The following is a 61,907-nucleotide window of genomic DNA, read 5'->3' as shown; positions in this document are numbered from 1 at the left end:
AGCGGATTTTTACTTACACCACACCTTGACTAGCGGAAATGTACTTACACCTTGATTAGCGGATTTTTACTTACACCTTGACTAGCGGAAATGTACTTACACCTTGACTAGCGGAAATGTACTTACACCTTGAGTAGCGGATTTTTACTTACACCTTGACTAGCGGAAATGTACTTACACCTTGAGTAGCGGATTTTTACTTACACCTTGAGTAGTGGATTTGTACTAAGATCGAAAGTAGCGGATTTGTACTGACACCTTGAGTAGCGGATTTTTACTTACACCTCAAGAAGTAATAAAACAAGAGTCATCTCACAACAAAAACTTATTTTTTCTACTTTGAATGAAATCTTACTAAGAAGTTGTTTTCCATGGTGAAGATGGTGTCTTTGGTGAGGAGAAGGTAATTGTATCAAGTGATACATATTTTTTGACAGTACAGTTTGAGATAAGTAACGGGAAAACCATGATTGCGCAATCATGTTAAAAAATGGCCTCCCTGGCTGCTGTATCGAGGTTTTGGCAAGGTTGAAAAATAAGAACACTGTGTTGGCTACCTTTCCTTAACATTCCCACCAATTTTTAGCTCAGCAGCACCTGTGGTACTAGAAAAGTTTAAAATTTGTTTTTCAAGATGGTGGCCATCTTGGATTTCTGACACACACGAAAAATAACAACACTTGGCCAGAACCATCTTCGGATCATTTCATGTAAGTTTGAGCTCATTCCCTCTATAAGTGAAACTTGAGAAGTTTGAAATAGGTGTTGCACAGGAAAACCATGATTGCACAGACATGATACAAAATGGCCTCCCTGGCTGCTGTATCAAAGTTTTGACAAGGTCAAAAAATAACAGCATTTTGTTGGCTACCTTTCCTTAACATTCTCACAAATGTTTAGCTCAATGGCACCAGTGGAACTGGAGAAGAAGTTTAAAATATGTGTTTTTAAGGTGGTGGTCATCTTGGATTTCAGACATACCCAAAAAATACCAACATTGAGTTAGGACCATCTCAGGATCGTTTCATGCAAGTTTGAGCTCAATATCAATGGTGGAACTTGAGAAGAAGTTTAAAAAGAAAACAACTATTGATTTTATTTGATAATTCTTTTTATTTTTCTATCTTGGTATATAATATACAACCTGAGGTTACTTCACATAGCTCTAACATGACCTGAGATTTACTTGTGAAACTCTGAAATAATCCTAGGTTACCTTGGCCAACTCTGGTATGACCCAAGGTTACCTCACCCAACTCTGACATGACATGAGGTTACCTCAGACCTCTATCACTTAACACAGACCTAATATGGGTTACCACAGACTTCTATCACAGAGATGCGGTTACCACAGACCTCTATCACATAACACAAGCCTAATCTGTGGTTACCACAGGCCTTTATCACAAAACAGACCTACCCTGGGGTAACATCAGACCTCTATCACATCACATTGACCTGGGGTTACCACAGACCTCTACCAAATAACATGAACCTGATCCTGCTTACACAAGACCTCACACAGATCACATCACATAGAGACCTGACCTGGGGTTATCTCCGACTTCTATGACATAACAAAGATCAGGGTTACCCCATACTTCCATCACAGACACAGAGTTACCTCAGACCTCTAGCAAAGACAAAGTCTTATCTCAGACCTCTATCACATGACACAGATTGGAGTTACCTCAGACCTATATCACAGACACATGGTTACTTCAGACCTCTATTACAAAGCACAGATCTAACCTGGGGTTACCACAGACTTCTATCACAGAGATGGGGTTACCACAAACCTCCATCACATAACACAGACCTTATCTTAGGTTACCACAAACCTCCATCACATGACAAAGACCTTATCTTAGGTTACCACAAACCTCCATCACATGACAAAGACCTTACCACAAAACCTCCATCACATAACACAGACCTTATCTACGGTTACCACAATCCTCCATCACATAACACAGACCTTATCTACGGTTACCACAATCCTCCATCACATAACACAGACCTTATCTAAGGTTACCACAAACTTCCATCACATAACACAGACCTTATCTTAGGTTACCACAAACCTCCATCACATAACACAGACCTTATCTTAGGTTACCACAAACCTCCATCACATAACACAGACCTTATCTACGGTTACCACAAACCTCCATCACATAACACAGACCTTATCTACGGTTACCACAATCCTCCATCACATAACACAGACCTTATCTTAGGTAACACTAGAACTCTATCACATAACACAGGCCTAACCTGTGTTTACCACAAACCTACGGTATGTCTCTTACATGGACCTACCCTGGTGTAACTTCAGACCTCTATCTCATCATACTGACCTGACCTGGGGTTACCCCATACATCTGTCACAGACACGAGGTTATCTTGAGCTCTACTACAAAACACAGACCTAGCATAGGGTTACCCCATACTACTTTCACAGACATGGGGTAACCACAGACCTCTGTTACAAAGCACAGGCCTAACCTGGGGTTACCCCCATATCTCTATCACAGACACAGGGTTACCTCAAACTCTATTACAAAGCACAGACCAAACCTGGGTTTACCCAATACTTCTATCACAGACACAGGGTCATCTCAGACCTCTATCACATTACATTCTCAGTAACCCAGATTTAATGTATAATTATGACAAAGATCTATATCTATTTAGCATTTAATAGTAGATTTAGTATAAAATAGTAAAATATAAACTGGACCACAACCAAATCAAAGCTTTTCTACATCAGAGCAAGTTTTAGGGCTTGGATTCAGGAACTGTTGGAATTTTAACTGATTATTGATAACTATACAATACTTGTGTTAAATTCATCAGACACAAGTGACTTTCCAATAAATTAAACAACACAATTACTTTATCTTTAAAATGTTCTAATTCGTCATTAATATTGCAGCATCATCAATTCAGCATTTAAATTATTATCTAACAACATCATTAATTAATCATTAACATTATAATCTAACAACATCATTAATTGATCATTAACATTATTATCTAACAATGTCATTAAATTATCATTAACATTTTTATCTAACAACATTTTTAGTAATTCATTAAAATTATTCTCTAACAATGTCATTAAATTAGCATTAACATTTCTATCTAACAATATCATTAATTTATTAACATTTTAACAGGTTCAACAACACATCATTAAACATTCTATAATGTCATATCATTATTACAGCTTCATTTTCTGACAACAATGTAAATACATCTTTTATATAATACATACACCTGAAAAATATATATGTAATGAATCTTATCAAAATGATTAATTCATAATATTTATTAGAAAGGAAATACAATGGAGACTCAAAACCTCTGTAGAGACAGCATCATTTAAAGTTCGAAAAGATTGGTAAAATATGCAGTAATTGTAAAGTGACAGTCAGACAACTTACAAAATACAGTCACAAAGTCATACATCAAGCTTTTGACAAAGTACAGTGACAAAGTGATACATCAGACAACTTACACAATACAGTGACAAAATGATACATCAGACAATTAACAAAATACAGTGACAAAATCATACAAGTTATTGTATCCACAAGGCCCTATGGTTATAAAACTGCAATGGTTCATAAGTCTGTAAGTTACAACTGAATGAATTGGTCCCACTGTTGAATTTGTCTAAGATCTTGTTGACATAAGGCAGCTTACATAGTTTCATAAAAATCTATCCATATTTACTGAAGTTATCATGTCCACAAAGTTTAATGATGATAATATAAGATCCAAAATGGATCTTGACACCAACCGTCATTTGCTCTCATTTGTTAAAAGGTTAGATCTTTTCCTCTGTCATTTCTTCTTTTCTCATTTTTAATTTTAATAACATGAAAAATTTGAAAATTTCGTCTAGCAATATAAATCTTTTAACTGCAAAATCTAAGATGGCCCCTTGTCAACCATTTTGTTTTTCAGTCCCAAAAAGGACATAGCTAGGGAGCAAGTGAGAACGATCCAGTAATTCACAAGAAAAAATGATAACAAACTTATTGTCAAATCCAAGATGGCCATCTGTCAGCCATTTTGTTCTCTGACAAATCCCAAAATCAAAAGGCATAACTAGGGATCAAGAGAACTTATATACAACTTTCAATACAGACCTATCCAGATTTTCTCAAGAAATAACAATGACAAACTTACATTTTCAAAATGACTACCTGTCAGCGAGTTTGTTTTCTGATCAGTCCAAAAAACAGCCAGAACTAGGGACGAAGGGAAACCTATATATAAAATTTGAGAAAAATCTTAGAAAATGGTGATTACAAGCATTGTTTACCAATAGACAGACAATGAACCACAGACGAGGATGATTTGAATAGTCCGCCATGTAATAATGCTTGGTTTTAATTAGTTATAAAAACTGTAAAGGGCCATAACTCTGTAAATTAGGACCGATTACATTCTACTGTTGACTTTATCTGAGACTTTACTGATATTAGGCTGCTTCATTAAGCTTCATTAAAGTCTAGTAATATTCATTATTTATTGAAGTTATCGTGTTCATATGATCGAATGATAATAGCTTTATACCCGGTACTGCAAAGAGCCTAAACTTTGTAAGTTATAATCAAATTATTCCTATTGTTAAATTCAAGATATAAGACCCCTATATTAAGTTTAATCAAATGAATGTGTTCACAAGAAAAAGTTAATGAACGAGGCACAGCAATGGACAAGGAATGATTAGAGTAGGTCACCATGACCAATAGTAAGGTGACCTAAAAAAACTGTGACAGAGACCTATGTCAGACAACTAAAAAACTGCAGTGACAAAATTAGTAAAGTGTGTACACACAAGAATTTATTTGAAAATAAACAAAAACACATTAAATATATATTCAGTGCATCTAAATAAATTCAATACACAAAATTTTGTACATAAAACGAAATATTAAAAAATAGGTAATCTGATTCTGAAGGTATTGTGACAGCTTTATGTAAATTCAGTTTAGTTTAAAATATAGTGACATTATTACCTACATTTCAGAGGGAAAGTTCAGGCTAAGGAAAGTGTTTGCTCAGTCTTAATACAGTGTCAGCTTAGCCTTCATAAAGTGAAAACTGTAGTCCGTGTCAAGTGTCAGCTTGGTCTTAGTAAAGTGTCAGCTTGGACTTAAGTAAAGTGTCAGGTTAGTCTTAACTAAAGTGTCAGTTTAGTTTTCGTAAAGTGACAGTCTAGTCTACTATCAACAAAAAATTCAGGTTCAATACAGCTTCAATATCAGCAAAGCCTCAGTATCAACACAGCATCAGTATCGAAACAGCCCAGTATTAACACAATTTCGGTATCAACACTGCATCAGTATCAACACAGCCCAGTATTAACACAATCTCGGTATCAACACTGCATCAGTATCAACACAGCCCAGTATTAACACAATCTCGGTATCAACACTGCATCAGTATCAACACAGCTCAGTATTAACAAAATCTCAGTATCAACACTGCATCAGTATCAACACAGCCCAGTATTAACACAATCTCGGTATCAACACTGCATCAGTATCAACACAGCCCAGTATTAACACAATCTCAGTATCAACACTGCATCGGTATCAACACAGCCCAGTATTAACAAAATCTCAGTATCAACTCTGCATCAGTATCAACACAATCTCAGCATCAACACGGTCTTACTATCTACAAAGCTTTAGTATCAACACAGTCTCAGTATCCTCAGTATAAACACAGCTTTAATATCAACACAGTCTCAGTATCAACACAGCCTCGGTTTCAACACAGCTTCAGTATCAACACAATTTCAGGATCAACAGTCTCAGTATCCTCAGTATCAACACAGCTTCAATATCAAGACAGCCCAGTATTAACACAGTCTCAGTATCAACACGGTCTTCCAATGTACAAAGTCTCAGTAACAACACAGCCACAATATCAGCACAGCCTCAGATCGACACAACTTCAGTATCAACACTGCGTGAGTATCAACACTGCATCAGCACAAACATGGCTTCAACACAAATAACACTTACTGGTATAATTTCTGTTAAAATGACTAGAATAGAGAATTATTTTTTTTATATACTAAGTGAATGCCAGAAGTATACTGAAATATTTGTAATTCTGACATAAGATATGAGAAATACATATGAAAGACACTTGTTAAAATTCACAGTCATGAAATACCTGCAGGTCCAGAGTCATGACTCACATTTCATCCTTGTTAACATTTGGTTTTGTGACTATAAGGAATAAGCACCATTCTTACATATACTGTTGTCTGTCTAAAGTTACAACAACTTAAACAAGCCCAGATTTTTGTGATGCTGTACTTACACATATGTTGTGGGCCAAAACTTACCAACATAACTTTGTGCACTAGTTGATATTTGTGATATGCATACTTTTTATATCAATAATTACCATTCATGCAGCAATATTTATGAACACCTTTGTGAGTCATAGTTAACCACATTTTATTATGAATCTACATATACTAACATCCATATAAGACTATATCTTTCATCACATTTTATTGTGAGTCGTAAGTTACTCACATCCCTTCAAATCTATATAGTGACTCACATTTTCTTGTGAGTCTAAAGTTACTCACATCCCTTCAAATCTATATAGTTACTCACATTTTATTGTGAGTCTAAAGTTACTCACATCCCTTCAAATCTATATAGTGACTCACATTTTATTGTGAGTCTAAAGTTACTCACATCCCTTCAAATCTATATAGTTACTCACATTTTATTGTGAGTCTTAAGTTACTCACATCCCTTCAAATCTATATAGTGACTCACATTTTATTGTGAGTCTAAAGTTACTCACATCCCTTCAAGTCTGTTTAGTTACTCACATTTTATTGTGAGTATTAAGTTACTCATATCCCTTCAAATCTATATAGTGACTCACATTTTATTGTGAGTCTAAAGTTACTCACATCCCTTCAAATCTATATAGTGACTCACATTTTATTGTGAGTATAAAGTTACTCACATCCCTTCAAATCTATATAGTGACTCACATTTTATTGTGAGTATAAAGTTACTCACATCCCTTCAAATCTATATAGTTACTCACATTTTATTGTGAGTATAAAGTTACTCACATCCCTTCAAGTCTATATAGTTACTCACATTATATTGCGAGTCTGATGTTACATTTTTTGTGAGTCTAAAGTTACTCACATCCTTTAGAGTCTATATAGTTGCTCACATTTCATTGAGTAAAACTTTACTCACAATCTTTTAGTCTATAAAGTTAATGACAGGTCCATAATAAGGCACATTCACTTGTGAAGCTATAGTTACCAACATTATTTATTAGTCCATAATCACTAATATTATCTGTGAGTCCATACTTGGTCAATTCTCTTTGGAGTCCATATTTACAGGCACATTCTTTTATGAGCCCATAGTTACTCACATTCCTTTTTGGAGTCTATTGTTACACATACTCTTGTGAGTCAACATAGTCACATACACCTCTTTTGTGAGTCAGTGTATTCACATACAACTTAACAAGTTCATACTGGCCTACACATACTTCATGCATATAGTTACCCATACACCTTTATGAATCCATTGTTACACACAATTACGATAAAACCAACACGTCTGCCATTTCTTTTTACATATTGTTTCTCTTTCTGACTGGTAACTATCTATTTGCAAACCAATGCTCTTGGTGACCTAATGACCCTGTGAACTTTGAACTCGACCTCAAGTATTGGGTCGGGAGGAGGCACTGTGGAAGGAGAAGTTGCTGCTCTGACTGTTGTGTGATGAGGTAGAAGATAATCTTCCTCGCATGTAGGACGGCAGGCGTGTCAATTTGGTCTTAGGACATATCTCAACTATTGGTTCATTTGTCCACAGGCGCTGGAATTTTAAAACATAGTCAGTATAATTTACCATGTAAAATAAATGATAACTTTGTGTTGTAGGATAAGAACCTATCATGCTAGTTTATTTACTGTACTGCCTCAACAATTGGTGTCAAGGATTAAAATAATCATCAGATTATTATATGAAAAAAAAATAATTTGAATATCAGAGAAATGTGAAAACAAGCCATTTGAACTTTTATAAACTTCTTCCCAAAATAAAATGTGGACAAGAACATTCATATATCACAATTATCATAGAACTCATTGGAATTGTGATTTTTGAATAATTTAGTGAAATCTCAAATCAATTTTTGACAATGAGACTTGAAACAACATATTTAAATGTTACATTTTGATTAGTAAATAAAGACCTCATTGGGATCTTGTCTCCACTTCAATGCTGCTTCATCATCGCCATAGCAACCAGAGAAACTCAACAGCACTGGTGAACCATTGCAGCTGAAAAAAACCCAGTAATATACAGTGTATCATCACCATAGCAACCAGGGAAACTTAACAAGGTCTTAAAGAAAAATGAAAATTAATTTTTGACAAAAATTTACAAGGCTTTATACAGAAACTTACCTTGTCTTCAGGAAGCTCCTAACTGGTTTGTCCGCTATTTTCACCTTCATCTGCAGGCAAAGTTCTGTGGTGAAAAATACGTCAGGGGTTGTACTACACAGAGAGGCAGAACTAGCTGAGTGGCTGATAACACTCTGTACAGGTACCAAGCGCTTTCCCATTCCCACACTATCTGTGTCTTCATCACCCGGAGACGGGGTTGAGATGTTCTCATAACTTGACCAGAGCGAACTTGGCCGGCTGCTGATGCTTGGAGTTCGCAAAAAGTCTTGGACTTTCTGGTCAACCGAACTCATTGGACTTCCTGATGACTGCTTACTGCTACCATAGGAATCCCCCCAGTCTATCATCTGTCGCTTGCCCCCCAAGGACAGCTTACGACTCACCAGTGTGTGTGTTTGCATCTGGTCCAGTAAGCGAGGCTCAGACGAAGACGGACTACCACTTACTGACAGTGACCAGTTGTCCATTCTGATCAGATCTGCTTGGCTCACTTTGTTTGTGTCTATTCCTGGGAAAAATACTCCATCCAGACTGTGGCGTCTACTGTCCAGGCTTTGCAATCTAGAACTGAACTCAGTCAAGCTAATTGGTCTTCCGTCCAGACTGTTTTGTCGAGAGTTTAAATAGCTCATTTCACTGACAGACCCAGATCGGGAGTTGTGTTTGGACAAGTCAAGTTCACTGTCAGTTTCTATGTGCAGGCCAGAGAAGTCAAGGCGATATTTCACCTCAGGGTTATTGGAATTAAGATGACTGTCTTTAACTTTGTCACTGACACTGCTCACCCCTTCCGACTCGAGTGAGTCACAGCGAAACATCTGTTTCACCGAGTCAAATCCAGGACTGGGGAGCATTTTGTCACATACGTCACTAGGTCCATCCTCGAGTGACATGGCCATGTCTGAGCTGTGTGACACATCCTCATCAGCTATATAGTACACCTCCTCAGTGGAACTAGGCTTTTTCAATGAGACTTTCTCCTCGGGTGTTTTTATTAACTCTCCATCAACATTTGTCTGTTGGGTGTTATCCTCAGGTTCAAGGACTATACTCCCTGCAGATATATCCTGGTCACTGTCAGGTGTCCCCTCTAAAGAATCCTTGTCACCATCAGCTGTTCCCTCTAGAGAACACAACCATTTGTTGACTTTGTGATGGCGAGACATGGCTTTGTTAAAACTTAAGGCCTTGCCTAGGTCATTCAATGTGAGAGTGTCTTGTAAGACAGGATCCTCTTCTGCTAAAACATTCACTATCATTTCCTCGTCCGACTGACCTTTGTTTTCACCGGGATCTATATTACATGCTCCATCATCATTTCTGAATGGAATATTCTCAGATTTATTGTCATCGCTACTGGAAAGTTTAGAAATAGAAGCATGGTCACACTTTTGTTCCTTTAAATCACACTGATCAGAGTGACTGTAGTCTTGTCCATCCTGAGGGTCTGTATCTCCATTGTCTTGTATTATTGGAGCCTGCAGTTGTCCAACACCAACTTTCCTTTGTCTGATTGAACTCTCAGTCATATTCTGCTGAGGTTTGCAGTTGTTGTCAATTTCAACATTTTCATGATTGCTCTCCAAGCTTTCAGTGCTATCAAAATGTGGTTCCGATTCTGAAATTTGTGGTGAAATTGTTACTGTTGTCACTACCTCAGACGACTCTAGTTTTGTGTCATCTGTTGAGCCTGTGCCATTGGTATTACCTTCGACCTCCTTTGCCTTATTTTTTAGCGCATTTCCTTTAAGGCTGTCCTTGCGGGATCTATGTTTACAGACGGAGCTGTTTTTACGAACACTTTCATCACTGGAAGAGCGTTCCATAACAGTAAAAGGTTTGTCTATCTCTGCTGGTACCCTACTACCATCGTTACTTCCTTCTGAATGTGAGTTATCTGCCCTTCGTGCTCTCGGAGACAACATTCGTGGTGTGCTGGTACCAGTGGAACAAGCATCTGATAGGGTAGTTGTACTTACATGATTGGATGAAGAAGATTGAATAGTCACATGACCCTCATTGACCAATGGCTTTGTACGAACAGCCTGATCAGGTCCAGAAACCTTATCTTTCACTCGACATCCAGCATTCATACGTTGATCACTGGCACCACGAGAAAACTTCTTGGAATTGAATGGTGGTACTGGGTTACTACGGAAGCTGGACATGGTTTCCGTGGAGGGTGACTGATCAGTTGGGGTTTTGATGTTTGCCTGTTCTGAAACTTCATATATAATGAGATTGCCTTCACCAGTGCCCACCCAAACACACTGACCGATGTCCACCACAGCTGTAATCCTGGCTCGATTGAAATAGGTCTCGTCCTCCTGCAAAATAAGATAGCATTAGGTGTTATTCAGTTCATGAATACAAGATCACCCTGACACCTTGAACATGACAAAATGGTTTGGTCATTTACAAAACTTTTACCAGCAGAGCATACTTTATCGATAAATGGTCGTGATAAAAAGTCCAATCATTTTCATAGGAGAGTTTACCTAGTGTGGTGTGAGTTTAGTGGGAAATCTAACTTTTCTAGAAGAATGTGGGTAATGATGGAAAATCTTACCTTCCTAGGAGAGCTTCCATTACTGATGTGTGGGTAGTGAAGGGAAATGTTTCTAGAACAGCTTATCTTATTACCGTATTTCACTGCAAATAAGCCCCCCCCCCCCTTTTTCCAATTTGCCAGGAATAGGGGGGTATTCACAATTAAGCCCCCCCCCCCCCCCCCCCCCCCCTTTCTTTTTTGAAAAATACAACAACACGTGCGACGATAACGCAATACTTACATTTAATTGCCAGGTGTAATTATTGTAGTGTTCACAGGTGTCCACTTATTTTTTATTTCAAGGTGTGGGTAGTGATGGAAAATCTCACCTTTCTTGGAGAGCTTACACTACTGAGGTGTGGGTGGTAATGGAAAATTTTACCTTTCTTGGAGAGCTTACACTACTGAGGTGTGGGTAGTGATGGAAAATCTCACCTTTCTTGGAGAGCTAACACTACTGAGGTGTGGGTGGTAATGGAAAATTTTACCTTTCTTGGAGAGCTTACATTACTGAAGTGTGGATAGTGAAGGGAAATCTTACCTTTCTTGGAGAGCTTACCATACTGAGGTGTGAGTAGTGAAGGGAAATCTTACCCCCTTGGAGAGCTTACCATACTGAGGTGTGAGTAGTGAAGGGAAATCTTACCCCCTTGGAGAGCTTACCATACTGAGGTGTGAGTAGTGAAGGGAAATCTTACCTTTCTTGGAGAGCTTACCTTACTGAGGTGTGAGTAGTGAAGGGAAATCTCACCTTTCTTGGAGAGCTTACCATACTGAGGTGTGAGTAGTGAAGGGAAATCTTACCTTTCTAAGCTGTGGGTAGCGGTCTGTTCGTGTATCATACAACATCTTACAATTGAGTGTCCTGGCATCCCAGAGTTCCAAAATGGAGGAACCTCGAAGGATGATCCACACACCAAACTGTCCTTCAATCAGAGATAGGATGTGGTCGTAGGGATTGACTGACACTATAAAACTGTCCATGGTGTCCAAAGTCCTATGAAATATAATGCGATATCATGTTTAAGCATTCACATGGGTAGATTCTGCTTCTATCATGAAGGTCCATGACATATATCTTTGTATTCGGATAATGACCTCTCCCACCATGTAGGTTTATGACATATATCTGTGTATTTCTGATACTGACCTCTTCCATCATGATGGTCTATGACATTTATCTGATACTGACCTGGCATGTATGATGCTAACAGTGTTTCCACTGGCTGTCCACAACTGGTCTCCTAGCAACAGGAGACATGAGATGGGAGCTTGGCCAATAGGAATGTACATAATATCACTGTCAGGGATTGTCTTCTCCAGGTTACTTTGCTGTGGTAAAAAAAATCACAAAGAAGCCAGTGTTAAGTAATCATCAGTATTAAAAGTGAACACTAAAATTAAACTATCCTGAAGTTTGTATGATGGCAAATAGTAGACATTGCTGCAATAATGTCAAAGATCAGTAAAAATTTGATAGTGTTAAAATGTGATTTCTCGTTATCGTTTAGATTTGAATTTGTGGATAAGTTGGCTGACTGAGAGTTATATATGCAACAATCTGTTGTAAAGATGTCAATAATACATACCTCCATAACTGCCAGGGTGCCATCAGCAAGCCCTGCGAAATGTCGGGTTACTACGTTCTCTTTATCGTCATAGCAACACAGCGAAAGTATGGCATCATGGAGCTGTAGCTTCCAGAGATTTTCCCTGAAATGTCAGTTTCCCTACATCACTGTTATCTACATATTTAGCTGTAGTTCAATACTGATACATTATAGCTACTCTGTGGTGGTATTCTGGTTGTTTGAGATACTGTTGCTAAAAAGCTTTATGAGGAATAAAGTAGAACATAAACAAGTCTGGGCAGCAATATGTGTAAAGGGAAATAACTCCTTATTAATCATCAAGTTTGAAATAAGTGTAATGATAGATAACATCTGATTTATCTTAAGTGTCTATCAAATGACTGAGCAAAAACTTTTATCTAAGGGTTAATACATAAACCCCACCCCTCAACCACTTCATGCTGGCTGCTAGTTGTCTCTGAGAAAACCAGTAAAACTATTAAGGGGCCATAACTCTGGTAACAAAGTTAGATGAACTCATACTAGCAACTATGTTTGTAATGAAGCAAGATTATACATTCTGTAATATATTGCAAAATGTTTCATGAATACCTGAGCATAAACCAACATGTGTCAGTGACAGAGGAATCAAGGGCAATTTCTCTATAAATTTCATGAAACACATGTATTTATGAAATTTAAGGTCATTAATCATCACAGAGTTTTCGAGATAAACATTATACCATAATTGGATTGGGGGAGTATGAATTAAACAGTTAGTCTATTGTGTTGTTAGAATGGTACTAAATATAACTACAATCTGATGTATTGGAGTTTCTTCCTCTGATAACTGAGAGGTAAGAGGAAACAGCTTTAGAGTAATTGTTGTAGGTATACATCTAAAGGGAGATAATTACCTTGTGTTGGTATTGTAAGCATACAACATCCAGGACAGTGTGCCCAGTAACACAATGTTATTAGTAACAGGGTAAAGACACATCACTCTGGAATCAAACTGTAACAAACGTTAACATGAAATTAAACAAAAACAAGAGGTCCATGGGCTTTAATGTTCATCTGACTATAAAGACCTTTATATGAAAGAGGCAAAATAGGCCTAAAATAAATTGCTCAACTACTCTACAGCTTACATAGAAGATATCATTGGTTCATCAATACATTCTCTGCAAACTTGAAATTATATTCTTTATACATGCACTACACAATCACCGAAAAACCCGTCACATTATTAGGTACAGGGTCCTATGGTGTAGTCTGTCATATCATTAGGTACAGGATCCCATGGTGTAATCTGTCACAAAATTAGGTACAGGGTCCTATGGTGTAGTCTGTCATATCATTAGGTACAGGATCCCATGGTGTAATCTGTCACAAAATTAGGTACAGGGTCCTAGGATGTAGTCTGTCATATCATTAGGTACAGGGTCCTAGGATGTAGTCTGTCATATCATTAGGTACAGGCCCCCAGGGTGCAGTCTGTCACATTACTAGGTACAGGCCCCCAGGGTGTAGCCTGTCACATTACTAGGTACAGGCCCCCAGGGTGTAGCCTGTCACCTTACTAGGTACAGGCCCTCAGGGTGTATTCTGTCACATTACTAGGTACAGGCCCACAGGGTGTACTCCGTCACATTACTAGGTACAGGCCCCCAGGGTGTAGCCTGTCACATTACTAGGTACAGGCCCCCAGGGTGTAGCCTGTCACCTTACTAGTTACAGGCCCTCAGGGTGTCTTCTGTCACATTACTAGGTACAGGCCCACAGGGTGTACTCCGTCACATTACTAGGTACAGGCCCCCAGGGTGTAGCCTGTCACATTACTAGGTACAGGCCCCCAGGGTGTAGCCTGTCACATTACTAAGTCCTGTACATTTGTACCTACCTCCAGGTTTATGTCGTACATTAGTCCTTCCTCACATGTAATTTTTGAGACTTTTCCAACATTCTGGTCACCATAGCAAAACCAAACTTTACCTAAGAAATTCAAAAGAAAGAAACTAAGTAGTGGTAATGACACAGTTTTTAGTAATGAGGTTATAATTAGATTATTACACAGTTAAATGTTTTACTCACCATCCTCTACAGCTACAGCAGAGCCGATCCCCATGTAGTTCCCCGTCTCATTCTCCATTTTAAAGTACTACAACAGAATCACAGCCAATTACAATTGTGTCAGAGATTCTAATGGTGAATAAGTAACACTACATCCATGTCATTCCTTACAAATTAGTATGTACAAAACACACATCACATGTTCTCTTTCTGCATATACAAGGCTATAAACGACACACCAGGTGTTTTCTGTCTTGCAAACAAGACTACAAATAACGCACCAGGTGTTTTCTCTCAGTGTACCCAAGACTACAAACAACACACCAGGTGTTCTCTCACAGTGTACCCAAGACTACAAACAACACACCTGGTGTTCTCTCACAGTGTACCCAAGACTACAAACAACACACCAGGTGTTCTCTCATAGTGTATCCAAGACTACAAACAACACACCAGGTGTTCTCTCACAGTGTACCCAAGACTACAAACAACACACCAGGTGCTCTCTCACAGTGTACCCAAGACTACAAACAACACACCTGGTGTTCTCTCACAGTGTACCCAAGACTACAAACAACATACCAAGTGTTCTCTTTCAGTGTACCCAAGACTACAAACAACATACCAGGTGTTCTCTCTCAGTGTACCCAAGACTACAAACAACATACCAAGTGTTCTCTTTCAGTGTACCCAAGACGACAAACAACATACCAGGTGTTCTCTCACAGTGTACCCAAGACTACAAACAACATACCAAGTGTTCTCTTTCAGTGTACCCAAGACTACAAACAACACACCTGGTGTTCTCTCACAGTGTACCCAAGACTACAAACAACATACCAGGTGTTCTCTCACAGTGTACCCAAGACTACAAACAACATACCAGGTGTTCTCTCTCAGTGTACCCAAGACTACAAACAACATACCAGGTGTTCTCTCTCAGTGTACCCAAGACTACAAACAACATACCAGGTGTTCTCTCTCAGTGTACCCAAGACGACAAACAACATACCAGGTGTTCTCTTTCAGTGTACCCAAGACGACAAACAACATACCAGGTGTTCTCTTTCAGTGTACCCAAGACGACAAACAACATACCAGGTGTTCTCTTTCAGTGTATGCAAGTCGCTGAAGTTCCTTTTGTTTGTTCTTATCTTTCAGCGTCTTGAGGTAACATGCCTGCTTTGTGGCCATGTCTTGTCGTCTTGGGAACCCCTTGATGTCCTCAAAGGCAACCTGTCACAGTGATATTCCAAATATGATTCAGATGAAATATGTGATAACATCAGGCAATTAGATAATATGAAATAATGTTAGGTCATTAAATAGTATGTTATAATGTTAGGTCATTAAATAGTATGTTATAATGTTAGGTCATTAAATAGTATGTTATAATGTCAGACAATTAAATAGTATGTTATAATGTCAGACAATTGAATAATATGTTATAATGTCAGGCCATTAAACAGTATGTTTTAACGTCAGACAATTAAATATGTTATAATGTCAGGCAATTAAACAGTTATAATGTTAGGCAATTAAACAGTATGTTATAATGTCAGACCATTAAACAGTATATTATAATGTCAGACCATTAAACAGTATATTATAATGTCAGGCCATTATAATATGCAAAAGAAATTAGTGACCTGCTTCTTGACTCAGCAATCAAAGGAAAATTGTGGAAAGAAATTGCAATGTTCACATGCACACTGACACCACCTGAAGGGTCTGTATTTTATTTACAAGCTGATGACGATGTCAAGTTTCAAAGCTCAGTAGAAATACAAAAAATTAGCAATACCTTTTTTGTACCTGCAATTAACAAGATCTGGTGACATCAAAGGTATTTTCACAAAGTTACGATATATATATGTCATTACAAAAATAAATCAGACAGAGGTAAACACACCCTCCCACCTTATTTTACCTACAACAAGAGCTGATTGAGAACACCATATAACTTGTCTCGTAATGATATATTTTAAGTCAATACAAATTTACCCCTTATGGGCCCCACATGAAAACATGGTTCAGCATATTGAAAGTGATTCATGTCAGCCTCTTAACATTTGTGATCCAGTACTGCTTGAAAAAACCTCAAATAGGTGAGCTAAAAATGAATGTCAGCCAAAATTGTATTCATTTTTAACCTAAAAGGGCACAACTCCATTAAAAAGGGCCAAAATGCAAAATCACTTCAAGGGGCACAACTCCATATGTACTGTCACTTCATATGAAGTTTGAAATAAAATCCACGTAAAACTTAGCAAATGCATGGCTGACAAAATTTGTTTTGGTCAACAGGACAGACCGACAGACAAGCTGATTCCAGTATACCCCATCTAACTTTGGTGTGGGGTGTATATAATGTCTCTATTGGTTGCATAAAATCATTCCTACAGGAGGAGTAAGATTTTAAAGAATGTGCTCCATTTCCCCTATTTGGTCCCAAGCTTCCTGTTCCAGGGACCTATATCTATATAATATTGATTCCTCTGCACCCAAGAATACTTCAGACCTGATTCACACAATATCCTTCATTCCTGCAGGAGGAGTAGCGCTTTAAAAAACTTGCAATTTCTTTCCATAATTATTGTTTTGAATGCTGACCAAAGTAAAGGTCACTTATTTGCCTCAAATTTTATAGTGCTGGAGTTCTGATGTTCATAGACTCTACACCGATGTAAGTTGATGAAGGACAGAAAACTTCAGACAGTCAAAATATTAAATAAAGTCAGACTATTAAAAGGGTGCAGTGGTTTGTTATCACCGAGTTACCATAACCACTTGTAGAGAAGATACCTGCTGTTGTAGTAAGGTAACTCTTACCTTGATGAGACTGTCAGCATCAAAGGTAAGCTTGGCACAGGCCTTCAGATATCTCATTATGCTGATAGTGTCAGTCTTCTGTAGGATTTCTTTCTCATTGATCTTGAGAATGGCCAGTGTGAAACGGAAAAGAACCTTTGGGCCCTCCAACAGGAAACAATCCCAGATCCGTAACAAGGTCTAACAAATATAGAAAAAAGCAATATTAACATATGTCAATATATATATATGCATTTTACACCTGTAAACCTGTACACAAACATACACCACACACCTCTACACACTTATATACCTGTACAAATATATATACAATACACCTGTACACATCTATATACCATAGACTTGTACACACCTATGTAAAATACACCTGTACACACCTATATACAATACACCTGTACACATCTATTTACCATACATGTACATATTTATATCGCAACACTTACACACCTGTATACAAAAGACCTGTAAACATCTATATACTACACATCTGTTTACAACATCTGTACACATCTATATATTATACAGTTGCTGACATCTATATATACAGTGCCATACACCTGTACACACCTATATATTATATACATGTATACACCTATTTACCTTACACCTATAAACTACACCTGTAAAAGCTGATTAGTACATACACATGTTAACCATATTTATAGTAAAAAAATATATACAACAAAGCAGGATTGTGTAATGCCAGTGTCAGCTCTGTGGGAATCCTTCAGTCTAACACAAGTCAGCTGGCAATGTTATGTCATCTGTAATCTCTCAAGTTCCACAATGTGGAAAGTAGTATGTAACAGATCAACAACACCTGACAGAAACAATATTTCCTCATTCAAACACATACTGTAATACCACAATGCCTTACAACAGCCAGTTACCCCCATATGGGCCTCCCTTTTAAAAGTAAAACTAGGCTGTTCTATTTTTGGTTTCCCCTTGCAGCAGGAGTGAGCTGGTCCAACTTTAACTCCACAGCAGCTGGCTGTGGTATCACACAGCCCACACACGCCAGGAGGCCACACACTCTCTTTTCTTCAATTGGTCACCTTGTTGTCACTGACCACTAGACCACAAGGTGGACCTTCATGATGACCACTGCACACCAGGCAGTGACCACTTAGAACTTATTGAGATTTAGATGGTGACATTATGCTGTACTTTTAGGAACACTATGACTGTGAGATGTTGTGTGCTGGAGGTGGTATTGGGGGTGTGCTTTTTCACCTCATCCCTACATGCTGTCACCAGTGAGCTGCCTGACCCTATAAACCCCATCCCTGACCCCAGGGATAACACAGGTAGACCTACATGGGACCCAGGGACAGTCTCTACCCTCAGGCCCACTCAAGACCCATGGCCTGTTCCAACCCACCAGTTAACCCGGGACTCAGGGTCGGTCTCCACCCACCAGCCAAAGGAGGTATCTGTCCATAGTCATCCTGAATTCATCAAATTATCATCAAAGACAGACTTTTTGATGAGGAAATTAAGACAACTAGAGAAAGACCGCGATTCTGACAGGTGAGTCACTACCCTATATCTCATCTTTAGCATGAGGACAAATTATGTTATCTGGTTCTGTTCTTGCCAGCAATGCCCACTGTGCCATCTCTTACTCACTCATTGTTCTAACATTGAGAATATTCTGTCTGTGACCATGCTACACTGTTACATTATTGTATGCAATCTGGACTAAATTTCACTATCTGGTAAAACTAATCTGAATTGTCTTTATATACCACACAGGCAGTCACCCTGATCTGCCCCTAGATCCTTACAAATACAAAGGCAGTGTGTGTGTGTGACATAATGGCTAGATTGTGTTCCTGTGGTAAGACTCACACCAAGTCTGAAATCAATAGGACCTTTTTAATTGCAAATTCTGACAAAGGAATTAATTAGACTTCATGCTTCAGAAAAAGGGGAGGGGGTCTACACATGTAGAGAAGTCACAACAGGAGACATTGAGCCTGCCTGATCTCACCAAGACATACTTTTCTGTAACAATTGCTAAAACATTAAATAAGAATTTTCTCACTAGAATATTATTTGCAACTATATCTGACTGAGGGCTTACATCTATTATATTTCCCTTGCTATATCTGACTCAGAGTAAGATATTTGTTGTATGACCTAGTTACACTCTATTACACCTGTATGACCTAGTTACACTCTATTACATCTGTATGACCTAGTTACACTTTATTACACCTATCTGACCTAGTTACACTGAATAAAACCTGTATTATTTAGCTACACTGTATTACACCTATATGACTGAGTTACACTGTAGACCTGGATAAATTGAACAACATTTGTATGACCTAGTTAAACTGTATTATACATGTATGACCTAGTTACACATAATGACATCTGTATGACCTAGTTTCACTATATCACACCTACATGACCTGATTACACTGGTATTACCTACAATATTTAACAACTGTTTGATCCTATTGATGTTTGTTTTCTACCACAGAGATAAGATGAAGGTACTTGAACGTCGCAGTATAGAGAACAATGATGATGCTATCAGAGCATTGGCCTCCAGTATGGAGCTTCAACACCATGTCTCTGAGATACAAGATCGCCTCACACAGCTTGAGGAAAATGTGGACAATTACCGCCTCAACATGAACAATATGCGCTTCGAACAGGAACAGATAAAAATGGAGCTAGATACGTACAGAAAACTGAAGGATAGCACTAGGCGGTCTTTCCGTAAGCTTGATCGACAATTTGGTAAATACTCTCTGCGATTTGAAAATCTTGAGAATGATATAAAAAATGTTTCTTCAAGTGTGGACATTGTATTAGAAATGTTTGAGGGAAAGATGAATGATAACCTAGCCAAGGTACAAAGTCTTGAACAGCTTATAGAAAACCGAACAAAACCATTCTTCGAAGAAAACTTTCGTCATATTAAATCACGGATGAATAGATTGGAGAATAATATTACCTTTCCAAGATCAACAATACAATTAGTGTCAAATGATGAAGGATCTGGTGACATAGAAACAGACTACATTCTAACTCCATTAGAGGAGAGTTCTAACCGCATTGAAACAGGAAGCGGGGAAGAGATTTTAAAGGAAATCCCGTTGGGAATCCTACCTCATGGCCATCCACAATACCTCAACACTGAAGATTTTATACTTGAGATTCAAGACCGTGATGAAGAGATATCAGACCTTCAGAAGATGGTTAATGAGCTGAAGGCAAGTCTGTCCAGTGTGCAGACAAGACTCACCTCAATCCAATTGGGAGATTTTATGGGAAAGTTGCAGGAATCACTGCTGAACTTCACCCAAAATGTCATCACCCTTGACCAGTGGAAGATGGCGAGTACAGACATCGTCAACTCTACACAGATAAACCAGCATCAGATCAACTCACTCACCAACATGATACTCAACAACACCAACCATGTGCGAGATGTCGAGTGGAAGGTTGCAGACGTTCAGTCGCTTGGATACCAACAATTCAATTTGCTGCGAATGTATGTCATTCAGCTCAACAATTCAGTACAAGACATGAAGGAAACCATGTCAAACCTGCGCAAAACCCAACAACAACAAGTTAAAGTGAATAGTGAACTGCCAAGGCAGACTATTGATAATGTATTGCATCCCGACTTGGAACATTTAGACACGTTAAAATCTCGTGTCGAGGATCTCTCACTTCAGATCATTTATAACGAAAACAGGATATCTAAACTGGAGATCCAGGTTTTGAACGAGTCATTATATGAGTGTAGAAAATACAACACAGATAATGATCAGGATGCAAAGATAACGCAGGTCAAACAGGAAGTATCCAAACTTATTGAGACTGAGGTCATGGTCAAGGAAATGCTTAAGAGACTTGACCGTGGCCTGTTCCGTGTCCACCTAACCAACAACAACCAATCAGATGTCATTAAAGACATCGTTCGGGAAATACAACATCTCAGCAGCAACGTTACTGTTGTAAACGAGCTTGAACAGGAAGTGGACCACGTCAAGTTCATGTTACCCAGAGGTAAGGTCAAGGTTGTTACCATCTCTAGGGATTAATTATAATACATCTTTTGGAATGGTTATGATACACAATGCAATTCTATGATTCTGTTTCTCAACAGATGTTTATTTCACTTTTTTGGGTGTGTGTCTGACTATTACAATTGTTTCCTATATGTATACGTTCAGAGTTATGAATTGTTTGCCATATGTAAATGTGACTGTTACTATTTGTTTCTATATTTATCTGTGACTGTTACTAATTGTTCTCCATAAGTATCTGAGATTGTTACTAATTGTTTCTCAATGTATATGTGACTGTTACTAATTGTTAGTCAAAAGTATCTGTGACTGTTACTAATTGTTTCTCAATGTATCTGTGACTGTTAATAATTGTTCTCCATAAGTATCTGAGATTGTTACTAATTGTTTCTCAATGTATATGTGACTGTTACTAATTGTTAGTCAAAAGTATCTGTGACTGTTACTTATTGTTTCTATATGTATCTGTGACTGTTACTAATTGTTCTCCATAAGTATCTGAGATTGTTACTAATTGTTTCTCAATGTATTTGTGATTGTTACTCATTGTTACCCATATGTATACATGACAATCATCTGTTTTCACCCACCTGTCTTTGTAGTGTAAACATTTTTGATGTAGAACACCCATTTGCGATAACTCTGTCTGTTATGAGTACACTCAGCGAATATTAAGAACTCACAATGAGATGACGACATTACATTATCACCTCATATCAAAAGCCTGTCAAGACATTGCTTGCCTGCTCATGACAATCCTGCCATAAAAGAAATTATTTCAATAATTATTTCTGAAGAGATATTGTGGAGTTCTTCAAATTTGAATCTCACTTTTAGTATATGGCAACTTTTGTCTGTTCTTCCCATGTATGGCTTACAATTTCCAGTCATGCTTGTGACTTTGAAATTTGCTTTCAGTTCTGTGCTTGCATTGTATGAAACGTAAAATAGTCATCCATATGTAAGTATGTGAAATTATGGAAATCCTACCCTCAGGTACAAAATTTAGGTTTAGAACTTTGTAAAAACCATATCCTATTTACCTACATATATAGCTGATGGTGTTATAATATGTTTGTGTTATTATAGATTGTGAGGATTACTATAAGCGTGGTTATCGTCTGTCTGGATTGTATGTGATCCATCCTATCAATGCCTCACGCTCAATCAAAGTCAGCTGTGATATGGAGGATCGGTCTGGTGGTTGGACAGTGATACAGCGTCGGTTCGATGGGAGTGAAGAGTTTGCTCGAGGTTGGGAGGATTACAAAGTCGGCTTCGGCTCCACTGAAAGTGAGTTCTGGCTCGGCAATGACCTAATTCACTCACTCACCTATCACAAAAATCTATCGCTCAAGATAGATATGGTGGATGTGGATGATGTTTACTGGACTGTCACCTACTCGCACTTCAGCATTGGTAACGAGGACAGTAAATATAAGCTGTATGTGGATGGTTACCAAGGTAACGCTACAGACTCCCTTGAGTACTCGGATGAGATGGGGTTTAGTACTCCAAACCAGGATAACGACGGCAGTAGTACTAATTGTGCCATGTACTACACGGCTGGCTGGTGGTACAAACACTGCCACTTCAGTAACCTTAATGGACGTTACGACCTTGGTATGGTCTGGTATAACTACGACAAGGGCGAGTGGATTCAACTCAAACGCGCCAGCATGAAGGTCAAAGAATTTGTTGTATGACAGCACCAGTCACAGATTTGTGTGACAATGAATTGTATAGTTTAAATTACACTGCATGTATGTAGGCATCACCACAACAGACATCATTGGGAGTCAGAGTAAACATCACTGTGTCACAGTAAACATCAAGTAAGTAGACATCACTGTGTTTCAAAGTGGACATCATTGGGAGTCAGAGTAAACATCATTGTGTGTCACAGTTAACATCACTGTGTGTAAAAGTAAACATCACTGTGTCACAGTAAACATCAAGTAAGTAGACATCACTGTGTTTCAAAGTGGACATCATTGGGAGTCAGAATAAACATCATTGTGTGTCACAGTTAAAATCACTGTGTGTAAAAGTAAACATCACTGTGTCACAGTAAACATCAAGTAAGTAGACATCACTGTGTGTCAAAGCAGATATCACTATGTGTCAGTGTAAATATCACTGTATGTCAAGTAGGCATCATTGTGTGTCAAAGTTGACATCAATGTGTTAGAGTAAACATCAATGAGTGTCACAGTTAACATCATCATATGTCATAGTGGGCAGCATCATGCATCAGTTTACACATTAATTGTCTTGATCAAAATGTTCAAACGAATTAAATGGAATACCCATATCATCAATGTGTTGTCAACTGTTCAGGTGTGTACCAGTAAAACTAATAGGTAAAGATTCATAATCAATATGTATCACATCACGATGATCGTCTCACTTATCAAGTTGTCAACAGCATTCCAGAATCATGATCATTAAGTTTGACTTGTTGTCATGGTAACCATGATATCCATATAACCTTAAAGAATATGGTAATGTCTATTCATTGTGAGTATAGTCTATAATTCTCCTTTCGAACTATTGGGGTAGATGAAATTTTGATCATGTTATCATGGTTGTTACTGAATGAGAGCAGTAACCATGGAAACCAAGGTATGAAGGTCATGTTAACTTAAACACTTGTTGACCCTTGTAACTATTGTAGGAGAAAATATATCAACTAATTTTGAAGACATAACTACCATGATTATAGTAAGAGAGATGTAAGTAACTTAGGTAGGAAAATTGCAACCTTAGTAACTTAGCTATATATTGATTACCATGGTAACTTTGGTACAAGAGATGTTACCATGGTAATTTTGAAGACATAACTACCATAATTATAGTAAGAGAGATGTAAGCATAGTAACTTAGGTAGGAAAATTCCAACCTTAGTAACTTAGCTATGTATTGATTACCATGGTAACTTTCGTTACAAGATATGTAACCATAGTAACCAAGGTAAGAAAGATGTAACCATGGTAACTTAAGGTAAGACAAATGAAATCATGGTAAGATCATGATAAATCAACTTGTATTGACTCTAACCATATCTTGATTTTATTCCACCCCCAACAGAAACTTTCCTCTTCACATGTACATCACAGGCACCAAATAACTAAGACCAGGACAGTGATTTGTGAAATTATAAGACATACTTTTAGGTAGCATGTGTTGTAATTCAATGTGGATAAAAAAATGCCCAACAAAAAACCAACAAATTGCATATGTAATCTACCTTAAACAGCTGGGTCCTAAAACTTAAAACCACAGAATGGGCTGCAAATCTACTCACATGTTGATTAGTTCAGAAATATACTGACCTACAATGCATCCTTTCAAGCTTTCATGTGGAAATTAAACATGCTAGATAGTGCAAATAAACTTTTAACATATGCAAAATGATGTGAAATGCATGTTGCCAAAAAATTGTTGAAACATTCAGAATAACAGCACATCTGATTTCTTGTTCATCTGGTCTCAGGTTTGAGGCTTCCCACTTTGGTGTGAAACTTTCACATATTGACAAAGTCTATCTGTTTATGATATTGCATGTATATAAAACAAGAGATCTTGGTGCCCACCGTTGTTTGATCTTCATTTATTCTTTAAAACTTTCATCTTTTCCTTTTTTTGTTTTCTCTCCCTCCTCTGCTTTTGCTCCAATCCTATTTATATTTACAAATGAAGCCCTGCCTCCTTTTCATTTTTGCAGGCTCGGTAATTTTAGAGTTGTAGGTTGAAAGTAGCTCACAAGTAAGTCCTTTCCAAACTTTAATACTAATCTTTTACACTAGGGAGTGGGCTTATCTGAGGATAAATCTGTTTATGATATGTAATTTGAAAAATTACCAGTAAGAAATAGGGATTATAAACTTTAACTGGTCTCCTATCGGCCATTTTTCTTTTCTGGTAAGTTCCAAAATAAAAAAGTTTACAATTTAAGGAAGCAAGGGTAACCTACAGCATGGATGAAATATGAGGAAGATCCATCCAGTGTATATCAAGAAACATCAATAAAAAACTTTCAATGTTGCAACTCCATGATACACTATATCACCTATTAGCCATTGTAATTGTTTTGATCAGTCTCAAAATCAAAAGGGCACTACTAGGGATCAACGGGAACCTAAATGTGAATTTTGAGAAAAATTAATCAAGTCCTTCTTAAGAAATAGTGATAGCCATCTATAGCAGTCAAAATCAGTGATGGCCACCTGTTTGTCACCGTCTTTTAAAATCAATCCCAAAATGCACAGCTAGAGATCAAGAAAAACTTACATATGTAATTTAAAGAAATATCTAGCAAATACTTCTCCAAAAACAGTAATAACAACTATCTAAGGACAGACAGATGATGAAAAGTGGACAATTTGAATAACCCATCATCCGAAGATGGTGGGCTCAAAATTTGTATTCAATTATATTTGAATGTTTATGAAATTTCCTGTAAAATGTTGTGTAAACCACTTAAATGCTGTCATGAAACAAGCAGTTGAAGAGGATACACCAAATACTTGTGTAAATATTTGCATCTTATTGGTCGAAATTGCACTCATATTTTATGTTACGGGGGTTTTATGTTTGAAAAAGGATTTAAATTAGAATGGTGTTATGTTTGAACGGTGTTATGGTAGAGAGGATTTTTGTTAGAGGGGTTACATGTTAGAAGAGTTTTATTTCTGAGAGATGCTATGGTAGAGGAATATAATATTTGAGAGATTTTATTTTCGATGGGTTTTCTGTTAGAGAGGTTTTTGTTACAGAGATGTTATGCTTGAGAAGTGTAAGGTTAGAGGGGTGTCTGACCTCTCTACATTAGAAAGATCCATTTTTTAATTACATGCTTCATGTAAGAAAAGTTTGATGCTAGAATCTAACATAAATGAAAAAGGATGTAGTCCTTACATTAGTATGACAATTATATATTCAGCATTGTGAGACATTTACTACATTAGAGAGGTAATACTACATTCAGCATTGTGAGACATTTACTACATTAGAGAGGTAATACTACATTCAGCATAGTGAGACATTTACTACATTGGAGAGGTAATACTACATTCAGCATAGTGAGACATTTACTACATTAGAGAGGTAATACTACATTCAGCATAGTGAGACATTTACCACTATAGAGAGGTTATACTACATACAGCACTGTGAGACATTTACTACATTAGAGAGGTAATACTACATACAGCACTGTGAAACATTTGCTACTATAGAGAGGTTATACTACATACAGCAGTGTGAGACATTTACCACTATAGAGAGGTTATACTACATTCAGCACTGTGAGACATTTACCACTATAGAGAGGTTATACTACATACAGCAGTGTGAGACATTTACCACTATAGAGAGGTTATACTACATTCAGCACTGTGAGACATTTACCACTATAGAGAGGTTATACTACATACAGCAGTGTGAGACATTTACCACTATAGAGAGGTTATACTACATTCAGCACTGTGAGACATTTACCACTATAGAGAGGTTATACTACATTCAGCACTGTGAGACATTTACCACTATAGAGAGGTTATACTACATTCAGCACTGTGAGACATTTACCACTATAGAGAGGTTATACTACATACAGCACTGTGAGACATTTACCACTATAGAGAGGTTATACTACATTCAGCACTGTGAGACATTTACCACTATAGAGAGGTTATACTACATTCAGCACTGTGAGACATTTACCACTATAGAGAGGTTATACTACATTCAGCACTGTGAGACATTTACCACTATAGAGAGGTTATACTACATTCAGCACTGTGAGACATTTACCACTATAGAGAGGTTATACTACATTCAGCACTGTGAGACATTTACCACTATAGAGAGGTTATACTACATTCAGCACTGTGAGACATTTACCACTATAGAGAGGTTATACTACATTCAGCACTGTGAGACATTTACCACTATAGAGAGGTTATATTACATTCAACACTGTGGGACATTTACCACTATAGAGAGGTTATACTACATTCAGCACTGTGGGACATTTACTACATTACAGAGGTACATGTAATACCATTTCACCACTGTGAGACATTTACTCTATTTGCATGTGGAGGGTCCATTAACGTCAATTCCACGTAATAAATTTACAATTAACGTTTGATTTGTAATCAAAGAGAGTAGAGATCATGTTACATTGGCCCCTTCTACTAATCAGAAACACGTCAGCTGGTAAAAAGGTCAATGTTCTGGTATGCAGATACATACTGGGTTAACACTCACCTCAAAACTCCAGGCCAACATACACACTGGGGAAACACTCAACTCAAAACTCTAGGCCAACATACACACTGGGGAAACACTCAACTCAAAACTCTAGGCCAACATACACACTGTGGAAACACTCAACTCAAAACTCTAGGCCAACATACACACTGGGGAAACACTCAACTCAAAACTCTAGGCCAACATACACACTGTGGAAACACTCAACTCAAACTCCAGGCCAACATAAACACTGGGGAAACACTCAACTCAAAACTCTAGGTCAACATACACACTGGGGAAACACTCCACTCAAAACTCCAGCCCAACATACACACTGGGGAAACACTCCACTCAAAACTCCAGCCCAACATACACACTGTGGAAACACTCAACCCAAAACTCTAGGCCAACATACACACTGGGGAAACACTCAACTCAAAACTCTAGGCCAACATACACACTGGGGAAACACTCAACTCAAAACTCTAGGCCAACATACACACTGGGGAAACACTCAACTCAAAACTCTAGATCAACATACACACTGGGGAAACACTCAACTCAAAACTCCAGCCCAACATACAAACTGTGGAAACACTCAACCCAAAACTCCAGCCCAACATACACACCTTGAAAGAAATCCAACTCAAATTCCAGCCTAACATATGTGACCAGGAAAATGCTCAACTCAGACTCCAGCCCAATGCATAAAATGTCTAAATGTTAACATTTAACTCAATGGGACAATCATTCAGCTTAACACTGTTAAACATCTTTTATGTTGGGTAACTATATCGGCTTTACTGACTGCAGTTGAGATTTAATCCCACTGAAACATGTATTTGGTGTTGGTACTCACTGCTAAGTACATAAAAGTGTATTAGAAGTGAAATAGCCAGTCTCCCCCTCCCTTGGGGCTGGGCCGAGTAATTTCGTAGGATCACTATCAGCACTTTAAAGTGTCTGTGTTACACCAACTATACCCAGTAGCTTTCAAACATATTTAGTCAATTAGGCATACCATCAAGAGATTTCTGGGAGATGTCAGTATTGACCTACAAGGTATCAAACCTTTTCGCTAGAACATCAGCGACTGTAGTATTTAAACCTGGGTCATCATAGAGAGGATGTTAGATATATATATCAAATTTACACCTGTTATTATATATAACAACTCTTCAAAGTTACACTTGGTATCATATATAACAAAACTCATCAAAGTTACACCTGTTATCTTATAAAACAACCATACTCATCAAAGTTACACCTGTTATCATATATAACAACCATACTCATCAAAGTTACACCTGTTATCATATATAACAACCATACTCATCAAAGTTACACCTGTTATCATATATAACAACCATACTCATCAAAGTTACACCTGTTATCATATATAACAACCATACTCATCAAAGTTATACCTGTTATCATATATAACAACCATACTCATCAAAGTTATACTTGTTATTATATATAACAACTCATCAAAGTTATACCTGTCATCATATGTAACAACTCATCAAAGTTACACCTGTTATCATATATAACAACCATACTCATCAAAGTTACACCTGTTATCATATATAACAACCATACTCATCAAAGTTACACCTGTTATCATATATAACCATACTCATCAAAGTTACACCTGTTATCATATATAACAACCATACTCATCAAAGTTACACCTGCTATCATATATAACAACCATACTCATCAAAGTTATACCTGTTATATATAACAACTCATCATAGTTACACCCGTTATCTTATATAACAACCAAACTTATCAAATTACACCTGTTATCATATATAACAACCATACTCATCAAAGTTACACCTGTTATCATATATAACAACTCATCATAGTTACACTTGTTATCTTATATAACAACCAAACTTATCAAATTACACCTGTTATCATATATAACAACCATACTCATCAAAGTTATACCTGTTATCCTATATAACAACTCATCACAGTTATACCTGTCATCATATCTAACAACTCATCAAAGTTACACTTGTTAATAATGGGTTTTATTGTCCCCCATTGAAACATTACTTCAACAAGGTGAACCCATACCAAAAGTGTAAAATTCCATTGTCAAGTACTGCAGGAGATAGAGTCCAGAGAAGGAGGTAAAAAGGATAGATGGACAGAAGGACAGATAGACACAATACAAAAAACTATAGTTCCCCACCTAGTGGGTGACTAACAACTACACTGATTGGTTTATGTAGATGAATCCACTGTGTAGCACTCTATTGATAGACCTTTCCCCATAGAGGTCATTCAGTGCCCCAAAACAATTAATCAGAAACACAAGCTATGGACTAACTGATACATTATCATTGTTTCTAAATCGAAACACTTTGAACCCACACAACTTCTTCACTAATATCATGCACATACAAGCACAAACGATACGCCATAGTTTACTGATAACATGTCGTAAAGACTAATCATCAAAGATGTGTGGTATCACACTCCCTAATATTACCCGGTCACTGACCACAAACCTACCGTTAAATACTGTCATTAGTAACACCAAAACCTTTATCAGATAAAAATAGCAGTGTTAACCATAATTTTCATTTTTTTTAATTTAAATTTCTGTCTGTCCTCATACCCTGGTCTGAAAGACAAAGTCTACCTGGAAAGGTACAGCATCAAAGAAGATAGCCAGGAACCAGTTAAGTGTGACTGTAGAGATCTCGATGTCGATGTTGTCAAGGTGACGATTCAGGTCAGGAAGTTTCTCTGCTAGGATGTCCTTAAAGACATGTTGGTCAGACTGGGCACCGATCAAGTTGTGGTCAAAGTAATGTTTTTGGAAAAACCGTTCTGTGAAAGCCACCAGCATCCTGTATAAAAAGAAACCAAGTGCTGATACAACAATCATCCCTGTAAGAGACCTACTTCATATATCAATTTGCATATCAAAAAAAACTTCCTTCTTGTGTACCTAAACCATTGAACTTCCTACCTGTGTACCTAAACCATAGAACTTCCTACCTGTGTACCTAAACCATAGAACTTCCTACCTGTGCACCAAAACAATAAAACTACCTACTTGTGTACCTAAATCACAGAACTTTCTACTTATTTACCTACACCTTAGAAGTACTTACCTGTGTGTAAGAACTACCTTCTTGTGTACCTAAACCATAGGAATTCCTACTTGTGTACTGAGATTACAAACAACCTACCTGTGTTTCTGCACCATAGTACTTATTTACCTAAACCATCGAACTACCTGCTTGTGTACCTAAACCATAGGACATCATACTTGTATACTCTGACCAGACAACTACCTATATCAGTCCTATATAAGTTCTATATCAGTTCTATATCAGCCCTATATCAGTCATACATCAGTCCTACATCAGCCCTACATAAGTTCTATATCAGTCCTATATCAGTTCTATATCAGCCCTAAATCAGCCCTATATCAGCCCTATATCAGTCCTATATCAGCCCTATATCAGTTCTATATCAGCCCTATATCAGTTCTATATCAGCCCTATATCAGTTCTATATCAGTCCTATATCAGTTCTATATCAGTCCTATATCAGCCCTATATCAGCCCTATATCAGTCCTATATCAGTCCTATATCAGCCCTAAATCAGCCCTATATCAGCCCTTTATCAGCCCTAAATCAGCCCTATATCAGCCTATATTGGCCTTTATCAGCCCTATTTCAGTCCTTTATCAGTCCTATATCAGCCCTATATCAGCCCTATATCAGTCCTATATCAGCCCTATATCAGCCCTATATCAGCCCTATATCAGTCCTATATCAGCCCTATATCAGCCCTAAATCAGCCCTATATCAGCCCTATATCAGTCCTATATCAGTCCTTTATCAGTCCTATATCAGCCCTAAATCAGCCCTTTATCAGCCCTATATCAGTCCTATATCAGTTCTATATCAGCCCTATATCAGCCCTATATCAGCCCTATATCAGTCATATATCAGCCCTATATCAGTCCTATATCAGCCCTATATCAGTCCTATATCAGCCCCTATATCATTCCTATATCAGTTCTATATCAGCCCCTATATCAGTCCTATATCAGCCCTATATCAGCCCTAAATCAGCCCTATATCAGTCCTATATCAGCCCCTATATCAGCCCTATATCAGCCCTAAATCAGTCCTATATCAGTCCTATATCAGCCCTATATCAGCCCTATATCAGTCCTATATCAGCCCTATATCAGTCCTATATCAGCCCTATATCAGTCCTATATCAGTCCTATATCAGCCCTAAATCAGCCCTATATCAGTCCTAAATCAGCCCTATATCAGCCCTATATCAGCCCTATATCAGCCCTATATCAGTTCTATATCAGCCCTATATCAGTTCTATATCAGCCCTATATCAGTCCTATATCAGTCCTATATCAGCCCTATATCAGTTGGGTCTAGTCTTTTCTCCTTTATTTGTTCCAAATTATCCATATTTCAGGCCTACATCAGTCTATGTCCCTAGTACAGAAGCTAGTGAGAAGGACTACTGACCAGAAGGCATCCTGGGCATCCATGAAGAGAAGTGCCATGCCAACAATGAAGTTCATGCCCTGGCAATAACCAACAGTAGGATTGTGTACACAGAATGCCAGCAGCACATCCTGTAGGTCCATTATCTGTAAATAGATATTGTGCATTCTAGAAAATTACAGTACATTTATTCTTCTTAAACTCTCACTAATCATTTATAAGTATTACTCTGATAAAATTGACCTGATCTACCCCTTCAGTCAACATAAACCTGACCTACCCCTTCAGTCAACATAAACCTGACCTACCCCTTCAGTCAACATAAACCTGATCTACCCCTTCAGTCAACATAAACCTGATCTACCCCTTCAGTCAACATAAACCTGACCTACCCCTTTAGACAACATAAACCTGACCTACCCCTTTAGACAACATAAACCTGACCTACCCCTTCAGTCAACATAAACCTGACCTACCCCTTCAGTCAACATAAACCTGACCTACCCCTTTAGACAACATAAACCTGACCACCCCTTTTGATAACTTTGGCCAGACCTATGCCTTTCGACAACATTGCTATGTTCAATATCTTTCAACAACATTACCCTTACCAATCCCTTTTGACAAAATCACCCTGGCCTATCCCTTTTGACAATATCACTCCAGCTTATCCCTTTTGACAATATCACTCCAGCCTATCCCTTTTGACAACATCCCCCTGGCCTATCCCTTTTGACAATATCACTCCAGCTTATCCCTTTTGACAACATCACTCCAGCCTATCCCTTTTGACAACATCCCCCTGGCCTATCCCTTTTGACAATATCACTCCAGCTTATCCCTTTTGACATCATCCCCCTGGCCTATCCCTTTTGACAATATCACTCCAGCCTATCACTTTTGACAATATCACTCCAGCCTATCCCTTTTGACAATATCACTCCAGCCTATCCCTTTTGACAATATCACTCCGGCCTATCCCTTTTTACAATATCACCCTGGCCTATCCTTTTTGACATCATCCCCCTGGCCTATCCCTTTTGACAACATCCCCCTGGCCTATCCTTTTTGATAACATCACCCTGGCCTATCCTTTTTGATAACATCACCCTGGCCTATCCCTTTTGGCAATATCACTCCAGCCTATCCCTTTTGACAATATCACTCCAGCCTATCCCTTTTGACAATATCACTCCGGCCTATCCCTTTTTACAATATCACCCTGGCCTATCCTTTTTGACATCATCCCCCTGGCCTATCCCTTTTGACAACATCCCCCTGGCCTATCCTTTTTGATAACATCACCCTGGCCTATCCTTTTTGATAACATCACCCTGGCCTATCCCTTTTGGCAATATCACTCCAGCCTATCCCTTTTTACAATATCACCCTGGCCTATCCTTTTTGACATCATCCCCCTGGCCTATCCCTTTTGACAACATCCTCCTAGCTTATCCTTTTTGACAACATCACCCTGGCCTATCCCTTTTGACAACATCCCCCTGGCCTATCCCTTTTGGCAATATCACTCCAGCCTATCCCTTTTTACAATATCACCCTGGCCTATCCCTTTTGACAACATCACCCTGGCCTATCCCTTTTGACAACATCACCCTGGCCTATCCCTTTTGACAATATCACCCTGGCCTATCCCTTTTGACAACATCACCCTGGCCTATCCCTTTTGGCAATATCACCCTGACCTATCCCTTTAGAAGTCCTTTTCATGACCTACCCCTTTAGATCCTGCCATGGAAAACTTGGTATTGCTGGGCATTGTCCTCATCAGGTCCAATGAAATCTGTTTCCTGTAGCAGGATGCCATCTATAAAAAAATGAGAGTACTCAAAACATTATTTTTGTGGTGTTTTATTTTTGACCATTTGTGAGAACAGAATAAAATCATCAAAATAGATAATTTGAAAAACAGTGTTAAACGAAAACATTATATTCAGACTCATGATTTTCGATGATTTCTGAATTTCTGATTAAATTGCAAAAAAATGTTGAACCATTGAGAAAACATTTCTTTACATTAATTCATGATCAACATTAAGTCAGGATTTTTTATGAAAAAACATGACATCCCCCTTAAGTAAACACAACATCTTTAAAATCAACATACAACCCTGAAAAATACTACAGTTTAACTGGCAATTCAACTTACAGGAGAGTCAGGTAGGGCATTACAAAGGTTTCGAAAGTAGTACATGCCCTTCTGTTCCACTGTTTCCTTGATGCGATGAAAGATGAGCTGTCGCCAAACCTGTTTACGGAACCTATCAGGTATACCTCCACGACACAGCGTCTTCAGCTCTTTATACTGCCAAATACAAAACAACATTTGAGACAATGTTTTAAGGGTGATCCATATGGTTTGTAGAGGACTTTGTACTTACACGGTTTGTGATGGACTTGTATTTACATGGTTTGTGATGGACTTTGTACTTACATGGTTTGTGGTGGACTTTGTACTTACATGGTTTGTGATGGACTTTGTACTTACATGGTTTGTGACAGACTTTGTACTTACATGGTGTGTGGTGGGCTTTGTACTTACATGGTTTGTGATGGACTTTGTACTTACATGGTTTGTGACAGACTTTGTACTTACATGGTGTGTGGTGGGCTTTGTACTTACATGGTCTGTGACAGACTTTGTACTTACATGGTTTGTGATGGACTTTGTACTTACATGGTTTGTGACAGACTTTGAACTTACATGGGGTGTGGTGGACTTTGTACTTACATGGTTTGTGATGGACTTTGTACTTACATGGTTTGTGATGGACTTTGTACTTACATGGTGTGTGATGGACTTTGTACTTACATGGTGTGTGGTGGACTTTGTACTTACATGGTTTGTGACGGACTTTGTACTTACATGGTGTGTGATGGACTTTGTACTTACATGGTGTGTGGTGGACTTTGTACTTACATGGTTTGTGACGGACTTTGTACTCACATGGTTTGTGATGGACTTTGTACTTACATGGGGTGTGGTGGGCTTTGTACTTACATGGTTTGTGACAGACTTTGTACTTACATGGTTTGTGATGGACTTTGTACTTACATGGTTTGTGGTGGACTTTGTACTTACATGGTTTGTGACAGACTTTGTACTTACATGGGGTGTGGTGGGCTTTGTACTTACATGGTCTGTGACAGACTTTGTACTTACATGGGGTGTGGTGGGCTTTGTACTTACATGGTCTGTGACAGACTTTGTACTTACATGGGGTGTGGTGGGCTTTGTACTTACATGGTCTGTGACAGACTTTGTACTTACATGGGGTGTGGTGGGCTTTGTACTTACATGGTCTGTGACAGACTTTGTACTTACATGGGGTGTGGTGGGCTTTGTACTTACATGGTCTGTGACAGACTTTGTACTTACATGGGGTGTGGTGGGCTTTGTACTTACATGGTCTGTGACAGACTTTGTACTTACATGGGGTGTGGTGGGCTTTGTACTTACATGGTCTGTGACAGACTTTGTACTTACATGGGGTGTGGTGGGCTTTGTACTTACATGGTCTGTGACAGACTTTGTACTTACATGGGGTGTGGTGGGCTTTGTACTTACATGGTCTGTGACAGACTTTGTACTTACATGGGGTGTGGTGGGCTTTGTACTTACATGGTTTGTGACAGACTTTGTACTTACATGGTTTGTGGTGGACTTTGTACTTACATGGTTTGTGACAGACTTTGTACTTACATGGGGTGTGGTGGGCTTTGTACTTACATGGTCTGTGACAGACTTTGTACTTACATGGGGTGTGGTGGGCTTTGTACTTACATGGTCTGTGACAGACTTTGTACTTACATGGGGTGTGGTGGGCTTTGTACTTACATGGTTTGTGATGGACTTTGTACTTACATGGTTTGTAATGGACTTTGTACTTACATGGTCTGTGACAGACTTTGTACTTACATGGGGTGTGGTGGGCTTTGTACTTACATGGTTTGTGATGGACTTTGTACTTACATGGTTTGTAATGGACTTTGTACTTACATGGTCTGTGACAGACTTTGTACTTACATGGTCTGTGACAGACTTTGTACTTACATGGTGTGTGACAGACTTTGTACTTACATGGTTTGTGACAGACTTTGTACTTACATGGGGTGTGGTGGGCTTTGTACTTACATGGTCTGTGACAGACTTTGTACTTACATGGTCTGTGACAGACTTTGTACTTACATGGGGTGTGGTGGGCTTTGTACTTACATGGTCTGTGACAGACTTTGTACTTACATGGTCTGTGACAGACTTTGTACTTACATGGGGTGTGATGGACTTGTATTTACATGGTTTGTGACAGACTTTGTACTTACATGGTGTGTGGTGGGCTTTGTACTTACATGGTTTGTGACAGACTTTGTACTTACATGGTTTGTGACAGACTTTGTACTTACATGGTTTGTGACGGACTTTGTACTTACATGGTTTGTGACAGACTTTGTACTTACATGGTTTGTGGTGGACTTTGTACTTACATGGTTTGTGATGGACTTTGTACTTACATGGTTTGTGGTGGACTTTGTACTTACATGGTTTGTGACAGACTTTGTACTTACATGGTGTGTGGTGGACTTTGTACTTACATGGTTTGTGATGGACTTTGTACTTACATGGGGTGTGACGGACTTTGTACTTACATGGTTTGTGACGGACTTTGTACTTACATGGTTTGTGACGGACTTTGTACTTACATGGTTTGTGACGGACTTTGTACTTACATGGTTTGTGGTGGGCTTTGTACTTACATGGTCTGTGACAGACTTTGTACTTACATGGTGTGTGACAGACTTTGTACTTACATGGTTTGTGACAGACTTTGTACTTACATGGTTTGTGATGGACTTTGTACTTACACGGTTCATGATAGACTTTCCATGTTGCCTCATGAAGTGTGTCCACTTTTTATGGTGCTCTTCGTATGAGCCAGCCTGGAGGATGTAGTGATGAGTGAGCTCCTGACAAAGGTAGTGAAGCAGAAGGCCCTGGTCCTCAAACACATGTTTAAATCCATACACATCCACATGGATCTCCCCACTGTTTAGACTACAATGGTAAAATATCATTGTGTTTATTATGTAAGCAGACAAACTGTACTGCTATTGTATATGTGAAGGACAGACAAGGTCATCTTTCATAAGTGGGCAAGTTAAGAGTGCATAATGAATTTCATTCTAATAGAACAAACACCTCTCATAGCTTGGAAGGCTGTTACATATACCTTTCATAGGCGGGAAGCCTAGGACATATTGTTCTTTTGATAGCCAAGAAGGCTAGGACAGATTGTGCCTTTTGTAGGTAGGAGGCCTGGGACATACCATACCTTTCACAAGTGGTAGGACTGTGACATACCATGCCTTTCAATAGGTAGGAAGACTGGGACATATTATACTTTTTGTAGGTGGAAAAGCTGGGAAATACTGTACCTTTCATAGGTAGGAAGGCTGGGGCATACCACACTTTTTGTAGGTAAGAAGACTGGACATACCACACTTTTTGTAGGTGAAAAGGCTGAGAAATACTGTACCTTTCATAGGTAGGTAGGCTGGGACATACCATGCCTTTCTATAGGTAAGAAGACTTGGACATACCACACTTTTTGTAGGTAAGAAGACTGGACATACCACACTTTTTGTAGGTGAAAAGGTTGAGAAATACTGTACCTCTCATAGGTAGGAAGGCTGGGATTAGTTTTGCGAGCATCCTCCAGTAGCTTGATGATTCGGTTCTTGTGCTGAAAACAAAAGCTAAAAATCAGAATATGTTATGTTTGGAAATTTTAATCACTTTATTTGGTCCACATTTTATGATGACATTTCTGATTAGCTATGTTATAGATATTGTTCTCACTCACCCGGTCACCACCAAACAGAATCAGTTCAGCATCATCTATAGAGTCACCTCCTGGAAAACGGATACTGGAGCGTATAATAGACACGTAATCCACTTTCCATTTTTCTATCTCAGCCTCCAATGCTCGTATACGTCTAAAACAAAAACCATATTTTGGATGAAGACATTCCTCTCATTTAAACAATCTTACCAACATCTGTCGTTTATCTAAATCACAATCAAGACTTATTGATGTTGTCAAAACAATACTTGGAACAGAAAACTAGTGCTGTCTTTTATGACACAACAATCTTGGAACGCTAGTCCAGTCTTTTCCAAAAGCTATGCTGTCTGTATGTGTACTTACTCCTCCTGTTGGAAGAAGCTTTCTCGCTCTGTCTGACGTAACTTGGCTAACTTTTTCACCTCCAGATTGAGGAAGCGGTTCTGATGCTGCAGGACACGGAGCCTCTCTTCCATCTCCTTCTCTGATTTGATGGTTCCAGGAGATGCAGCAGACTTGCTGCGGACAGCAAAGATCAACTTTTAGCCTTACATATTTGTTTTATTTATATTAGATTACCACCTTTTTTATTTCTTACATGTTCACAAACCACTCATTTCCTAAAAACATACAAAAACACATATATTGATGTTGATATATTTTTTCATATTTTCTTAATCTGTTTTTCATTGATCATGTATCTAGATTTTTTTCTAGAGACAACATTCACATATATTCATTGTTAACATCCAAAATGGCCACCTGTCAGCCATTCTATTTTTCTGGACAGCCTTAAAACCAAAAATGCCTCACAGGAGACCAAGGGGAACCTTAACATGAAACCTGAGAAAGATCCATCCCTTTACATGTTTAAGGAAGGACACTGGATGTAGAGCATTCATTAGCTAAATTCCATTTTTAATATTTACTAAAAGATAAAGAGAATCCTAGTTTAGCTGGATCTGTTTTATGTTTTGGTTATGTAAGAAATTATATTGCTTTCTGATTTTTTAGCACACCAAATCACTCATTCCTCCTTCCAGCTCTCATTTCTTCCCGCCTACCTTCCTTCCTCTAATTTATGTACAAAGTCTATAGTAATGACATGCTGCTACATATTGGCCCAATACCACTTCTAAAGATAAGTGTTGTCAAAAAAAAACTCACCTATTTTTTACTGTTAACATTTTTGAGTCCAACACAGAAGTGTCGAGACGCCCCTCAAGGAACCGAATTGCATCATCACGCTGGGCCAGGAGCTCCTGGTAGCCTGACTGTTGATTGATCACCTTAGCAAGTTCACATTTGGTAGATCTGGAACAGAAACAGGTTTAAATGTACGAAAAGACACAAATATATCAAATATAGACAGGTAACATGTATACAAAATATAGACAGGGAACATATATACAAAATATAGACAGGTAACATGTATACAAAATATAGACAGGGAACATATATACAAAATATAGACAGGTAACATGTATACAAAATATAGACAGGTAACATGTATACAAAATATAGACAGGTAACATGTATACAAAATATAGACAGGTGACATATATACAAATATAGACAGGTAACATGTATACAAAATATAGACAGGTAACATATATACAAAATAGAGACAGGTGACACATATACAAAATATAGACAGGTAACATGTATACAAAATATAGACAGGGAACATGTATACAAAATAGAGACAGGTGACACATATACAAAATGTAGACAGGTAACATATACAAAATATAGACAGGTAACATATATACAAAATATAGACAGGTAACATGTATACAAAATATAGACAGGTAACATGTATACAAAATATAGACAGGTAACATATACAAAATATAGACAGGTAACATATATACAAAATATAGACAGGTAACATGTATACAAAATATAGACAGGTAACATATACAAAATATAGACAGGTAACATGTATACAAAATATATACAGGTAACATATACAAAATATAGACAGGTAACATATACAAAATATAGACAGGTAACATATATACAAAATATAGACAGGTAACATATATACAAAATATAGACAGGTAACACATATATACAAAATATAGACAGGTAACATATATACAAAATAGAGACAGGTGACACATATACAAAATATAGACAGGTAACATGTATACAAAATATAGACGGGTAACATATATACAAAATATAGACAGGTAACATATATACAAAATATAGACAGGTAACATGTATACAAAATATAGACAGGTAACATATATACAAAATATAGACAGGTAACATATATACAAAATATAGACAGGTGACACATATACAAAATATAGACAGGTAACATATATACAAAATATAGACAGGTAACATGTATACAAAATATAGACAGGTAACATATATACAAAATATAGACAGATAACAAATATTGAGTTTCTCTACAATCCTACAAATTTTCAGATTAATTACACCCTTTGGATCTGATGACCTAAATGCATACAGATACAAAATTTTGAAATAAATACTGTAGGTAACATACAGGTACAAAAAATTAAAAAGCATACAGGTAACATTAAGGTACCAAATAAAAAAACATACAAGTACAAAGTATACAAACATACAGGTAACATACAGGAACTCAATTAATAAACATACAGGTAACATACATGAACTCAATTAACAAACATACAGGTAACATACAAGTAACATACAGGTACTCAATAAATAAACAAAATGGTAAGATACATTATACAAACATACAGGTAACATGCAGTACAAAATATAGAAACATACAAGTAAGCCACAGATACAAATTTGCTTTTATAGAGCTATTACAAAAAGTGTACACTTACATAAGCTCCTTCTCCAACTCCATCAGGCGACTGGCCAGTTCTGATGAAGTTGTCTCCCCTTTGTCTATTGCCGAGTCACTAGACACAGACAGGGAACTGCTGATAGGAAACAAATGAAATAACCATAGTACAACTGTAACCTTTCCTTAACAATCATAACAGTGACCACAACAATTGTAACATTAACTGTGACAACTGTTACAGCAACCATGACAACTGTTACAGCAACCATGACAACTGCTACAGTGACCACAACAACTGTTACAGCAACCATGACAACTTTTACAGCAACCATGACAACTGCTACAGTGACCACAACAACTGTTACAGCAACCATGACAACTTTTACAGCAACCATGACAACTGTTACAGTGACCACAACAACTGTTACAGCAACCATGACAACTTTTACAGCAACCATGACAACTTATACAGCAACCAAGACAACTGTTACAGTGAGCATGACAACTTTTACAGTAACCATGACAACTGTAACAGTGACCACGACAACTGTTACAGTGACCACGACAACTGTTACAGTGACCATGACAACTGTTACAGTGACCACAACAGCTGTTCCAGTGACCATGATAAATGTTGACCATGACAGCTGTTACAGAGACCATCACAATTGTGACAGTGACCTTGACAACTGTTGACCACAACAGCTGTTACAGTGACTATGACAACGGTTGACCACAACTGCTGTTACAGTGACTATGACAACTTTGACAGTGACAATGACAATAACAGTGACCTTGTAAAATGTAATCTAAAACATGTAAACAAAGGAAATCAAAATATGATAAATATCAGCTTACGGGGGTCTGCCAGGGTCAATATGTGCAAAATATCAAACTATCATCTTATACTACCAATTCTAACCAAGTTTGAAAGTATAAATTATGCTCCAAACAGTAATTTCTTTTATAAACTATGGTAAACTTTGTCTCCTACCCAGGGGTAAATGTGTGACCTTGGAGTAATGAAATTTACTATTTTGGTAAAACACCTTAAGACCCTCCCATCCATGAAGAAAATTTGATTCTATCATATCTGGGTAATGAGGAGAATGTTTTTGAAATTTCGCTCAATTTTACCCTTTTTGGCCTCGTCCTCTGGCCCCTGGAGGGCGGGGACCATACAATATACAGTTTTGGTTTATCTTTGGCCATGGACACTTTCTACAGTTTTACCTGGGGACTGTTCTACCTACCTGTGTGTGATGTTTTACCTGGGGACTGTTCTACCTACCTGTGTGATGTTTTACCTGGGGACTGTTCTACCTACCTGTGTGTGATGTTTTACCTGGGGACTGTTCTACCTACCTGTGTGTGATGTTTTACCTGGGGACTGTTCTACCTACCTGTGTGTGATGTTTTACCTGGGGACTGTTCTACCTACATGAGTGAGATGTTTTACCTGGGGACTGTTCTACCTACCTGTGTGTGATGTTTTACCTGGGGACTGTTCTACCTACCTGTGTGTGATGTTTTACCTGGGGACTGTTCTACCTACCTGTGTGTGATGTTTTACCTGGGGACTGTTCTACCTACCTGTGTGTGATGTTTTACCTGGGGACTGTTCTACCTACCTGTGTGATGTTTTACTTGGGGACTGTTCTACCTACCTGTGTGTGATGTTTTACCTGGGGACTGTTCTACCTACCTGTGTGTGTTTTATGTTTTACCTGGTGTGATGTTTTACTTGGGGACTGTGTGATGTTTTACCTACCTACCTGTGTGTGATGTTTTACCTGGGGACTGTTCTACCTACCTGTGTGTGATGTTTTACCTGGGGACTGTTCTTACCTGGGGACTGTTCTACCTACCTGTGTGTGATGTTTTACCTGGGGACTGTTCTACCTACCTGTGTGATGTTTTACCAGGGGACTGTTCTACCTACCTGTGTGATGTTTTACTGGGGACTGTTCTACCTACTACCTACCTGTGTGTGATGTTTTACCTGGGGACTGTTCTACCTACCTGTGTGTGTTGTTTTACCTGTGATGTTTTACCTGTGTGTGATGTTTTACCTGGGGACTGTTCTACCTACCTGTGTGTGATGTTTTACCTGGGGACTGTTCTACCTACCTGTGTGTGATGTTTTACCTGGGGACTGTTCTACCTACCTGTGTGTGATGTTTTACCTGGGGACTGTTCTACCTACCTGTGTGTGATGTTTTACCTGGGTGTGATGTTTTACCTGCGGACTGTTCTACCTACCTGTGTGTGATGTTTTACCTGGGGACTGTTCTACCTACCTGTGTGTGATGTTTTACCTGGGGACTGTTCTACCTACCTGTGTGATGTTTTACTTGGGGACTGTTCTACCTACCTGTGTGTGATGTTTTACCTGGGGACTGTTCTACCTACCTGTGTGTGATGTTTTACCTGAGGACTGTTCTACCTACCTGTGTGTGATGTTTTACCTGGGGACTGTTCTACCTACCTGTGTGTGATGTTTTACCTGGGGACTGTTCTACCTACCTGTGTGTGATGTTTTACCTGGGGACTGTTCTACCTACCTGTGTGTGATGTTTTACCTGGGGACTGTTCTACCTACCTGTGTGTGATGTTTTACCTGGGGACTGTTCTACCTACCTGTGTGTGTTTTACCTGTTTTACCTACCTGTGTGTGATGTTTTACCTGAGGACTGTTCTACCTACCTGTGTGTGATGTTTTACCTGGGGACTGTTCTACCTACCTGTGTGTGATGTTTTACCTGGGGACTGTTCTACCTACCTGTGTGTGATGTTTTACCTGGGAACTGTTCTACCTACCTGTGTGTGATGTTTTACCTGGGAACTGTTCTACCTACCTGTGTGTGATGTTTTACCTGGGAACTGTTCTACCTACCTGTGTGTGATGTTTTACCTGGGGACTGTTCTACCTACCTGTGTGTGATGTTTTACCTGGGGACTGTTCTACCTACCTGTGTGTGATGTTTTACCTGAGGACTGTTCTACCTACCTGTGTGTGATGTTTTACTTGGGGACTGTTCTACCTACCTGTGTGTGATGTTTTACCTGGGGACTGTTCTACCTACCTGTGTGTGATGTTTTACCTGGGGACTGTTCTACCTACCTGTGTGTGATGTTTTACCTGGGGACTGTTCTACCTACCTGTGTGTGATGTTTTACCTGGGGACTGTTCTACCTACCTGTGTGATGTTTTACCAGGGGACTGTTCTACCTACCTGTATGTGATGTTTTACCTGGGGACTGTTCTACCTACCTGTGTGTGATGTTTTACCTGGGGACTTTTCTACCGACCTGTGTGATGTTTTAATTGGGGACTGTTCTACCTACCTGTGTGATGTTTTACCAGGGGACTGTTCTACCTACTTGTGTGTGATGTTTTACCTGGGGACTGTTCTACCTACCTGTGTGATGTTTTACCTGGGAATTGTTCTACCTACCTGTGTGTGATGTTTTACCTGGAAACCATTCTACCTACATGAGTGAGATGTTTTACCTGGGGACTGTTCTACCTACCTGTATGATGTTTTACCTGGGAACTGTTCTACCTACTTGTATGATGTTTTACCTGGAGACTGTTCTACCTACCTGTATGATGTTTTACCTGGGAACTGTTCTACCTACCTGTGTGAGATGTTTTATTTGGGGACTGTTCTACCTACCTGTGTGTGATGTTTTACCTGGGGACTGTTCTACCTGCATGTGTGAGATGTTTTACCTGGGGACTGTTCTACCTACCTGTGTGATGTTTCACCTGGGGACTGTTCTACCTACCTGTGTGTGATGTTTTACCTGGGGACTGTTCTACCTACCTGTGTGAGATGTTTTATTTGGGGACTGTTCTACCTACCTGTGTGTGATGTTTTACCTGGGGACTGTTCTACCTGCATGTGTGAGATGTTTTACCTGGGGACTGTTCTACCTACCTGTGTGATGTTTCACCTGGGGACTGTTCTACCTACCTGTGTGTGATGTTTTACCTGGGGACTGTTCTACCTACCTTTGTGTGATGTTTACCTTGAGAACCATTTCGTACCCTGAGAACATACCTATCCTTTTGGGAGAGGAAGAGTTCCCCATCAGGGACATACATTAAGGGCCTTGTTAGATCCATATCCTTGCTCTCCCTACCACAAAGTTACCAGCCTAATTATTACCCTACTAAACAAGGTCATGGATATTGTGAGCGCTTCAGGGAATTCATCATATGTTAAATTCAGTATAGTTAATAAGTTAAACATATGTTCCCAAGTTATTCACAGCTGACTTAGGACTTTTAAACGGGAGGTAAATCAATATACAACATATGTGTCCAGCTACAATGGAGGTATCAATATATCAGTGTGTGTATCTGCTCATCACAGGTATCATTACAAAGGTGTGTGTCTACAAACTGGAGTATCCTTATATAGGTGTATGTGTCTGTTTGTGTCCATTTAGGACCTTCATAAGATATTCAATAAGGTGTCTTTTTCTTTCCAGCAAAATCAGGTAACTTCCTAAATATCAGGCACTATACATCATATCTTTTCTCATCCATATTTCACCACAGAGTGTAATGCCATTGGAAAGAAGAACTGTACATTCATATGAGGTTGTTTATCATAATAAAAAGTTATGAGAGAGCAGTAACCAGGATATCTACAGATTTATTAAGTGTTTTTTTTCTCTGGGATTTCTGTATATACACTGTTTGCTGCCCACTTTTCACTTACAGCTAAAATAACTAAACCCTTTTTGCTCCTCATCAAACTAAAAATTGAATGGGCAACAATAACGGACCAAAGAAAACCTACATATAAAGTTTGAGAATCATCGTTCCAATGGTTCTCAAGAAATAGCAACAATAAATCTCAAATGTCAAAATCTAAAATGGCCATCTGGCGGGAATTTCATTTTTATAATCAGTCTCAAAATTGTAAAGGCACAACTTGAGAGAGACTGGAACCTATACATCAAGTTTCAGAAATATCCATCCAGTATTTCTTAACAAAAAGCAAAAAGAAACTGTCAAAATTCAAGATAGCCCCCTGTTAGCCATCTTGTCTTCACGGTCAAATGTAAAATCAATTTAGGCACAACCAGGAAGAGAAGGGAACCAACATAGGAAATTTAAGATTAATCAAGTACTTCTTAGGAAACATCAATAACAAGGATTGCTCATGAATGGATGATGGACCACAGATGTATGAAAATTTCAATTACCCACCAACCAGTGATATGAGCAAAAGTGTTCCAATAACTTTCCCTACTCATGAGCACATAATTATTACTATGTGTCAGTTTTTCAGAAATAGAAATAATGATCTTGAAACACAAACCTTTGAGATATTTTTATCTAACTGTAAAGTTTGGTCAAAGTCCCTTACAAAATGACATCACAAATGACAGTGATAAATGGTAACTAAGACCTTGACGTTAAACTTTGAACCCTGAAAGACAATCTCCTCACTCTATTGTTATACTTGACTTTTGAATTCTCTCCTGATATCACAGTAACTTGCTGGAGTAAAGACATTATTTTGGGGAACACTATTTATTTGCTCTCCCCCTCTCCCCCAATTATGGATAAAAGTTTATTTTAGGAATCAGGAAAGCCATTCCCTTGATTGACTGATATCTATTACTTACCAGCTGCCTGGCTCCTTGCTGTCTACAGTTGGATCAGATGCGGAGAGTTCCAAGCACAAGGCTGAGTCGAGACAGGAGGTTGACTGTAGTGAATGTCCATGGTGACTCTCTAAAGACTTCCGTGAACCACAAAAATCTCCAAAAACATCATCACTATCACCTCCACTGCTGGAGTCCTGGTGACCTTGACCTGTGAAATACCTGTGATGGTCGTCAGGGTATGATCGGAAACTATCTGGACTACCTGAGATTTTGATGAGATTGTTGTAATTTTCCTTGAATTGCCTCCCCTGTGTGTCTAAACTGCGACTCATTTTTACTTGTTTGTGTTTTGGTGCTGGCAAAAGTATCTCAGTGGCTGTCAAGTAACAAATATGTAGCAACGGTCACCAACAACACACAATAGTTACAACGGTCAAACTACATTTACTTACTTGTACATACAGATCACTGACAAAAGTTATAGGATACCGGAGTCTCCAATCATTATTAGGTAAAATCTAGAATGATTGGTGAAAACCTGGTCAGATATAAACTAATACTTCAGTACAGCTATTAATTAGTGTCTTCATGACATTCAATTATAATTATAAGTTTTTTGTGAAATGTCACACTTTGTGATGTGATTTTCTCAAGTTCTTTGTTAAATAAAAATGACATATTTTAACCTCTAAGATCTCAGGTTTAAGCAAACTTTATTTTGGATTTTATCTATCACTCTTAAAACCATTCTCCAAATTAAAACTCTTAATTCATATTAATAACCTCGCACAATTGGTAAAGACTAAGATTAAATGTAAATTCTTATAAAGGCTAACGAAACATTATCTTATAGACTAAAGGGACATTCTAATAAAGACTAAAGGGATGTTCTTATAGAAATTAAAGGGTAGGTATCTTAAAGAATACATGGAAGGTCTGTTAAAGAATACAGGGAAGGTCTCTTAAAGAATACATGGAAGGTATCTTAAAGAATACATGGAAGGTCTGTTAAAGAATACAGGGAAGGTCTCATAAAGAATACAGGGAAGGTCTCATAAAGAATACAGGGAAGGTCTCATAAGGTCTCATAAAGAATACAAAGGTCTCATAAAGAATACAGGGAAGGTCTCATAAGGAATACAGGGAAGGTCTCATACAGAATACAGGGAAGGTCTCTTAAAGAATACAGGGAAGGTCTCATAAGGAATACAGGGAAGGTCTCTTAAAGAATACAGGGAAGGTCTGTTAAAGAATACAGGGAAGGTCTGTTAAAGAATACAGGGAAGGTCTCTTAAAGAATACAGGAAAGGTCTCATAAAGAATACAGGGAAGGTCTCATAAAGAATACAGGGAAGGTCTCTTAAAGAATACAGGGAAGGTCTCTTAAAGAATACAGGGGAGGTCTGCTAAAGAATACAGGGAAGGTCTGTTAAAGAATACAGGAAGGTCTGTTAAAGAATACAGGAAGGTCTCTTAAAGAATCTCATAAAGAATACAGGGAAGGTACAGGGAAGGTCTGTTAAAGAATACAGGGAAGGTCTCTTAAAGAATACAGGGAAGGTCTCATAAAGAATACAGGGAAGGTCTCATAAAGAATACAGGGAAGGTCTGTTAAAGAATACAGGGAAAGAATACAGGGAAGGTCTCTTAAAGAATACAGGGAAGGTCTCATAAAGAATACAGGGAAGGTCTCATAAAGAATACAGGGAAGGTCTCTTAAAGAATACAGGGAAGGTCTGTTAAAGAATACAGGGAAGGTCTGTTAAAGAATACAGGGAAGGTCTGTTAAAGAATACAGGGAAGGTCTGTTAAAGAATAAGGTAGGAAGGTCTCAAAAGAATCTCTTAAAGAATACAGGGAAGGTCTCTTAAAGAATACAGGGAAGGTCTGTTAAAGAATACAGGGAAGGTCTCTTAAAGAATACAGGGAAGGTCTGTTAAAGAATACAGGGAAGGTCTCTTAAAGAATACAGGGAAGGTCTCTTAAAGAATACAGGGAAGGTCTCTTAAAGAATACAGGGAAGGTCTCATAAGGAATACAGGGAAGGTCTCTTAAAGAATACAGGGGAGGTCTCATAAGGAATACAGGGAAGGTCTCATAAAGAATACAGGGAAGGTCTCTTAAAGAATACAGGGAAGGTCTCATAAAGAATACAGGGAAGGTCTCTTAAAGAATACAGGGAAGGTCTCTTAAAGAATACAGGGAAGGTCTCTTAAAGAATACAGGGAAGGTCTCTTAAAGAATACAGGGAAGGTCTCTTAAAGAATACAGGGAAGGTCTCATAAAGAATACAGGGAAGGTCTCATAAAGAATACAGGGAAGGTCTCTTAAAGAATACATGGAAGGTCTGTTAAAGAATACATGGAAGGTCTCTTAAAGAATACATGGAAGGTCTGTTAAAGAATACAGGGAAGGTCTCTTAAAGAATACAGGGGAGGTCTCATAAGGAATACAGGGAAGTTCTCTTAAAGAATACAGGGAAGGTCTCTCAAAGAATACAGGGAAGGTCTCTTAAAGAATACAGGAGAGGTCTGTTAAAGAATACAGGGAAGGTCTCTTAAAGAATACAGGGAAGGTCTCATAAGGAATACAGGGAAGGTCTCATAAAGAATACAGGGAAGGTCTCTTAAAGAATACAGAGGTCTCATAAAGAGGTCTCTTAAAGAATACAGGGAAGGTCTGTTAAAGAATACAGGGAAGGTCTGTTAAAGAATACAGGGAAGGTCTGTTAAAGAATACAGGGAAGGTCTGTTAAAGAATACAGGGAAGGTCTGTTAAAGAATACAGGGAAGGTCTCTTAAAGAATACATGGAAGGTCTTTTAAAGAATACAGGGAAGGTCTCTTAAAGAATACAGGGAAGGTCTCTTAAAGAATACAGGGAAGGTCTCTTAAAGAATACAGGGAAGGTCTCATAAAGAATACAGGGAAGGTCTCTTAAAGAATACAGGGAAGGTCTCTTAAAGAATACAGGGAAGGTATATTAAAGAATACTTGGAAAATCACATAAAAAGTTAAAAGAGAATTTTTTATCAAGATGAAAGAGAAGAAACTGAGAACGCTAATGGATTTGTGTTAGTTTGCTAGGTTTACCACCCTATGCTAATGTTGAGGCAATGTAGTAGCTGCATTCAAGAAGGCTGCCATATGCCTTCTAAAGTAATTGGAGTGTCTTGCCTAAGGGTCAGCACAAAATGGTCCATTTCCCTGCTTCCAAAAACACACTAACTGCCATGGGGTGTGAGAGTTGAACCCAACACCTCAGATCTCCATTTGAGGCTAATACTATTCTGATAGTGATATCAGGGATTCCTGGGCTAAATAAAAGTTTACACCAAATTTTTGTGAAAAAAAATTCAATATAAAGCAATAATGATTTGCCTAAAAGATGAGGAAGGGAAGGATTGTTAATGAACATGCATGTACAGGGGGGATAACTCTATCTAAAGGTTGTAACCTGAACCATCTTGAGAATGTAACAACCAGAACCAGCAGGCATTAGTCCTCTATAGGTACCATAGAAATGTTACCATGACTACCATAGAAATGTTACCATAGCTACCATAGAAATGTTACTCTAGCTACCATGGAAATGTTACCTATGATTGCCATGAAAATGTAACCACAGCTACCATAGAAATGTTACCATATCTACCATAGAAATGTTATCATAGCTACCATAGAAATGCTACTATATCTACCATAAAAATGTTACCATGACTACCATAAAAATGTTACCATATCTACCACAGAAATGTTACTCTAGCTACCATGGAAATGTTACCATGACTACCATAGAAATATTACCTTCAAACACAGGAGGTAATGACCTTGACCTTGTAGCATCTATTTGGCCTGGAGTTTTTTTAAATACCAAACAATTAGACTTGTTTGTAAAGAAAACAATATCTCAAATGATGTAATGTGAATCATGAATAATCCAAATAAAGATTAATGTTGGCAGCCTCTAAACCTGTGCCAAAGACATGAATTGTTATAATGACTGGCTATACATGTACAATTTATTGTTTGAGGTTTTTACTTTTTGGACAGTAGTGCAATAATTTTTCACTAACATAACAATTCTGGCAGGTACTTTATATATATATAGTTGGGTATAAATAAACAGTAGATCTGCCAAGACTTTCAGAAAGTATGATCTTTCAATCACAAACACAATTACAAACAGCTGAGGAAACCCACCTTTAGACTTGCTCATGCCCACACATGTGTCCATAGACTCCCACAGTTTACCGTTACGACCTCTATGCCAGTGTAACTTGCGTCGGTTACTGGGATCACAAGCCATAGCCCCCTCCAGGTCATCACCTTGACCTCCTGGTCGAGTGATGTCAGATACTCTCTATAAATGTAAGAAATAAGTTTACAGATGTGTTATATTTAAGTACATGTGTAATAATGAAGGGGTACACACGTGTTATATTTCAGTACATGTATAAAAATGAAAGGTGTACAAATGTCTGATAATTGAATACATGTGTAATTGTCCTTGTTTAAGGATCCCAGAGGGATCTTAACATCCACGATTGTTTGATCTTTGTTTGTTCTTTTAAAGTTGGATCATTTTTCTTCTCTCTCTTCTTTCCACAGTTTTTGCTGATGAGAACAAAACAAAAAAATTAAAGATTCCTCTTGAGAAATAGCACAACTAGAGAACCATGGGGAATTTCATTTGAAATTTGAGAAAGATCCATCCAGTACTTCTTTCTCAACACAAGAAATAAAGATAACAAACTTTCATTGTAAAAATCCAAGATGGCTGCCTGTCAGGCATTTTGTCTTTCTGATTATACCATTATCAAACAAGCACAACTAGGGACCAAGTGGAATGTACAAATGAAATTTTAAGAAAAGATTCATCCAATACTTCTCAAAAAAATAAAGATTACATATATTACCAAAATCCAAGATGGCTTCCAGTTTGCCATCTTGTTAATCTGGTCAGTCCTAAAATCAAACATGTACAACTAGGGAACTAGGGGCACCTGCACATGATATATAAGAAAGATCCATTAAATATTTCTCAAGAAATAACTAGAATTCTTCTCAGATAGATAAACAGATGGATGGACCATGGAGCACAGATGTATGGCATTTTAAATAGCCCATCATCAAGTAATGAAGGGGATAAATGTGAAATACTTAAGTTCATATAAAATAAAAAGAGGTACTTATGTGTGATATTCAGATGATGAATATGCAATACTTACAAATGTGATGTTTATTCATACAGTTTTTGAGTAATAAGAAAGGTAGTTAAAAAAACCAAAAACTAGAGAGATGATGCAGGGAAAAACGAAAGGATGATATTTAGGCGAAAATAAATTAATCAGGATATAAAATATGTATATAACAATTTAGGAAGTACAATCTAAGAAATGGTAACTATAAAGGTAATGTAATGGATGTCTTTAATAAACATGGTTACCCTGGGGCAGTTCTGATCAGATTCCTCTGTCATTGGTCCATCTGTGCTGCTCTGTTTCACTCCCTTGTCTCGTTTGGCCTGTGTGAATATTTCTACTAATTAATAAGGACTTTTAATATCATTGTTCCAAAAAGCTAGACTACCCAGAGGGGATTTAAAAAAAAAAAAAAAAAAAAACTTTCAAGTAAGAGTTCCTGCCCTTGAATAAATATTTTCCAGCTTGATATGTAGCACAACAAATTACAAGACATCAAAATTGACCAGTGGTGATACAAAATATTGTTAGGAGGTTTGGTCAAGATAAAATATTGTATGAAAATTTGTGGAGATTTACAGACATCAACATATGTGACAGCTTGCATGATAGCCATGATATGACACTATATATAACTGATCATGTTTACACTGCAGATTACTTCCAATCAATCTTACACAAACTATGTAACCTGCACAGTTTTACTCTTAAGCTGCAAGCAATATCATGTATATTTTATCTACCATGTACATAGTAAAATCAAGTTAATTCTGAGGCAGATATATGGACAGCAAGCAATGAATATACATGTACCATAGTCCAAACTGAGGCTTATATAGTACAACCAGGGAAGAGACTTTTATATAGTACCTCCAGGGGAGGGGGTTAAATATAGCACACCCAGGGGAGGGGGATAAATATATCACACCCAGGGGAGGGGGTTAAATATAGCACACCCAGGGGAGGGGATTAAATATAGCACACCCAGACGAGGGGGTTATATAAAGTACACCCAGGGGAGGGGTTTACATATAGCACACCAAGGGGAGGGGGTTAAATACAGCACACTCAGGGGAGGGGGGCTATATATAGCACATTCAGGGGAGGGGGTTAAATATAGCACACCCAGGGGAGGGGATTAAATACAGCACACCCAGGGGAGGGGGTTAAATACAGCACACCCAGGGGAGGGGGCTATATATAGCCTTTCAGGGGAGGGGGTTAAATATAGCACACCCAGAGGAGGGGTTTATATAAAGTACACCCAGGGGAGTGGGTTAAATAAAGTACATCCTGGGAGGGGGCTATATTTAGCACATTCAGGGGAGGGAGTTAACTATAGTACACCCAGGGGAGGGGGCTATATATAGGGGAGGATATGATATACAGTAGACACAGATGAGGATATGATATACAGTAGATCCAGGGGAGGATATGATATACAGTAGACCCAGGGGAGGATATGATATACAGTAGACCCGGGGGAGGATATGACATACAGTAGACACAGGGGAGGATATGATCAATAGTAGACACAGGGGAGGATATGATATAAGGTAGACCCTGGGGAGGATATAATATACAGTAGACCCAGGGGAGGATATGATATACAGCAGACCAAGGGGAGGATATGATATACCGTAGACACAAGGCAGGATATGATATACAGTAGACACAGGGCAGGATATGATATACAGCAGACCCAAGGAGGATATGATATACAGCAGACCTGAGGAGGATATGATATTTACAGTAGACAAAGGGGAGGACATGATATACAGTAGACACAGGGGAGGATATGATATACAGTAGACCTGAGGAGGATATGATATACAGTAGACCCAGGGAAGGATATGATATACAGTAGACACAGGGGAGGATATGATATACAGTAGACACAGGGGAGGATATGATATACAGTAGACCCAGGGGAGGATATGATATACAGCAGACCCGAGGAGGATATGATATACAGTGGACCCGAGGAGGATATGATATACAGTAGACACAGGGGAGGATATGATATACAGCAGACCTGAGGAAGATATGATATACAGTAGACACAGGGGAGGATATGATATACAGTAGACACAGGGGAGGATATAATATACAGTAGACACAGGGGAGGACATGATATACAGCAGACCCGAAAAGGATATTATATACAGTAGACACAGGGGAGGATATGATATACAGTAGACACAGGGGAGGATATGATATACAGTAGACACAAGGCAGGATATGATATACAGCAGACCAAGGCGAGGATATGATATACAGTAGACGCAGGGGAGGATATGATATACAGCAGACCCGAGGAGGATATGATATACAGCAGACCTGAGGAGGATATGATATTTACAGTAGACAAAGGGGAGGACATGATATACAGTAGACACAGGGGAGGATATGATATACAGCAGACCTGAGGAGGATATGATATACAGTAGACCCAGGGAAGGATATGATATACAGTAGACACAGGGGAGGATATGATATACAGTAGACACAGGGGAGGATATGTTAAACAGCAGACCCAGGGGATGATATGATAAACAGCAGACCCGAGGAGGATATGATATACAGTGGACCCAGTAGACACAGGGGAGGATATGATATACAGTAGACACAGGGGAGGATATGATATACAGCAGACCTGAGGAGGATATGATATACAGTAGACCCAGGGAAGGATATGATATACAGTAGACACAGGGGAGGATATGATATACATTAGACACAGGGGAGGATATGTTAAACAGCAGACCCAGGGGATGATATGATAAACAGCAGACCCGAGGAGGATATGATATACAGTGGACCCGAGGAGGATATGATATACAGTAGACACAGGGGAGGATATGATATACAGCAGACCTGAGGAGGATATGATATACAGTAGACACAGGGGAGGATATGATATACAGTAGACACAGGGGAGGATATAATATACAGTAGACACAGGGGAGGACATGATATACAGCAGACCCGAAAAGGATATTATATACAGTAGACACAGGGGAGGATATGATATACAGTAGACACAGGGGAGGATATGATATACAGTAGACACAAGGCAGGATATGATATACAGCAGACCAAGGCGAGGATATGATATACAGTAGACGCAGGGGAGGATATGATATACAGCAGACCCGAGGAGGATATGATATACAGTAGACACAGGGGAGGATATGATATACAGTAGACACAGGGGAGGATATGATATACAGCAGACCTGAGGAGGATATGATATACAGTAGACACAGGGTAGGATATGATATACAGTAGACACAGGGGAGGATATATAATAACAGTAGACACAGGGGAGGATATGATATACAGCAGACACAGGGGAGGATATGATATACAGTAGACCAAGGGGAGAATTCGATATACTGCAGACCCAAGGAGGATATGATATACAGTAGACACAGGGGAGGGTATGATATACAGTAGACACAGGGGAGGATATGATATACAGTAGACACAGGGGAGGATATGATATACAGTAGACCCAGGGGAGAATTCGATATACTGCAGACCCGAGGAGGATATGATATACAGTAGACCAAAGGAGGATATGATATACAGCAGACCCAGGGGAGGATATGATATACAGCAGACCTGAGGAGGATATGATATACAGTAGACACAGGGGAGGATATGATATACAGCAGACCCAGGGGAGGATATGTTATACAGCAGACCCGAGGAGGATATGATATAAGGTAGACCCTGGGGAGGATATAATATACAGTAGACACAGGGGAGGATATGATATACAGCAGACCAAGGGGAGGATATGATATACCGTAGACACTAGGCAGGATATGATATTTACAGTAGACAAAGGGGAGGATATGATATACAATAGACACAGGGGAGGATATGATATACAGTAGACACAGGGGAGAAATCGATATACTGCAGACCCGAGGAGGATATGATATACAGTAGACCCAAGGAGGATATGATATACAGAAGACACAGGGGAGGATATGATATACAGTAGACACAGGGGAGGGTATGATATACAGTAGACACAGGGTAGGATATGATATACAGTAGACCCAAGGAGGATATGATATACAGTAGACCCAAGGAGGATATGATATACAGTAGACCCGAGGAGGATATGATATACAGTAGACACAGGGGAGGATATGATATTTACAGTAGACAAAGGGGAGGATATGATATACAATAGACACAGGGGAGGATATGATATACAGCAGACACAGGGGAGGATATGATATACAGTAGACCCAGGGGAGAATTCGATATACTGCAGACCCAAGGAGGATATGATATACAGTAGACACAGATGAGGATATGATATACAGTAGATCCAGGGGAGGATATGATATACAGTAGACACAGGGGAGGATATGATATACAGTAGACCCAGGGGAGAATTCGATATACTGCAGACCCGAGGAGGATATGATATACAGTAGACCAAAGGAGGATATGATATACAGCAGACCCGAGGAGGATATGATATACAGTAGACACAGGGGAGGGTATGATATACAGTAGACCCAAGGAGGATATGATATACAGCAGACCCGAGGAGGATATGATATACAGTAGACACAGGGGAGGATATGATATACAGCAGACCAAGGGGAGGATATGATATACCGTAGACACAAGGCAGGATATGATATACAGTAGACACAAGGCAGGATATGATATACAGCAGACCAAGGGGAGGATATGATATACAGTAGACCCAGGGGAGGATATGATATACAGCAGACCAGAGGAGGATATGATATAAGGTAGACCCTGGGGAGGATATAATATACAGTAGACACAGGGGAGGATATGATATACAGCAGACCAAGGGGAGGATATGATATACCATAGACACTAGGCAGGATATGATATACAGTAGACACAGGGCAGGATATGATATATAGCAGACCAAGGGGAGGATATGATATTTACAGTAGACAAAGGGGAGGATATGATATACAATAGACACAGGGGAGGATATGATATACAGTAGACACAGGGGAGAATTTGATATACTGCAGACCCGAGGAGGATATGATATAAGGTAGACCCTGGGGAGGATATAATATACAGTAGACACAGGGGAGGATATGATATACAGCAGACCAAGGGGAGGATATGATATACCGTAGACACTAGGCAGGATATGATATACAGTAGACACAGGGCAGGATATGATATATAGCAGACCAAGGGGAGGATATGATATTTACAGTAGACAAAGGGGAGGATATGATATACAATAGACACAGGGGAGGATATGATATACAGTAGACACAGGGGAGAAATCGATATACTGCAGACCCGAGGAGGATATGATATACAGTAGACCCAAGGAGGATATGATATACAGTAGACACAGGGGAGGATATGATATACAGTAGACACAGGGGAGGGTATGATATACAGTAGACACAGGGGAGGATATGATATACAGTAGACCCAAGGAGGATATGATATACAGTAGACCCAAGGACGATATGATATACAGTAGACCCGAGGAGGATATGATATACAGTAGACACAGGGGAGGATATGATATTTACAGTAGACAAAGGGGAGGATATGATATACAATAGACACAGGGGAGGATATGATATACAGTAGACACAGGGGAGAAATCGATATACTGCAGACCCGAGGAGGATATGATATACAGTAGACCCAAGGAGGATATGATATACAGAAGACCCGAGGAGGATATGATATACAGTAGACACAGGGGAGGGTATGATATACAGTAGACACAGGGTAGGATATGATATACAGTAGACCCAAGGAGGATATGATATACAGTAGACCCAAGGAGGATATGATATACAGTAGACCCGAGGAGGATATGATATACAGTAGACACAGGGGAGGATATGATATACAGCAGACCCGAGGAGGATGTGATATACAGTAGACACAGGGGAGGATATGATATACAGTAGACACAGGGGATGATATGATATACAGTAGACCCAGGGGAGGATATGATATACAGTAGACACAGGGGAGGATATGATATACAGTAGACACAGTGGAGAATTCGATATACTGCAGACCCAGGGGAGAATTCGATATACTGCAGACCCAAGGAGGATATGATATACAGCAGACCCGAGGAGGATATGATATACAGTAGACACAGGGGAGGATATGATATACAGTAGACACAGGGGAGGGTATGATATACAGTAGACACAGGGGAGGATATGATATACAGTAGACCCAAGGAGGATATGATATACAGTAGACCTGAGGAGGATATGATATACAGTAGACACAGGGCAGGATATGATATACAGTAGACACAGGGGAGGATATGATATACAGTAGACCCAAGGAGGATATGATATACAGTAGACACAGGGGAGGATATGATATACAGTAGACACAGGGGAGGATATGATATACAGCAGACCTGAGGAGGATATGATATACAGTAGACACAGGGGAGGATATGATATACAGTAGACACAGGGGAGGATATAATATACAGTAGACACAGGGGAGGATATGATATACAGCAGACACAGGGGAGGATATGATATACAGTAGACCCAGGGGAGAATTTGATATACTGCAGACCCAAGGAGGATATGATATACAGTAGACACAGATGAGGATATGATATACAGTAGATCCAGGGGAGGATATGATATACAGTAGACACAGGGGAGGATATGATATACAGTAGACCCAGGGGAGAATTCGATATACTGCAGACCCGAGGAGGATATGATATACAGTAGACCAAAGGAGGATATGATATACAGCAGACCCGAGGAGGATATGATATACAGTAGACACAGGGGAGGGTATGATATACAGTAGACCCAAGGAGGATATGATATACAGCAGACCCGAGGAGGATATGATATACAGTAGACACAGGGGAGGATATGATATACAGCAGACCAAGGGGAGGATATGATATACCGTAGACACAAGGCAGGATATGATATACAGTAGACACAGGGCAGGATGATATGATATACAGCAGACCAGTGGAGGATATGATATACAGTAGACACAGGGGAGGATATGATATACAGCAGACCAGAGGAGGATATGATATAAGGTAGACCCTGGGGAGGATATTATATACAGTAGACCCAGGGGAGGATATGATATACAGCAGACCAAGGGGAGGATATGATATACCGTAGACACAAGGCAGGATATGATATACAGTAGACACAGGGCAGGATATGATATATAGCAGACCAAGGGGAGGATATGATATTTACAGTAGACAAAGGGGAGGATATGATATACAATAGACACAGGGGAGGATATGATATACAGTAGACACAGGGGAGAATTTGATATACTGCAGACCCGAGGAGGATATGATATACAGTAGACACAGGGTAGGATATGATATACAGTAGACCCAAGGAGGATATGATATACAGTAGACCCAAGGACGATATGATATACAGTAGACCCGAGGAGGATATGATATACAGTAGACACAGGGGAGGATATGATATCCAGTAGACACAGGGGAGGATATAATATCCAGTAGACACAGGGGAGGACATATACAGTAGACCCAGAGGAGGATATGATATACAGTAGACCCAAGGAGGATATGATATACAGTAGACACAGGGGATGATATGATATACAGTAGACCCAGGGGAGGGTATGATATACAGTAGACACAGGGGAGGATATGATATACAGTAGACCCAAGGAGGATATGATATACAGTAGACCCGAGGAGGATATGATATACAGTAGACCAAAGGGAGGATATGATATACAGTAGACCCAGGGGAGGATATGATATACAGTAGACACAGGGGAGGATATGATATACAGTAGACACAGGGGAGGATATGATATACAGTAGACCCGAGGAGGATATGATATACAGTAGACACAGGGGAGGATATGATATACAGTAGACACAGGGGAGGATATAATATACAGTAGACACAGGGGAGGATATGATATACAGTAGACCCAGGGGAGGATATGATATACAGTAGACCCGAGGAGGATATGATATACAGCAGACCCGAGGAGGATATGATATACAGTAGACACAGGGGAGGATATGATATACAGTAGACACAGGGGAGAATTCATATACTGCAGACCCAGGGAGGATATGATATACAGTAGTATGATATACACCACAGGGGAGGATATGATATACAGTAGACACAGGGTAGGAGGATATGATATACAGTAGACACAGGGGAGGATATGATATACAGTAGACACAGGGGAGGATATGATATACAGTAGACACAGGGGAGGATATGATATACAGTAGACCTGAGGAGGATATGATATACAGTAGACCAAAGGGAGGATATGATATACAGTAGACCAAAGGGAGGATATGATATACAGTAGACCCAGGGGAGGATATGATATACAGTAGACACAGGGGAGGATATGATATACAGTAGACCCAAGGAGGATATGATATACAGTAGACCCGAGGAGGATATGATATACAGTAGACACAGGGGAGGATATGATATACAGTAGACACAGTGTTATCATAATTATACAGGAGGATACATATATACAGTAGACCATTATAAAGTGGATATATATTATCATAATATAGGATAATCATAATTAGTGGTAATATATCATAATTATATAGTGGTAACATAGTTATCATAATTATATAGTGGTATTCATATTGTTATCATAATTATATAGTGGTAACATAGTGTTATCATAATTATATAGTGGTAACATAGTGTTATCATAATTATATAGTGGTAACATTTTACATAATTATATAGTCAGTAACATAGTGTTATCATAATTATATAGTGGTAACATATTGTTATCATAATTTTATAGTGGTAACATATTGTTATCATAATTATATAGTGGTAACATATTGTTATCATAATTATATAGTGGTAACATATTGTTATCATAATTATATAGTGGTAACATAGTGTTATCATAATTATATAGTGGTAACATAGTGTTATCATAATTATATAGTGGTAACATAGTGTTATCATAATTATATAGTGGTAACATATTGTTATCATAAATATATAGTTATGACATATTACTCTCATAATAATATTTCTCTAAGGTAATATTAGATAGAATGATATTATATTGTTGTATTTTTCATTGATGGGGTAGTACTACCCACAGGATAATGATCTGTTATGATATAGTGTCATTGATGGGGTAGTACTACCCACAGGATAATAATCTGTTATGATATAGTGTCATTGATGGGGAAGTACTACCTACAGGATGATGATCTGTTATGATATAGTGTCATTGATGGGGTAGTACTACCTACAGGATGATGATCTGTTATGATATAGTGTCATTTATGGGGTAGTACTACCTACAGGATGATGAACTGGTTATGGTTGTCCAGGTCCAGGGATATAGCTGCACCCCGAATGTCGAGGCTCCCCAAGGGAGACTTGTTGTTGCGTACATCATCCTCTGTCTTAAAGTACAGCAGCTGGCACTGACTCTCCTCCAGTACACACCACAATTTCTTCTTACTTCTCAGCAAACTAATACCTACAACAAGGGTCAATAAGAGAGGGGTTAAGGTCTCAACAAGGGTCAGTAAGAGAGGGGTTAAGGTCTCAACAAGGGTCAAGGTCTCTTTGAATTAATAGCCATAAGGCCCTACCTTATAAGAATTTTGCTGCTGTTTAACCAGCACATTTTGCCTTAGGAGCAAATATGAAAGGTGACTTTGAGGTCAAAATCAACACCAGGGAGGGCAAGGTCACAATGAGTTATCAAATTCATTAATACTCACCAGCCCTACCTACAACAAGGCTCAAAGGAGAATGAAAGTCCAAATACAAATCAATTCCTTATTTATTTTACATACAACAAAAGTCAGGGATGAATCAATGGAGGGCAAAGGTCAAATACAAATTACAGTTTCTGTTGATTTGACCTACAACAGGCATCAGGAACAATTATTGAGGGTAAACTGTAAACGAGAAGGAAATTTCATGCTTTCCTGATTTTGAATTATTCACAGGTATAAAATTTGCATACTGCCATTT

At 38.6% G+C, this 61,907-nt stretch overlaps 2 protein-coding genes across 2 annotated transcripts; one reads left to right on the top strand and one right to left on the bottom strand.

The window, feature by feature from the left end:
• Positions 1-7,748: 7,748 nt before the first annotated feature.
• On the bottom strand, positions 7,749-32,438 carry LOC132546088 (uncharacterized). Its single transcript, XM_060209783.1, has 13 exons — positions 32,383-32,438; positions 30,509-30,719; positions 17,531-17,710; positions 15,797-15,934; positions 14,720-14,786; positions 14,529-14,620; positions 13,543-13,640; positions 12,644-12,767; positions 12,247-12,386; positions 11,859-12,051; positions 8,501-10,830; positions 8,287-8,374; positions 7,749-7,907 (listed from the first exon to the last, which is right to left on the bottom strand). Exons 1-13 carry the CDS (start codon positions 32,436-32,438, stop codon positions 7,749-7,751), a joined length of 3,876 nt encoding a protein of 1,291 aa, XP_060065766.1.
• On the top strand, positions 18,511-23,902 carry LOC132546045 (angiopoietin-2-like). Its single transcript, XM_060209739.1, has 3 exons — positions 18,511-19,063; positions 20,025-21,565; positions 22,675-23,902. Exons 1-3 carry the CDS (start codon positions 18,681-18,683, stop codon positions 23,289-23,291), a joined length of 2,541 nt encoding a protein of 846 aa, XP_060065722.1. The 5' UTR covers positions 18,511-18,680; the 3' UTR covers positions 23,292-23,902.
• Positions 32,439-61,907: the final 29,469 nt, after the last annotated feature.

Source organism: Ylistrum balloti, unplaced genomic scaffold, assembly GCF_031769215.1.
Source record: "Ylistrum balloti isolate Yb309-2 unplaced genomic scaffold, AGI_CSIRO_Ybal_v1 Utg369874, whole genome shotgun sequence".
Taxonomy (NCBI): Eukaryota; Metazoa; Mollusca; class Bivalvia; order Pectinida; family Pectinidae; genus Ylistrum; species Ylistrum balloti.
Note: the sequence above shows the minus strand (reverse complement) of the source record. Positions and strands in the feature narration are given on the sequence as shown.

Coding starts and splice junctions, on each gene's coding strand:
- LOC132546045 (XM_060209739.1), top strand. CDS start 18,681: ATGGTGACATTATGCTGTACTTTTAGGAACACTATGACTGTGAGATGT. Junction 19,064..20,024: donor AAAGACCGCGATTCTGACAG/GTGAGTCACTAC, acceptor TTTCTACCACAG/AGATAAGATGAAGGTACTTG. Junction 21,566..22,674: donor CAAGTTCATGTTACCCAGAG/GTAAGGTCAAGG, acceptor GTGTTATTATAG/ATTGTGAGGATTACTATAAG.
- LOC132546088 (XM_060209783.1), bottom strand. CDS start 32,438: ATGAACTTCATTGTTGGCATGGCACTTCTCTTCATGGATGCCCAGGAT. Junction 14,621..14,719: donor TGCTGTAGCTGTAGAGGATG/GTGAGTAAAACA, acceptor TGAATTTCTTAG/GTAAAGTTTGGTTTTGCTAT. Junction 7,908..8,286: donor GGAGACAAGATCCCAATGAG/GTCTTTATTTAC, acceptor TTAAAATTCCAG/CGCCTGTGGACAAATGAACC.